The following is a 72,089-nucleotide window of genomic DNA, read 5'->3' as shown; positions in this document are numbered from 1 at the left end:
CAAATTTAAGACTTTTATGGTTTTCTCATTATCGATTCGTTGTCAGAACTGGACCAACATGAAATTGGATCACACGGGAAGCACCAGCTTTCAAACAGATAAAGAATCATTAAAATTGGTTCACCCAGTCGAAAGTTCAGAGGTAACACATATAAAAAAAAATACAGTCGAATTTATAATCTCCTCCTTTTTTGTTTGAAGTCGGTTAAAACTATACAAATTTTGTAAATAATGGCTGCACTATATAATACACACGTGAAATATGTATCAAAGATAGCACACTTATTAAGTTATTAAAATGTAGCAGTATTGTTATTTTTAAATTAACTTACTTATTCACGGTCTAGACCGATGAGGCTGTAAATCCGAAAGCTGTCTCGATGTTGATTTCGATGGGAGTAAAGTTCGACACTTCCACAGATAATGGAATTGAATTACTTTTAATCAGAATAAATAAAATAGTAGTATTTACGAAATTATGGGTTTTTTAAAGTCTAGAAAGACGCGAAACAAGTTCAAAATTTTTGTCTAAAAAAAAAATTAAACGAAATTGCTTTGTAATAAAATCAAATTTTTCAAAATCAAATTTGTATAAAATTATAATTGATTATTATTGAAATCATTTATAATTTTAAATAAAAACATTAGGTATTGAATACAGGTTAAAAAGTGAAAATACCAAACAAACTATGCACATATACTTAGATTGAAACATTTTTTATGATTTTAAATACAATGTTTAAATATTATTTGCAAAATAATTTATACGTTTTCCAATTAGTAAGTAAATATTAAAATTATTGAATAATTTTATGAATTTTAAAATCCATAAAAACATAGTTTTTGTATTTTAAAATTTTCAATTATAAAACAATTAATGACAATATGCAAGTACCTCTCGTGTGGCTTAATGATTTTTTATATTTTAATTAGGCACTTCAAATGTGAATCTAATGAAAATCAAAATAATGAAACATTTTAATATATTAGTGTAATAAAAATATATATATTTCTACCATTTTTTCATCAGTTACCTTAGATTGTTCATTTTCTTTAAAATCTTAAAATTACCTTGTGACGGTTTAATATTTTTTAAATTAAGTACCCACTCCTTAAGAAAATTGCAAAAAATCGAAATAAAAATTGCTTTTTTGATTTGTATGAAACTAAGTATATTTGCTAATTTTGACCCGAAAATATACAAAAATCTTGTTCGTTTGACGATTGGAGAAATGGAGTCTGAGATAACGTCTTAATCGAATCGATTTCAGTCGATATCATCAAATCGTCAAATGAACTGGTTTTTTTAATTTTTTGGGTCATATTTGTCCCGTAAAAAAAAAATTTTTTTTGATTTTTTAATTTTTCTAAGGGTATAGGTACAAATTGGGTTTAAAAAAACTAATAAACTATATAATTATTAGAAAAACGTTTCGAAATGTTTTCTTCAGTTTCTATTTATATGTAAATCAGTTTAAATTAGGTTTTTATACCTTACATATCACTACATAGTATAAAACAAAGTCGCTTTTTCTGTCCCTATGTCCCTATGTCCCTATGTCCCTTTGTACGCTTAAATCTTTGAAACTACGCAACGGATTTTGATGCGGTTTTTTTTAATAGATAGAGTGATTAAAGAGGAAGGTTTATATGTATAATAACATCCATTAAATAGTGGAGAAGTACTGCTATTTTTGAGGTTTCTAATGTGATGTGTAAAAATAAAATAAATAGTTAAAAATGTAAAAAGTAAATAAGTAAAAATGTAGTGTATGAATTTAGATATTCAAAAGATAGCAGGAAATCTTCATGGTATAGGGGAAGGGGGATTGTTTTACTCCAAATTTAACGCGTGCGGGCCACGGGCAGTAATGAATAAATCAAAACTACTGGATCGATTTGAATCACATAGGCTATATATTTCATACCCGTGCGAGGCCAGAGCGGGTCGCTATGTTTTTATATACAACGTTCACAGTTTTTCTGTAGTGTATTTAGTATCAGCATTGCACCGGAGCGAAGCCGGGGCGGGTCGCTAGTATAAAATATATATCAAAGTATACTAATTTTGGTCCCAAGTATGTAACGCTTAGAAATATTGATGATACGAACAAAATTTGGATAAAAGTATTCATAAATCACCTAATTAGTCCATTTCCGTTTGATCAAGATAACACAAAAACGAAAAGACATATGAGGCTGAATTTGTATAACGTGCTCAGGGCGTAAAAAGTGAGTTTGAGTACGTAAATGAGCAAAATTGGGTCCGTAGAACCCATCTTATATACCATTCCATTTTATAAATAGGTATTTCGACTATAATGTTATGTAGTCTTCATCTGTATGAATTAAATAACTTTCTTGAATTTAAGTTTTCAGAGATATATAATTGGTTGATACCAAGTTGCGAGTACTTGAAATTTTATAAGTAAAAAATTATCTTGTTTATTTTTCAAAGGAGATATAACATTTTCTAAATTTCTAAAAGCTGCAAATCTGTATCTATGATTGAATAGTCACGCATCTATCTATGTGTATCAATTTCGCACAAGAAATAATACGTAACTAGTATACTATTCTCCATAATTCCATAAGCTGACTATTCGCACCGTGCGTGAGTTTTATAGGAGGCGTTTCCGTGATGACGATACACTACTTTAATTATAGAATTGTATGAATGCATATATAATTCTATGGATTGTATTTATGACTTACATTGAAATTTTAATATTATTGTCTCACAAATTTAAATAAATAATTATGATAATTTACTTTTGAAAAATAATATTTGTTCAATTTGATTTCTTATTTTCACAATCTTTAATGCATTAAGTTTAATTAATTAGTGTTTTTCAATCATTTTAATTTGACATTTTCTATAAGATTAACATTTAAAGAACTGCATATTAGTCATAGCCTTTTTAACGCCAAAATTTCACTGGAATCGCTGGCATCGATTTCATTGTCCCTAACATGACTACGCATACAACGAACACATTTTGAATTGTGTTTATTTACTGATGTATTTAATTTTATATTTTTTTGGATGACTTTTTCAATTTGATTAACAAACACACAGAGATGATGGTAATTCGATATCATCAATATATTTTTCACACAACCTAGTGTTTATAATTTCCATATATATCTTCTCACATTTCAGCACGGCCAATAACAATATTTGATATAAAAAAAATTATTTTTTACAAATATAATAAGAATATCATATTACTTAATTTTTGAATTATAATTATTAATACACATATTGGCCATTTTAATTAAAAATTTCATTTAACGGTGTTTGTACTACATATATAAGCAAATTTATGAATGGTTTTCGAACAATTTAATATATTGATTTATTGGAATTTTTAATTTTAACAAATACATTAAAAATATACCTAATAATAATCATATCATAAGTAATGGCTTCGGTTGTGTATAATGTTTTCAAAATATGTATAATAGCCGTATAGTTTAGGTTTTTCTATACGTGTACCGAGGTTTTCTGAAATGAGGAAGTTAATAATTAAGAAAAATTTTCTGTTTTTGAACAATCTGTTTTTTTTTTTAGTTGGATGATGAATTTTTTTTATAACATCATGAATGTAGACGAAAAATAAGAACAAAACTTTTCGATATCTGCCTTCGTTTACGAAATATTGCAAGCTAAATAATTAAACACAAATTTTCAATTTTCGAAATTACTCCAGATATCGTTAAATTCTATTCTTACTTTTCGTTTGATATTGTCAAGTTTATTTTTTTAAATCTGAATCCCCACTACCGTGTTAATACACCCTTAATTAGTCGGATATACTGGGTTTTTTTTTTGTTTTCAACTATTTATTTAATAGGTTTTAACATAAATTTAAATACTTTTTTATTAATTTCCACTAGTTTTGGATAAATCTATGAGACATGTCATCCACCTGCAGTTTTTTCATAAGACCAATGTTAAATATGCCTACTTTTGGAGTCATTTATTTATTTAAATAATCTGACAACCCCCTCAAAATTTTTAGAATTGATTTAGACTTTAGTCCAACTTCATATAAAAAAGATTGCTGTCTTGGGCCTCCGTTAGGAATAATTATAGTAAACCAATTTTGTTATTATTGTACTTTTTACTTCCAAAACAAGTTATGCATATGTATCCATAACTAGTTTTGAAAATAAAAAGTACAAAAATGCAAAATTCGTGTATTATAATAAATAAAAATAATACAAAGTAGGGTAACATATCGAGGTTACCATGGATATGGCACACACACACATACACAAAGCACATAACTCATATTGTTACGTGACGGTTTTTGCCAGTTTGCTCTGCATGGCAAGCCGCGTTAAGGAACTTCGTTCCAAACCCTACCCTTCCTACAAGGAACTTCATTCCAATCGTCGAAAAACTTTAGGCTATACACAAAAAGGCAGATAAAAAGAATCAGGAAAATTTCGCTTCATCATGAGTGAAATTTTATGAATTAACTACTTTAAATAAGCTTCATTCATGAATTACGTAAAATTAAAGAATCCTTATTAAAATTCAAATCATTTTCCCTAACTTAAGTTTGATAATTTATCGGTGCTACTGCTAACCATTTTAAATACGTCTCATTTATATATATATATATATATATATATATATATATATATATATATATATATATATATATAATAACTATTAGAATAGAGTGAAAAACGACCATCTATAAATTTATAATCTACATTCACTATTGAAAGAACTCTCTGTATAATATAGTTCTTAAACTAGTGTATACAATAACGTAATAATAATCACATAAAACGACTTTGTCCTTAATAAAAATGATATTAAAGTTATAATATTATTATATTGCAAAAAATATACATATAATGCTTTTTTTTTAATTAAATAATTGTAACAATATTTTCGGAATATTCGGTGTTTCTAACTTATTTAGATGTACACTGATATTCTAAAAAACTGATGGTAACTAATGCAACCAAGTGTACGAGAAGTAAATTGTCAAATTCATCCTGGATATTTCAATCACAAAATTAATATAAAGGCAAAAAAAGTAGCAAACCTTTGATAATTCAACCTCATTAGAGATAAGTTCTCGGGTTCAACAAATATCAATTCAAGACAATCAATTGGAACTATGTTCTTTATCGCACGATATTTGTTTGCTGGTTGAGAATAAAAATAAAAAAATTGCAACAGACACCAAAAACCGACATCTAGGTTACCTAGGAAACTAAAATGTATTCAATTGATTCAGGTTGCCATGAATTTTGAGAAAATGCATAAATCTTTTTATAACTATAAAAAAAATTGCAACAGACACCAAAAACTGACATCTAGGTTACCTAGGAAACTAAAATGTTTTCAATTGATTCAGGTTGCCATGAATTTTGAGAAAATGCATAAATCTTATTTCGTATTTTTTGTCGAAATTTTATGTTTGCCCATTTAAAAAAATTGAGTTGTGAAAGTTACCAGAACTTAAAAAAACAGAGAAAATTTAAAGTAAGTACGATGCAATTTTTATATTATGTCATAATAAATATCCTAATCAAACCATACGCAATGTACTCACATATTGAGTTGACTACTAAATCAAAAGTATGTCTTTTTGAAAATACAATTATTTCATACAGTAAAAACTAAAAGTAGCTATAAAGAATCAAAGAAGTATTTGACTTCAAAAATTAATACCTTAAAATTTCAGAAAAATATTTTGTAAAACAAAAAGTAAGCATCACATTTATAATGTACCAAGGTACGAATGGAATATAGTTGCTACCAGATGTCCCACAACACCTCTCGATCTTTTGTTAAATTAAATTAAATTGGTAGTTTTATTTAGATTTGAATTGATTAATGACACATGTGATTATAACGATTGTCTAAGAATTAATTTTAAAAGTATTTCACATAGTTACGAAAACTTATTCAAGTATTTAAAAATATAACAGTATGGATGCATTATACATATAAAATAATAGTGTATTGTTTTATATATCCACGTAATACTATTCATGTACAGTTTAAATGCCGTGAAAAATTAAATTTTTTTGGGGAAAAATGACAAAACACAAATTAAAAACCGTAACATTTATCAATAGACAAAGAGTATGCGTTAAAAAATCAAATGATATTTATACAAGTCTGATATTTATACAACTTTTATGATTTTATGGTACCCTTGGTAGGAACTATGTTCCTTTAGTTATAACTTATGTTTTATTAAACAACATGCATAATGAAGGAATGGTAATTAAATTGTATTGATTAACTTTTTTCGAGTTAACGGTAATCAAACTATGAAAATAGAATGATTATCTTTTGCATTTTATCGGTAAATTATCAAAGTTAGTTTATATTGGCTGTCCACGCAGGACACACTTAGGCTGTAGAGTACATTGTGATACCATATATGTGCTTTACCACCTTTTCCGCTAATAATTTCATTTATCAGCTCCTGAATTTCAGAGGCTGAGTGCACCTCCTTCATGCATATACCATGCACTACACCAGCCCATCATAACTATTAAATAAAGTAATTTTTGTTGCGACGGCGGGAATCGAGCCCGCTACCCTGGGCTATCAGGGCGACGTGAATCATCAAAGATCATAAATATTTTGATTTGACTGCATTGTTCTCAATAATCAAAACAAAAGATGTTTTTTAAACTTTATGTCAAAAGCCATCTATGAACAGTAATCAGAAGTTACCGAAGATCAGACTCAGAAGTTCATTAACAAAGAAGATTAAAAAAATACAATTGACGTTGATGAATTTTGACCTGTCGTCCTTCTGCATAAGGACCAGACACCGTAAACACAAAACCATGATCTCAATGAGAATACTAATTATATTTCAAGATAATAAGCTGTAAAAAAAGAGTTGGTTAGATACTTATTTTTGTCTATTCCCCATCCTCCAAACACGGCAAGGAACATAGTTCCAATTATCTTGACGTTACTCCTAGAATACTCTTTGCCTACACCTAAAGTTAGGAACTAGTGATTATTATTAAATTTTATAAATTTTATAGATCCAAAATTGCAATTGAAAATTTTACACTAAAATAATTTTCTTGATTATGTTTTTATAAAATACGTATTGAAGCATTAAGCCTTTTTGAATATTACGAATTGAAACGTATCAAAACATTTATACTTTATTATATTATAATTCTAATAACTATTATTCCACAGATACTAACATTTATTGGTCAAAGAGTTTCACAATAATTTTCTGTCTGAAATATTGTGATTATGAAATTTTATTTTATTTAAGTTTAATTAAAATAGATTTTTTTGGGTACAAAATATGATTGTGATTTTTATCAGTTGTGACTTAATAACAATTGCAGTTGTTTAATTTGTAAATAGGCCCACATACATATTTTCTGTTTTAATAAACAAAAATGTGTTTTAGTCAATAAAATACAAAAAGAAAATCGATCATAAAATTTTTAAACAATTCTATTTCCTATTCGTTGTGTGCCAGTGCTTCCAGTGTAAAAGTGAAAATTTTTGCGATAAAGTAGGTTGTTATGACTAATTTACAATTCTTTACATGTAAATGTTATAGAAAAAGTCAAATTAAAATTATTGAAAAACACTAATTAATTAAACGTATATATAAAAATTGTGAAAATAAGAAATCAAATTGCACAAATATTATTTTTCCAATGTAAATTACCATAATTATTTATTTAAGTTTGTGAGGCAATAATAATAAATTTTCAATGTAAGTCATAAATGTAATCCATACAATTATATATGCATTCATACAATTTTATAATAATTAAAGTATCGTTACTATGGAAACGCCTCCAATAAAACTCACACACGGTGCGAATATTCTAAATTTGTAAAATTGTAATTTAATATATTCTACAAAATCCATAAGTTTTATTAACAATGTCAAAATCGATTTCCGTTTTAAAAGCAACGAAGTGTCGTGTTTGGTCATGTTGTCTGTGGGCCATTTTCGAAAAGTAAATTATTTTTTTCAGTTTGACAAATTTTTAGTGAGATTTCTCATAACTAAAATATATAAAATATTGGTCTTTTTTGCAATCGATAAGCACGTCATTTTATGAAAGAAAATTAAGAGATGGAACTTTCTCATAGCATAATGTTGAAGATAAATGTTTTCAAATGCAGAGAAAAAAATATCTATTATGTATGAAGTAAACTTTAAGCTATAAGGAATCATCAACCTTTGCTTTTTCTAATTTAAGCAACTATAAATATAATTTTACAGTAGAGAACGCAATTTTGACAACTTTATCTAAACTTTCAGTTCTCAATAAAATCAGTTGCTAAAATGTACACTGACTCAACAATATTTCCCAAATAGTACTTCTAAAAAAAACAAACCAACCAATTCGTAAATTATAATGTCATAGACACTAATTAATGGTTACCAAAAAAAAGTAGATTCCAAAACACGGATTTAAAAAATAAAAAATTATTAAATTCCAAGGACATCTTAAAACAAATAAAAATGTTTTCATTATCAGTGCATAATATTATTATTGGATTATTCAACATATTGACCCTTGAACATATTTAATTTCACGTGATAAAACTAAAAAATTTTGGTATACTTTTAAAAAAAATTAATTATATGATTATGTTGCTGACCAATTAACTCTTTTTCTATTAATGTCAATTTTAATCTTTTAGAAAAATAATATTGCATCTAAAAGATTATGAAACTTTATTACTTTTGCTTTTATAGTGCAAAATTTTTTTGCATTTTAATTTGTCAAGAAGTCTATCCTCCATTCTGTGCTTAATAAATATGAGGATCACTTCGTCTTTATTATTTTAAGGCGAAAAAAACCCAATGACACGATTTATTATTGCACAAAAAAGTGGATAATATATTTAATTGTAATGTGAAAAATGTGCTTTTTACATTAGTTCGTTAAATTTACTGATTTTATATCGACCACCCCACGTTTTGCAAGATTATTTTTTTAGTTTTGATAAGTTAAAGATTGTGTACCCTTGGAGTTAAAAAATTCTTAACTTGAATGGACTATGACTTTATGACCTTCCGCATGAGGAGCGGTCACCATCGGTATTACACCATCTGACCGCTGAGAATAGGATCCTTTTTTCAAATTTTCAAAGTCAATCGGATGTCTACAAGTTGGGAGAAATTACGTTCAAGGATTCCGTTACATTCTTCATTCATAAAAGTCAAAAGCTAGTAGAAAGATGGCAATAACACTGCCAAAATAAATTCTTTTGCCTTGTGTTGAGAAAATTTGGTCATATTACCCATCAAAATGTAAAACTAGACTTGATACCATGAAAAATTTTGAAAGTGAAATTAAAATTAATTAAAATAAGAATTTATAAGCAATCAAAGATTACATTCAAAGGTTGGCCATCTCCTTTTAGCAAAACAAATTTTTATTTGTAATCTCTATGCCGGTACCCACGCATGACGTCACTAGTGGGTATCTTCCTCTTTGTTTGTTTAGGAATTTTAAACGTTTATATCTAGCATACTAGTAAAGATTATTAAAAACCAACTTCACTTTTGTAATCGTAAAGTGTGAATTCTTCATCTGAAATGATTTTAAAAAATTTAGTCCGATCCCCTATTGAAATTCAGAGCATTTACATATGTGAAAAAGCTATGGCTAATGACTAACATTTTAAATGTAATATTACGAACATTGAAATTTAGGTTAAACATGTCTCGTGAAATGTACACCACCCCTATAAAAAAAAATAATGTCAGTGGTATTACTCTCAGATCGGGTAAAAAAAAGCTGAACTTTGAACATTGAATGTATTAAGGATTAAAAAAGCTCAGTGTACTGTAAACAATTTTCCTCCCTTTCTAAAGAATATTAAAAGCATATTTACAAAAAAAAAAGTACTTATATTTTTTAAAAACAAAAAAAAAACAAAACATGAATGAAGAAAATTAAGGAAAATAATGATTATTTTATTCAAGAATAATATTAGAAATAATCATACATGGTAACTAACACTAAAATAATGTCATAATTTTTTTTTAACTAAACCACTTTTTTGATAAATAATTTATCTGTAATCTTTGTTTTTGCATACTTTCATACACCGATGAAAGACAAAGAGGGAATTAAATTTTCGCTTCTGCTTCGAAGAAGGATAAAATGTATGTCAGTTTTGAATATTTTGTATATCAGTTCTGAATGGTAGCCTAGAATTGAACGGGCATAAAGGTTGCCAGTTGCAGAAATAAGGATGTAATTTTCTAAGAAAATAATTTATACATTTAAAAGGTATTTTAGAAAAAATCTGTGAAGAGAGATAAAAAACTTGCAAATTTCCTGCTCGAGTTTAATCGGCATTAAAATACGTTTCAGTCCCTTTCGAAGTGGAAAAAAAAAAAACGAGGCACGTTAATCCTTCGGTTTAATCGATTTCTTAGAATATAACTGCAATATCAGGCATAAATTGGGCTTCAGTAGAAATTGAATAAATAGATGGATTTTAAGAAACCATAGTAAGATACAACAATAGTGTTCAAATATATGAATAAACTGCCCACTAATAAAAATAGCCCACTCTTTTAATGGCCAATAATCCGCTATTATTTCAATTAAAATAAAAACCGCCCTTCTTAATCAACTCTTTTTCTGTTTGGGTCAGACTTTCTAATCTGGAAGCACCAAAAAGAGCAGAAATATATGAAATGCAATTTCTAGTTTCAAGCTCTTCTATAATGAAAATATTATTTTTTAGTGTAAATCAATTATTTATTGGATTTTAAAATTGTCTTAGTTGAAACAGGGACATTTTACTTTTTGAGAAAATTTTTAATTGCATAGGATACTTTGAAAATTTATTTTAAAAGTTCATTAAAGTGCAATTATGAAGGTTATATGAGTATTTCACACTTTTTTTTTTTGTAGTTTGATGATATTTTTTTTATGCTAGTTTTATTCTTATCTGGTTTATCAAGGTTCTGATAATTTTTTAAAATACATATTGCAAATAAAAAATTATCTAGAATTTCATACATTTTGAAACGGGGTCTATCTCATATAAAAAGTATTAAGTTTTTTTAGCAAATTAAAAAGTCGACTATGATTTTATCGCAATTTTTTTTTTTTTTTAATATTGCAATAAAAATAGATTTATAAACAAGTTGATAGGCTGTCTAAATAGTACATTGTGGCCTTGTTGTCCGTGAAAATCAATTCTGTATGCAAACACATATCAAATTAATTAGTCTACTGGGAGAGATTCTCAACTGTTAACACTTGGTTTATACAATAATAGGTTTGAAATATGTGTTGGGTATTTAGGTCGGATTCAGAATATAAATTATTTTATTTTAAATGTCTTTAAATACAGTAAAAACTGATTATAGTGAAAATATTTTACCCAACATTATATTTAAAGGAAAGCTTATCGTAGTTTGTCTTTTTGAGGAATGTTTAGGAAAAGTTTATTAATAAAGAAATAAGGCTTGCATGTTGAATTTATGAAAATCGAGTTTTTAGATTTTCGTTAAATGACAGAAAGTTTTCAAATATCGAAAGATTTGAGAAATGGATTATTTTTACAACTGAACTCTATGTGTCAATCCTTTTGACATTTGTAAAATTCCTGCCTTTCTTTTACGTAAAAAAAAACCGCCAAAGAATACTCACGATTTATCTCCATTCGATACTCGAGCCACAGTCAGAACTTCAAATTTCTCTATTGCCAAGCTTACATTTATGATTCCTCAATAATTTCTAATAATATTTTGCTGTATTTATTTTACTTAAACTGAAACAATCTAGAACTGTGGCAAAATTCATAAATTAATGTCATATTCGTACAAATTATATTCTAACGTAAGCCCTCTAGTTTTTAAATCCAAATATGATTTTCCATAGATAAGTTCTCAACTTTGTAAAGCTTTAATTGTTCTGAAAATTAAAACTTACAAAATTTAAACAATCCCCGACAAATGCGATTCATTCCTTGTAAAACGATTTTTGGAAACTTAGCTATAAAATGTTCTCAATCAAGGCGGTTCGACAGTTTAGGGCCTACGATGCCACTGAGAAACACACAGACGCACAGAAAAACACTTTAAACTTATAACACTCCTTCTTAAATCATTATCAAAGTGATGGTCAAGGACATTAGATAAGATGAAAAGGATATATAGAGAGCTATCATTTTTTGGGACAAATTTTTGGAAATATTTTAATTGAAATTGAAATATTTGAGCTGACTTTGTTCTTTTGAATTATTTTTTTGAATTACCTCATTATTTTACCTTTTCACTTTTCAAAATGAACTGAGCCAGGTTTATTTGACCATTCATTTCCATAGTAATTATTTATATGTTAAAATTATACGTCATACCTTATCCAAACAATTTTGAAGATCATCGCCAATTTTTTAGTTTTTTCGAGGACGAAACTCCAAGCTTGCACTTGAAACATTGCTAAGAATGCATAGAAGCTTCGTTAAATAACCTTTCAAACGAAACCAAAAAAATTAAAATCGCTTCACCCGTTTAGGTGCTACGATGCCGCAGCCAGACAAACACACAGACACACACACATAGCGGTTACACTTGTAACACCCCTTTTTCTAATTCGGGGGTTAAAAAAAGAATTTTTACGATATTATTTTACATAAGTTCCAAAATAGATTTCCAGTGTGTTTATATTTACATAAATCAGAATAGTGAACTCGAGAAAATTTTTACAATTAATACAAATATAACCCATTTTTTGTTTGGGTTTGTATATTGACTATTAAATAAAAATTACTTAAATGTTAAACGTTAAAATGCATAAGCTTTGATAATTTATCACATCAGCATTTTAAAATTAAAACTAAAGTTATGAGACAAGCGCATTCTATCGGATATAATTTAATATCGTAAATATTGTTTTATACTATCAAAATTTACAAATAATTATGATGATACTTGCCAATACAACAACTCCAAAGAGAAAATAACAAATATTTGTATATTTGTTTACAGAAATATAAAAAATAAACACACACAAAAAATAACATCGTCATCCATATATTTTGGATCATACAATAAAATTATAGGACGTTTATTTGTTGTTCTATTTGGCATAAAAGACTTTTTTATATTTTTTTATTAGGTACAATGTATTTTTCTCGACAAATATGTGTATAATATAAAGGATGAACGGATATTTTCTTTAAACTATAAGGAAAACTTTTTCTTGATTTTTTCGGGAAGTTGTTTATTTTTTTAAAATTTGATCATACAAGAAATGTTTTACCTAAAAACACTTAAATTTAACGATTGGATGGATAGTTTCTGAAATATAGCTCAAAATCTTATACGAAGAGGGTCAGATCATATCTTACAAATCTACTTTCCATATAAACCTGATTTTTGTAATTTTTTGGGTTAAAATGACCTTATAAACCAGGTTTTATAAAAATTCGAACAGAAATTTATTTTGTAATTTTCTAGATTCCTAAAGAAAATTGGAAAAAATCACAAAACTCCCTATCTCTATAAATTATAAATGCGAAAGTAATCATGTTTGTTTGTTTGTTTGTTACGCTTTTACGCTAAAACTAGCGAATGGTTTTTAATGAAACTGTACAGCTCATATAGCTCGTACTTCAGAATAACACATGAGATATAATTTATAAAGATATATTAAAAAAAATAAAAAAAATGTAACTCAATTTTACATTTACTATTTTAAATTTGTACAGAAATCTTTAATTTATGATTCAAAATGATGATTATATATTGAACAGATCTATGATCATCATTTAGAACCATAAATTAAAGAATTCTGTAAAAATTTAAAATATTAAATGTGAAACAAATCATGGCCAACTATTCTGATATACTCAATGAATTATGACTATTTTACATTTAATAAAATTGAAAACTGTGTATATCAAGAGAGGGTGGAGGCTATAAAGCGGTGGTTTTTACTTTTAAGCCCAGTGAAGTCAATTGTCTAGATTGAAAAATTAACTTTAAGATAAATTTCCAACAGGAATTAGAAGTATCCAGAATATACCATTATTTTTTTTAATTTAATATTTAATACCTTAAATAAACGTATTTAATTTGAGATACTCATTTTTAACGATATTACAACAATCTAAAAATGACGCAAAAAGATCTATTTTCAGCGTTTAATTAAAATTATAAATAATAGAATAAATAATAGAGATAGACTTGTGACACTAAGAGTTTTTTATTGAAAATTTCTTTAACAATCTTTTTGAAAATTTCTGAAATATTAATATTTTATGAAATATTGGCGAAAAACGAACTACCTTTTTTTATCTGTAACTATTTATAACTTTTCATGTACTGGAAAACGCTTCCGGCTTTTTTCTCTAGACATCATTTTACCAATTTTAACTTGTTGACCAAACTATTTGAAAGTATTCAACCTGTATATAAAATCTTTGTGGACCAATTTCAATGATGATGAGTCAAGTGGTAGATATGTATATAACACGGTCGGTCGGTCGGTCGATGGTTTGTGTAAAAAGCTTTAAAATGTGCAATATACACACATATAACATACATACCATATCATTCTAAACTGTTTTCATATACTCATTCACTCACATATGTAAAGAGTTTTATAAACTGCATTGAGGAAGTCTCATATATATGAGATATGACATCGTTTTTCAAAAAACTCTCAAAATGTTCCAAATAAATGTTTATGTCATTCTTTTATTTTGAAATTTTTTTTCGAATATATTGTTTTATAAAAACTTAATTTCTAATGAAGAAATTTACGAAAAAGGTAAGAGAGCTGTAAGGTATAAATATCTTAAAATTTCGGAATCCACGTAAAGTCAATGAATCTTTATAAAAATTATGCGACTGCATTGTTTGAAGCTTACTTAAAGGAGTTAAAAATAAAAATTTGTGCGGTCTTGTCCAGGTGGTGGAAAAATTTTTGCTGAAAATGACAACGGGAAAAGTCAATACTTTCCGAGTAATTGGCAATTGAAATTCTGAGTATTTAACGTCAAATAATTCAAATAAGAAAAATTTGACGTTTTTTGAAAAAAGTATATCATACACTTTTTAAAGTACTAAATTCTCATTTGCATAAAAATTGACGGAGTTATGATGAAAAAAAAAAGTTTATCGGACCTTTCTTTTTAAGTTTTATTTAGTACAAAACTGATGAATTTACCACGGGAACTAAAATTAATGCTTGCCGCTATTAACTTTATTTGACTATCCCTGGATTCCGAGGTATAAATCTAACGGATCTCCAATAAAGACAACATTACAAGGAGCTTAATACTATACAGTGTGTCGCATTTAAGATGAAGACACTATCAAATATTTTCGTCATTTGTAGGACTATCGATTCAAAATTTTGCACAGTCATATAAGGTGCTAGGTCACATTTTTTAAGATACTTAACCGAAATCAGAATTTTAAAATCTATTATTTTGCCTAGCATCAGAGACGGTTAGAGATATCGATGAAAACTACTAGAAAAAATTACTTAGAATATTTTTTTATACTCATATACCAATTTTGATGGTAAAATTTGCATTTTAAATTTTTTCATTACTTTGGTCTTTACTCAAATTTATTTACAAGTTTATTGAAATATTTGAATACATAACACTATTAAATTATCAATTTGTCCGGTTATTACATACCATAGTACACTAGTTATAAAAGTTTTTTATTTACTTATTATAACTAGTATGCTAAAGAATGTAATAACAGAACAAATTGATAAATTCGTTTGTCATTAAAAACGGTATATGAGCATAAAAAAATATTCTAAGCAATTGTCAATTTGTATTAAGCTTCAAGTTTAAAGTTCAGATATCGGTTAAGCATCTTAAAAAATGTGTCCCATCATCTTGTATGACTATGCAAAATTTCAAATCGATATTCCTATTAATAACAAAAATATGAGGATGTCTTCATCTTAAATGCAACACACTGTATAAAAAATACTTATTACTTAGCGATCTGGTAAGTTAAATGTATGGTGTATTAGTTCGATCTGAATTTCTATACCATTGTTTACTTTTTTCCCTAGTTTATTATAGCTATTTGGCTTGACTTTCAAGATTAGTGTAATGGATTTAAACAGAACGATATATTATTGTTCGTTTTATTTTTAGTTATATGCTCGATTTTGACGTTTTTATTACAATAATAGATACTGATTAATTTGCATTAAAATGATTCGCTTCAATTAAAAATGCACGGCTTTTTTTTAAGTGAAACTAACACATTTTTCTTTTTTAAAGTAGAAATTCGTGCAGAATTACTAACCCTGCCTAAGTGTTTGGCTTACATTTTTCTCATTTCCTGATAGTTCTTAGGAGTTATTTCATTTTTCACCCTGAATAAGTAAACAAGAAAAATACCTGTTGAACAAACTAAATTACCATATTTTGATTCAAATGTTCTTCACTTTCTGAAAAATCATACCAACATAAACATAAGAGCAATTTCTACATTAACTCCCACTTGGAAATCTTTAAATGTCGATTTTTCTTAAATTTTTATATATGATCGATTGATATTCGATTTACAGTCACAAACGTTATTTTAACCTTAAAACTGAAAATACATCACAAAAAAAATAAAAATATTTTTAGTTTTCTTTAAAAAAAAAATAATTCGGATTAATTTACTAATGTTTCTATTTTATTATATTTTTTCCCACCGCTTCCACCAAACTTTTAAATTTATATCATATAATTTTTATAATATCTGGAATTAAAAAATTATATTGTCATCAGAATTTCACAAGTTTTAAATCTATGTAATAACTAAAAGTACGTAGAAAATGAGTTTAAGTTTATTTAAATTTATCGATTAATAAAGAAGTAAAATCTATTTTTAACTGTATCTTTAGCCAAAGAAATATTTTTGGACTGCAAAATTTGAAATAACTGATAATTATCAATAGATCCGAGATCTTTGACAATTTACAAACACAAATCATTTAGAATTTCGATATACTTTTATTACAGTTAAATTGGGAAATACTAAACCAAAATAAAAGTCATAGAGTAATTTTATTTCTCGAAACTATGCGTTTACCATCGATTTGACGATGTTATAGCTCTAAGATACACCAACACAAACAAAACACATACCACCAGCATTTATAGTTATGCGTATGTAATAGTATAGGTACGTAACTTCTAAATGATGCGAAGAAGAAAATATAACGAAGAAATATACCTCCACCAAGAACCACTTCCACCATCTCCAGCAGCTTCACATCATAATTGTGGGGTACATACATACATTTGTGTATGATGGCATAGAGCCGTTATTCGTTAAGAGTACAGAGCGAAGTGTAGGTAGGCAGAGTGTAGTATGCTTAGAAGAAGGGGTTCATATACACTCATACACTCATACATTCTGAAGTAAGAACTAAACATTTTTAGTATATTTTATATCTATAATACAAGAAGTAGAGATATGTTCTCATACCACGATCAGAGTATGTACCTTCTGTAGATGATATGGTGTGTGTGTGTGGTAACATTTCATTCACTATAACATACTCTTCTCACACAAACAGTACAGTGGTGAAAATTCTGCAGAGAGCTAGAGAAATAAGCAGCTTTTATTACGTGTTTTATTGATTATTCAATCGATAGTATATGGCCCAGGAAGGCACAGAAAAAGTTCGTAATTGGAATGGGGTAGAGTGAAGCAGGCTTGGTATACTATACTACACATATACATATACATACATACAACTAAACAAAAACCAAACGATTCCGTCCGCGAAACAGTGCTCAAAAGAGAGAAAGAAAGTATTATTTGAAAACAAGTGAATTCACTATACTCTACATACCATCATCATACTACTACTAAATACCTCCCCCCTCTCTTTACCACCCGAACTTTTCTCATACTCTCAATTCTCAATATAATAATATATATAGCAGGCTGTGATAGTTAAGATTTCTTAAAATCAGACCAGTAGCTTTCTAATTAAGTTCATCATTTTTTTTCCTTAATTAATGGTAAGTAATTTCCTTTCCGAGGACTAAAAAAATCGGGTGTGTCGGCCGTAAGGGTAAAAAAAACTAAGCCCGCCTCTGCTTGATACTAGAGAAAAAGTTACTGTATTTTCAAGGATGTGAATAATCTAAAAATCCCGTAATACAATATATGTATTATGTATATTTTGACTGTGTAGATGTGACTGTACTCCTCCTAAACGGACATACCGATTTTGATGAAATTTTTTGTCTGTGTTCAAGTGGATCCGATGGTGGTTTAGATTTACTATTCTGTCCACTAACACTATTTTTGAGAGTTCTGCATCAAAAAATTAAATTTCATTATATGGTGGGAGCGCATATAAAACATATATTACATTACATTACAACATGCTATGTATCTACTACGTATTTTTAATTGTATTGAGGTATAATTTGTTATTAAAATTACAATATTATTACAACTTACTATGTACTATATATTTTTAATAGTACTACAGTCAGGCCGAAGGCGAAGGTCAGGTCAAAGGCAGAACGTCGGGCCGTGGCCCATCCAATAGATAGGAGTGAAATATGGGTTTAGCGGGGTGGGATGAGGTTTATCTGGATAGGTTTAGGGGGCAGTCTAAGCATAGTATTGGTATTAATGAATTGGTGTTACGTTTCCACAGTACTACGTCTGTCGGATCCGCTAGTATAAATATATTCAGCTTTGATATAACCAAGTACTTACAAGATATTTAAACAATTTACTATCTTAGTTATAATTACATACAAGATATTTAAACAATTTACTATCTTAGTTATAATTTTCGGGATGAAAACAAAAAGACGATATCAGAAAGTTAATATATATAATATTATGAGTGACTGACTCTCTTTTTCTGTTCTCTGTATATATGTATATGTGTGTAGTCCAAACTCATACCGAAAATATTCTGACTACACTATTTTTGCCTCCATACACACACATACAAAACATAGTCATCATCCATCAGTACTAGAAGAGAGTGGTAGCAGTAGTTGATACACTCACTACTAAAACTTTGTGTTCTAACTACATCACACAGAGGATAGAATGATGGTGAGTTTTTTAGTGCACACTTTTGTAACAACATCTCTATGGTAGGTACTCTCTATCTACTCTACGCTGCTATACCACACACTATACTATCATACTTTCTACTTCGCGTTCGTATTCTATGTATTCATACTATAAATATGTATGTTATAGAGGTTTTTTCTTTTTCTCTACTATTTTATTATATATATTTGTGAACATTCGAACCAGTTAGCAGTAACAGTATTAGATATGTATGTTGGAACGAATATAGTAGAGGAGATGATATGTACGTACCGTTGTACTTTACTATACAGTGGCTTCAATACGGTGTTTGAAATGAAAACTCTTCTTTAGAGTGCGTAGGGGTGCGTGCTTCTTTAGAGATAGCACTGAAAAAATACTGAACTCGCGGGGTCATCCCACTAAACGGTTGAAACTGATATAGAAAACGTCAAATTAAAATTAGTGTAAAAATTAAACCTTTTAGAGAAAATAATACCTTTTATAAAAAAAATTTGATTTCTTTTCTTTAATCTCATTATTTCTTACTTTTTAAGTCACTTTTACTTAGCAACTTTATAATTATTAGATATCACTAAGCTTACTTAATATACTTCATAGTTTTGTTTACTTATTAAATTTAAAACATGAAAATTAATCTTAAGGAAGTAACAATATTTTATAGTTTTAGAATTAGTTTCGTATTTGTTTAATATATCTAGGCAATGAACTCATTCATAGTGACCATAAAAATTTTAGTCAAGATCACATGAAAATAATAAATTATCGTTAAAAAAGCTTAAAATAACACGCTCTATTGCACTAAAAAGTGGATAATCATTCTAACTGTAACGTAAAATTCAAATCCTGGTGCTAAAATAACGATCCACTTGTTACTGCAATAATGCGTGCTTTTGAGTTTTTTCAACTGGAATTTATTTTCTTATTTTTAGTTTTGCTAAAGAATGTGCACTCTTTGGGTAACATAGGGTAGAATTTTTTTAAAAGGGAGTTCTGCCCTTCTTGAGCGTACAACCATGCCCTTCTAGACAGTACTATATTAATATTTCAAGATAATATTATAAAAGTAATAAAGACTAGCTTGGCCCTGCGAAATTCCTCTCGCGTGGCTACCGTAACTTGTGGCTGATGGCTATCTTGTGCCCCCGACTACCAAACAACAACGTAGAAAAATAAGTGGTGATAAAATCAAACGTTCTTAAATTTGTATTAAGACGACATATTTTTAAAATAGTTTCATTTGAAACATCTTTAAAGTTGCTTCTTAATATGAGGCTACCCTGTACCCATGGCAAACTAAAAACAACAACAAATTTCGTAGAAAAAAGGTGATAAAAAAATCAAAAATTCTTAAATTAGTATTAGAAGAACAATATTTTAAAAATATCTTTACAGTTGTTGTACTTCTTAATCGTGTCTTCAGTATTAGGAGAACATCTATAAAAAAAAGTTACTCATATAAGTACTATAAATATAGTATATGTGTAGCTTTGATCGCGCGTAACTCGAATACTACTCGTTAACAAGTTTTATGGCCGTGAAAGTTTTTGATCCGAATGATCTAAAGAACAATTTAGGGTGCGTTCGAAAAAGTTTCAGAGAAAGTCCTTTCACTTTTTATAAAAAACACAGTATTAATATAATTAGAGGTACAATTTCATTTATAGGGCGGTTTCTATTTGTGCAAAAATTATACATAAATATGTATTAAAAATAGATTGGGGCATCTATTAAAAAAAAACAGATTTTAAAAATATATAACAGTCACTGTAATTATTGTAACAGCACAAATATATATACATGTAGATAGTATTATATATATATAATAAAATATACGTGTATATTTATACAACTAGTAGGCTATGCGAAAAAGCGTATTTAATTCTGTTTTTCTATCCATACATGCGCTTTAGAGATACACCATATAGTAAACATAAAAACCTATTCCTAGCCCCACGCGTCATCTTCATATAGAAAATAATATCCTATACTATACTATACTATACCAACACCAAACATTCTATAAACCTCATACCAAACATTATATTTCTAAATACTCTTTTTCACAACCCGCGCCGCATTCGTTCGCGGAAATTCGTAATGATTTTTTGGGGATGAATTCGTTTGGTTCGAATACACACACACACACACACACACACACAACATACATAGAAGTATAAATAGTAATATAGGGGAGAGGTGAGGGTGTAGTAATATCACAGGTGGTAGATGAGACGTATGAGAGGAAAGGACAAGGGTAAAAAAACGACTGAATAGTTCCCTCTCTCATTATACCTTTCATAGATGATATGCAGTAATTTTACATCTTTTTTCTTCATCATGTACACATTTTTATACCATATATATATGAAATATATCAAGGTATACTAAGTTTAGTTCCAAGTTTGTAACACTTAAAAATATTGAAACTACGAACCAAATCTTGATATAGGTGCGTATATAACGTCCGTTTGTCTGTCTATCTGCCTGCCTGTCTCAAAAACGAAAAAATATATCAAGCTGAAATTTTTAAAGCGTACTCAGGACATAAAAAGTCGAGTTCGTAAATAAATAACATAGGTCAATCAGGTCTTGGGTTCATAGTAACCACCTTGTAAACCGTTAGAGGTAGAAAAGAAGTTTAAATATAAAAAATAAACAACTTTTGTTTGGAACATTTTGTCGTAAGCATCAGTATTTATCCGTGAGAGCGCAAATTAGTAGTGCATCAGTGTTAACCCGTGTGTGGCTATCTAAGATTGGCTATCTTTCTTTACTTACATAAAGTACAAAAACAAACGATTGTGTAATAAACACTGTCTTTACATGGTATTTCAACAGTTAACTCAGTCAATTGTTTATTTTCACTTTTTTTTTTTGTTATTTTTTTTTTTTTTTGAACATGATGCATTATTTGCAATATTTTTCCTTATATTTTCACTTACATATATGCATTTTTCCAACATATATAGTATTTTTCTATGTTATAAAAATCGAATTCGATGAAAAGTGAAAGTGAAAATGTGTTTTTCACATGAAAATTACAAACATATAGTTTAAAGCATTATATATATATATAACATATATATATTTATTTTATTTTTTCCTCTTTATTTTTCATTGCCATTTTTAATTGCAAGTCGTTTTAGTTGTGTGCGCATTTTCATCTCGCGAGAGGGGATGATGATGTTGATGATATAGGGGTTCTGCACGTCGCGGGTTGGCGAACACCCAGGGAGGTGGTATAGGTCGAGTTACGCACTATTTTTTAGTGTGGGACTTATTACAGCAGATGGCTCAAATAAAGAATATATTCCCGTTCATGTAGAGTTTTTAGTTCGTACACTGATCATATTCTCTCCGTTCTGCTTGCATCATCATCATATATTATAACATCCACATTCAACGTTAACGCCACTCGCTGGTTAATGATGCACTAACTACCAAAAAAAAAAAATACAACTTCATGATTAACTCTTATTTGGATAAATATTTTAATAAAACATAATCAAAAAGTTTAGGCATCGTTATTTTTAACCAGTTTGTAGTTAAAATTAATAAAAAATTATAAATTAAATTAAATAATTAATTAATTAAATCATAATTTTAAAAAAAATTTAATATTTTATTTTTATTGTTGAAGTGTAAATTTTTTGTTATTAAAACAATTGTTGTGATCTTTTTTTTGTGGATTTAGAGTGAAAAAAAAAAATTGATTTTCGCGCGTTTTTCATAAATTTTCTCGTATGTTGTGAGTGTGTTTGAAACACACATTCACTCGGTGTGACTTCGTCGAACGTTGTACGCTCAATGTGCTGGAGTGTTGTTAAACAAGACTTCATTCAGAAGATTCTTACAACGACATCTGTATAGAGCGGGGATATATTCTCGACTCGACTTTTGTTTTTTTGGGGTAATTGTTAAGAAGACTTCCAGGGAAAAATTAAACTATGTCCGCCGGCTTTCGTATACGAAAGAAATATGGAATAATATTTCTATTTAAAATATCCACATGTCCTTAAATGCACGTGCTCAAAGCGCACCCAACTTGTTTACAGGTAAACATAAATCTCTCTATTTTCCGTAAGCATGTGTGTTCATATGTATGTGTTTGCGCGTTGCTAACTTTATGTACTCCAACATACATATATTTTTTTTATTAAATTTAAAGATGTACGAGCGCCAGGGCAATTTTAGATAAAAGGCTTGATTTTTTTAATATGAAGTTAGATTAAGTCTAAATCAATTCTGAAAATTTAAAAGGGGGGGGGGGGGATTTCCCGATTATTTAAAAAAATAAATGAATTCAAAAGTAGGCATATTTATGGTAAAACGTTAGATGGATGATATGTTTTCATAGATTTATGTTTTCTCCAAAACTCGTTGGTGGAAATTTAAAAAGAAAAACTATTTAAATTAAAGTTAAAACCATAATTAATTATTGAAAACAATAAAAAAAACCGTTGTGTCCGACTAATTAGGGATATTTAAGCTCGGTAGTGGGGAGACAAATTAAAAAATAATGTATATTTTCAATTTTGATGGTGAAAAATGGTGAAGACGAAAAGTAAGAATAAAATTTTTCGATATCTGGAGTAATTGTCAAAATATCGAAAATTGCAAATTTTTTTTCATTATTTATCTTTCGATATTTCGAAAATCAAGGCAGATATATAAAAGTTTCATTTTATTTTTCGTCTACATTCATGAAGTTATAACAAAATTAATCATCAAAGTTGAAAATAAGGTACAAATAATTTCAATTTGCCTTGGCGCTCGTACAACCTTAATTTTAAGCAAATACTCATTGCGCTATTTTTAATGAAATTTTTTTTTCTTATCTATTTTTTTTATGATGTCAGACTTTACAGTACAAGCGAAATAAAACTATTCAGACGTCCAGTTGATTTTTTTTAAATGTATAAATTTGAAATGTGCACGTTATATTTGAAAACCGGTGTCGAATATGTGTGAGTGTCATCCGGATCATTGGTTCGCCATGATTTTTTTTTTATATATGATTCATATAATCATTCTCTGTCTCTCTTACACCCTTGTGTGCATTTAATTAGTGTGTATTTTTGAAATTTTTGCATGGATTATTTTAAAATTATAATCAATGAATTTTTTTATATTAAATTCATCAACTATGAAAAAAATGTATTGGTAACGCGTTTCTTAAAGAATAATAAAGTAATTCTAATAATTTTTGTGTTTAGATATTAAAATTGCAATAAATTTTTTTATAAAAAAAAAATCATTGCATAAACAAGTGCGCTCGCTCCCTCCGCGTTTTTTTTTTATCTGCTCTGAACTCAAATTAAATAAAATTTTTTTTATCAAAAATCGTACTTACATACATACATCTCTCAATGACTGGAATAAAAATATATAAAAACAGAAATAGCAAGTGAGTTAGTTACATATGTGTGACCTATTTTTAACATTCTTTTATACAATAAACATTTAACGTCTGCAAAAAAAAAAAAATTGAAAAAAAAAAATGTATCTAAACCAAAACTATTACTTACATTGCATGCGAAAAATAACTATTTTTATATTTATTTCGTTGAAAAAAATCATGTACGTAGATTCGCATCGTTATTAAATGTTTTTTGCAAATATATTTTGTGCATTAAATTTTGTTCTAAGGTGAGATGAAAATTTTTTTTGTAATTAATTTTTCTTTTAATTTAATTAATTTCTGTGCATGAGATGAGTAATTAATTTTTTTTTACGCTTGTGTAAATTATTTTTGTTTGTATATGCATTCAAGAGTACAATTACAAAAAATTTGCATCTTATTGTTTTTACAATTAAATTCAAAAAAATCAAAATCCATCCCACTATTTTGACATTGTAATTTAAAAGTATTTTGTGTTAAGAATTTTTTAATTTTCGGTAATTTTATATCGCACAAATTTTTTCGCAATGTTTTTTTTTTTTATAAGTAAAAATAAATAGTGAAATTGCCAAGTTTCAAAATTTTATACAATTTGTTCACATCTGTTGTTAAGAAATGCATTAGTTTAAGGTGGTTGATGCAGTTCAAAAATTTAATTGAATGATTTGGTGTTTAATAACTTATTTACTGTGCCTTAGTTTGTAATAATTTATACAAAAGTTCAACTCTAGCGTGCAATATTACACGAACGATTAACAAAACGAAAGATTAAAGTCACCCAAAATTTCTCTAATCGAATAAATAGATAATTTCCGCTAGAGATTTAAGTGTTAAAATATATTCTGAGAAAATATTGATTAATTTATCGAAATTGATTTACCAAAAATTTTTTATTTTCAAATAATAATTTTTTCTTTCTCAATTTCAAAAAAAGTTAATGAATATTAATGTAATTTATTTAAAATAAAGTTTAATTTTATAATTCTACACTAACAACCTTAATTTCGTTTACCATTGTCTTCTGATTAAGAACAGTTTTTACCATAAATTTTTTATCATATTTATTGCAAATAAGAGGTCAATCATTTGACTATATCAATCATAGTTTATTTTCAATCTCAAACAATAGATTGGAATTATTTTAATCATAATATTTTTTATTAATTCTTGGATTTTAGATTCATTATAAATGGTCGTCCTAAGAACTATTTTTTCATAATTAGTTATCTTAAAGATATTTTTTTATGAACAATAAACGAAAATTGTATAAATAGAAAAAAAAAAGTAAACGAAAATGAAAACAATTTCTTTCAATTATGAAAACGTTATATAATCAATAATTCTGATATTAATAATAAATCATACATGTATACTAAAAATAAACAATGTTTACCTTAAAGGTTTTTCTTTCTAAGAAAAAAAAAATACGTACGCAGGTATACTATTTTCGAAGTGTTTTATTTATATTTTCTTATATATATTCGAAATATTTCTGTTATGAAAGATAAAATTCGATTTAAATCTATATAAAATTGTTATTGTTCAATTTAAAAAAAATAATTGAATTTATTTTATTTGAAAAATCTAGAAAAAAATTGTTAGGACTTCTCAAAAAACTTCAAAAATGATTTGTTTATGTAAATACTTATATGAAAAGTTTTAGTTTATGAAAAATACGTGGGTCGGAAAAACATTTCTTGTACGAAGTGAACAGATTCGTTGTCCATGGTTGTCAACATTAACAGATCAAAGTAGCATATAATGCTTTAGCACATAAAGCGCCATGAAAACACACATTACAACATTCCTTATTTTTTCCCCTTGAGTTCATTGAATCGTCACATTCGCGTGTGTGTTGTATAAACACTTTCTCTCTCTTTCAGCACATACATATATACATCTTCTACCTATATACTCCATAAACAGAAAATGTAATTTTGATGAAATATGTTATATACTTATTTTGATGAAAACTTTTCACATTTGAAACAAAATCTTAATTGGTGATTTTAATATAACTTATTTTAATATTATCGCTATTAACTCATAATTATTAAATATGCATAAATTAAGATATTGTAAACATATTTGCAGGGAAATACTGCAGTGAATATTATTCGGAATTTTTTTCTGCGACGTCTTTAGAGTAACTTGTTTATATGTAGTTACTTTGTAAGTGGAAATTGAGCTCAAATCTTTTTTATTTATTATTTCTGAAGTAAATGATTATTTCTGAAAGTTCATAATGTATTTAAAACTACGCGTCAAAATACATTATAACACTTTCTTAAAACTTTTAAAATCTCATGGTTGCCCGATTATTTAAATAAATAAGTGACTTCAAAAGTAACCATATTTAACATTGTTAACATTAGTCTTATGGGAAAACAGTAGATGGACAATATGTTTTCATAGATTTCTCCAAAACTAGTCGGAGGAAATTAAAAAAAAAAAAAAAAAACTATTTAATTTAAAGTTAAAACCTTATTACATTATTGAAAAAAAAGCCGTTGTTTCCAACTAATTAATAATGTATGAGCACAGTAGTGCTTCAATTTTGATGGTGAATTATGTTATAAGTTGACAATATAAGACGAAAAGTAAGAATAACATTTTTCTGTATTTAAAGTAATTTTCAAAATATCGAAAATTGAAAATTTTGTTTAATTATTTAGCTTTCGATATTTCGAAAACCAAGGCAGATATCGAAAAATTATATTCTTAGTTTTCGGTTACAATCATGAAGTTATATAGAATCAAAGTTGAAAATTAGGTCAAATAATTTGAACCACGAGTCTAAACTTACGTTAGCGTTCGTACTACCTTAATCTTTTTTGAAATCTACTTTAAAATTTTTTAAAACCTATGTAGCGAAATATAATTATGACGACAGCGACGTAAATTCAATAAATTAGGCTGAAAATAAAAATAAGCTAAAAAGTAGAAAATAAAATTTTCTTTATACCACCAGAATAAGTATTAATCTATCCGTTCTGTTTCATTCAGACAAATAGTTGATTTTCCTCAAAGTGCTTATATTCGCTAAATTTATGTGTACGTAAATTTGAATGTGACAATTAATTTTTTTGCAAACAATGACCCATTAGCTTTTTGTCGTTAACTCGCATGGATTATGTAGTACTCAAAAGTAATAACTTTCTGCTAACTCCGTTCTCGTGAGAAATTGATAATTGAACGTACTGGTTAAACGCACCATATACTATTTTCATCGAATTTAGTCATGAGTACATTAAGCCCTTCTAAAACTTAGATTTGAAGAAGAATACTTGAATACTTCTATTTGAAACAGTGGAAAAAATTCATTTTCTATTTTCATGCAAAATTACTTTTTACTATTCTAATCGATTGTGTTAAATAAAAGCTTGCTTTTAAAAAACTTATTTGTTTTTAAATCTGATATGAACGTACAGTTTTTCTAAAACTTCCCACATAAAAGATACCTGTCAATACAAAATATGCAACATTAAAATTAATTTCTGTTTTATAAAATCTAAAGATGCTAAATCATCAAAATCCATTTCAGTTTATTAAATAAAGATAATATTTCATAAATGATAAATTCATAACTACATACTATTAAAACTACATATCAATCCTTCCTACTACATGTGTAGGTATACATATTATTTAATACACTTGTTTTAATTAAAGAAAATCAAATACCTTTATACTTGTGTTGTGTATAATATTATAATTAATTTATTATTAACTGATTACAATTTAATATAAATTAATTAATGATTTAAATTAATACCATGTATAAACAATTGAATTAGTGGTAGTTTTAATGATAGAATAATAATAGTATGTATACTACCTATGATCTAGTATGACATGATTATATTATCAAAGAACATATAGTACAGTTAAAGATGTTACAAATAAAGGAAAATGAAAGAAGCCACTCGCATTTTGCTAAAACCTCATGAAATGTGATTCTTAGGTGTCAAATATCATTAGTAAAGCATGAGTTAGGGGCGCAAATGTTTCAATTTGTTAATAAACAATAAATTGTTAATGTAACGATCAATGTTAAAGTTGTATTCAAAATTTATAAATAGGCAACTTGAATTATATTTTTATTTTACAAACATTTAACATTTACGTTATACAAGTTGCCTATAATTACTACTTTTTTTAATGAACTTTAACCATTGATCGTTTCTTTAAATTAAAAATTTATTGTTTGTTAATAAATAGAAACATTTGCACCACTAACTCATGCGTTGCCAATGATATTTGACACCTAAGAAACACATTCCATGAGATTTTAGCAAAATGCGAGCGGTTTCTTTCATTTTCCTTTATTAGCCGATTTTTGTAATATCTTTTACTGTACTAATAAGTATAGTATTCAATATGTACACAGAATATTAAGTCTGTTTTATATTATCTTCAATATTTCTTTTATATGAACTGCCTACAAGTGATTCAAAAATTATTGAACGGATCATCAATACAGCATAAATTCAATGATAGGGAATATCAATGACTATTTTTTACCATTTGTTAACAAAATATGAAAATACCATAACAGAGATGACAAAAAGTGAAATTAATATTAAAAAATACACTAAATACACAAATATTAGACGGAGAGATCGAACATTGTATATGGCGTTTGTTTTGCTAGAAAGAGATAAACAAATATTTAATGCCTTTTATCTTAGTTGTTTTTACGGTTATTCGAAAAATAATTTTGCTCTACTGTTTGCTACATGAATGAGCTTTTATTAAAGTAAAAAAAAAATCATCGATACTCCCTATCGATTCTTGTATGCCCTGTGTAAACTGTCATAGAAATCCCAGCTCCAACGTACTTCTCTAGAATATCTAACATTTATGGCAAAAATCTCCACCATTAGTAAAAATATGACCTTGTAGAAATCCATTCACTAGCTCTGGATAGGTAGGCGTTTATTCACAAAAATTTAAAAGTACACATACTTACTATAGACAAAAATATTTGGTTTTCATAATAATCGTTTTTTGTGTACCTTTTTAACAAGAAACGTTCCAACTTTGACAGCGAATATCTATTTTAATTGACAGGCAAAAAATTCCGAATTTATAAAATTCTAATAAGAATTCTTGTATTATACTTATAATCATTATAATTTACGATGGTGGAAGCGGCGGGAAGAATTAAATATATATAGTTTTAATTGATTTAAAGTCTTAAATAATACTATTTTATTGAAATATAAACTGAATTTTTGGAAATTTAGAATCGAATATGCCCTATTAATCAAGGTCTCAACTAACAAATTGTAGCGATATTTTGATTAATGATTTTTTCTCGTATGATATTCAACAGGTGAGGGATATGAGAATACTTCTATAAACAGTGAAAAAGCATTCTACCAGAAATAATACCTTTTCTCCAAGAATATAATATTTGTATATACCATTGCTTGCTTATAAGATTACAAAATCTCATACATTAATATCTCTTTTTAACCGACTTCAAACAAAAAAGGAGTAGGTTCTCAATTCAACTATATTTTTTTTAATGTATGTTACCTCAGAACTTTCGACTGGGTGAACCGATTTTGATGAAGTTTTATCTATTTGAAAACTAATGCTTTCCGTGTGGTCCCATTTTATTTTGGTCCAATTCTGACAACGGCATCCATTAGAAAACCATAAAAGTCTTAAATTTGCATTAAGAATGCAGTACAAGAGGACGAATAACTCAATATCACGCCAACCGATTTCGATGATGATTTCTTTTTTTAATGACAAATTAGTTAGTGTACTTTAGATTCACTAAAAATCACAAAATAAAAAAAAAACTTTTCCAAAATAAATAAATATGCACTAAAAAGTAAAACAATAACGATAGTATAATGTAGTTAAAATTACTGTTATTTTTGGAGTCGGTGCCAGCTAAGCTAATGTAGCAAACTGTTCTGTCACAGTTGTTTCCTCACCGACTCCAAAAATAACAATAATTTTAACTACATTATATTATCGTTTTTTTTTTTACTTTTTAGTGCATATTAATTTTTTTTGGAAAAGTTTTTCTTTTGAAGTCGGTTTTCTTTTTGTTAAAAGTTTTTTTTATGAATTTAAGGTTTCACATCCTTTAGACAAAGTTTCAACTTATACAGTTTTATATTTTTGAGACCAAATTTGTAGTGTGATGTGATAGATATAAAATCAACCTCCATGAACTTTTTAATTTACAATGATAGTAAAAGTTCCGGGTCTGAGGAAAACCGTCGGTGGTTCGACAAACTCATCTCTAAATGAGTTTAAGTAAAAATTTTGTGACAGGATTTTTAAGAAGTACACGTGAATAGTATAAATTTTTGTTCGACGATGTCCTTCTAATTATACAATCAAATATGGCTCATTGGACATTCAACGCAATTATACATAATATAGGTACTCTTTTCTCAGAATGAAAAATTACTAGTTTTGTTACTGATTAAAAAAAAAACTCATATCCTGTATTGAAGTACGCTTTAAGGTAAAATAAATAAATTATTGATAAAATAATTAAATTTACCTATTATTGAAAAAATGTAAATTGAATTAATTACGATTTATAAATAAACAGTATTTTAATGAGTAGGCGTAACAATATCTTGTTGATTTTCATAATCATTCTGGTTTAGACGGCTCCCGCCAAGAGGGATGCGTATCTCGTATGAGGGGGTGAACAATTAAAACCTACTCGAGTTAAGTTTTTTTTTGTGTGTGTAAAATAAGAGGAGTTAATTCGTGGGAACATCGGTTAATTTTATTACAAAATAAGATCTATAAACTTTTAGTTTAACTGATATAATGTTTTTTTAAAAAAAATTTCAAAAACCAAGATTGATTTTCAGATTCATCCCCGCTTCCATTCCACTCCCATACCCCCTTACGTCGGGGGTTATAGTTATGTAGGTAATGTACACGTCATGCTCTTTTATCGATAGCTTACTTGGGTATATTTGAAAATAATTGATTGTTCATTCCCCTCCATAACCCACTTGCGCCGAGGGTAAAAATAGATAAAAACCATCCTCTAAGCGGGTTGCATATCGTGTCAAAATTTGAGCTGAATCGATGCAGAAATTTTTGAGTTTTTGAAGCGAACACAAACCAGCATAACATTTGTATATGTAATTCTCTTGCGGTCGCAAATTTAAGTGAATAAAAATTGATATTAAGAAGGGTTTTGGTATTTGAAAGGTCAAGTACGTTGATGAAAAAATCGATTGATAAACAAGAAGTGGGTGGGGGTTTGCGCAAAGTACAATATTTTGAATTTTTTCAAAATAAATATTTTTGTATTTTTTGATCAGTTCTAAGCAAAGAAGTACTCTTATGATTTTTTCTCTAGACGCTTAGTTTTCGAAATAAAAATTATTGAAAAATTAAAAATGCAATATTCGATTTTTTTGACAATCATAATGCTATATTTATTCAATATGACCTCACTGGTATTGACCCATGTAATATAATCAATATATTCAAATTCAAACCAATTTGGTTTTCTAAATATTAATTTCAAATGCAAAACAATCAATTGTTAAAACTAATTTGGATACTATGTTAATAGAAGCAATTTACAAATTAAAAATTTAAAGTAGGTATCCTCAAATATTACTTTTAAAGTTGTATCTGATTGTAATAGGTCAGAATGCAAAATTGAAAAAATTTCAAAGTATAATCTATCAGAATTCATTATTCTATTATTTGTCTTCAAAATTTACATTTTACAAAAATTATTATTTTTAATTAGCTTGTCCAAAATTATTAATTTTCAGTTAAATATCATTACTTGCATTAGATAAAATTTCTGATTGAATTATTAAAATGCTAAATGTCCCAATTTGCTGACTGTAATTATAAAAATTTCAAATCTGAGACATTTTTAAATTTTAATATTTCGACAAAACTATAAACATCTTATTAAAATAAGTGAAAACTTTTTGTGTATTTTTCGCAGGAAAGGAGATAGTTTTTATCTCGTAAGTAAACGTCAAGCAATTTTTTTGATATTTTGTGTATGATAATATAATTATTCCTGCGTAATGATAATTCAGATTAGAATTTATGATCCCACATTCTGCAAATTTTGGACTTTGAGAAAACTTTTAAAACAAACGTTCTTTTTACATTTTACATTGTAAAATTACATAATTTCTAAAATTAAATTCGTTATTACTGCTGTTTAAAATTATATTCTACAATTTTGTTTCTTTTATTTTCAGTTTTGTAAAATTTTGTAAAATATAATTCATTCCAATTAATACAAAATTGTTTACAAATCCTGAATTTCAAGGTTTTCTTAATCATAGTTACATAATCAATTGTAAATGTATTAATTGAATTTATATTAGGTTTTTGGTAGTACATACTATATTATAATAAATAATTAAAATAATAAAAAATGATTTTATTATTAGTGAGAATGAACGCAAGTTCGAAAAATTTTGAGATCAAATAAAAAACTTGTAGTCATACACTAATAATAAAATTATTTTTTATTATTTTAATTATTTATTGTTAATGTATATTTTTTATAAATGTATAAAGCAGAATAAACGATTAAACATATTATTTAACAAAATAAGATTTCGTTTCGTTCCGCTCAGATTGTTAATATATTTTTTGGGATACTCCCTCGATACCCAATTCTATTGTAATTGAGTCGAGTCGCCAATGAAATTAAAATTAAAAAGAACTAACAATTAAGCTACTCACTAAGCTTCATATTAATCGAAATTTCCAGCAAAGCGACGGACCCAACAAATTCATTTGTTTTTGTATTATCATATTCCTTAATTTGTCGCCCTGGTAGCTCAGTTGGTTAAGGCGTTACCATTTTCGTCCGCGGTATGCCCAGGGTAGCGGGTTCGATTTCCGCCGTCGCAACATAAATTAATTTAATTAATAGATGTGGTGTGCTGGTGTAGTGCATGGTATATGCATGAAGGAGGTGCACTCAGCCTCTGAAATTGAGGAGTTGATAAATGAAATTATCAGCTTCAAGGTGGTAAAAAACATATATGGTATCACAATGGGCTCTATAGCCTAAGTGTTTCCTTCGTGCACAGCCAATATAACCTAACCTAACCTAACCTATTTCCTTATTTTTCGATTACTCGTTTATTGTTAATAAAAAAACTAATATTATTACAGAAACAAAAAAAGATTTGGTTGCAAAAAGAATTTTTTATATGTGCATTTTGGCAATGAATATTTTTTTTATAAACATATTTCTTATATTTATTTAATTTAATAGATATAAATACAGAGTAGGGTGTAAGTGGGTATACAGTTATAAGAAATAGGTACTAGTTTCTCTATTATTAGTCGCTAACTGGTACCGTGTTTTTGTTCATAATTCTAGACTATCGATCTGACTCATAAATCAATTGGGTTTTACAATTAAATTTTAAGTGCTATAATATCAGGAAAATCTCCTAGATGGAGAATTTATTTCAAATAAAGAAATTCAATGAATATTGTTTTCCCAATATTCCAACAATAAAAACCAATCAGTTAAAATCATTAATTTCCTTAAAACTTAAAAACATAGTTTTCTTATTTTTTATAAAAAATGTTCCTTGGATCACTATGGTTCCACCGTACCGAACTGTATATTCAATTATGTCTCACTTTGTATAATAAGAATAAATAGATAGGTCATACTTATTAACTATTTTTAAAATAGTAACTAAAAATATAATTAGATTTTTTTATTGCAGAAAAAAAATTTTTTTTTCGACGTAATAATATTAAGTTTAATGTTTATGTTTCTATGAATATAATCTATTTCTGAACGTATATCATTGAATAGAAATAATAATTTATCTGATTTACGACATTCAAAACATAATGTTATTTAAAAAAAATGTTCATTCGACCTTCATCAAAAGTCATTATTAGTTAGGATGTTTATTACTATTTAGAAAAAATTTATTCGTTTGGCGTGCCCCAATCTCTTTTTACTTCCTTTGTGAAAAGCATAAGAAAGTATGATAAAACCGACAAAATATTTCAAATTTTCCAGAAGCCGTAGACCAATTATCTTGATTTATAAGTACGTATTTCAACTGCTCATTCAATGTTACTCATTTTCAGTATGATTTATAATTTAGAATCGTAACTTATCGTTAATTTGATGAATGCTGCACTTCTAAAAAGTACGGTGATCTATTTTACGATTATTAGCTTAATTCTATAGAAATTACCGAAAATTTCTTCAAATTTTTTACAAAATATCAAAGAATATTTTAAAAATAACTCGATGAAAAGATTTTTCCATTGTTTTTAAGTTGCCTGTGATGTTTTTGATTTTTTCACAAGCGGTAGGAATATAAACCTTTAAAAAACTTACAAAAATTGAGTAAAATGCTTCAATTTGGATAAAACTGAATATATAAACAGTAATTTTCATCAAAAAAATATAAAAATCTAAGATATTCTATACAAATATTCATTTTTGGCAAAACAAAATCGTTATATGTATTTCGAAAGCTATAGTTTATTATCTTGAAATATTAATAATATTCTCAATCAAGCCGTAGGTAGTCTTGTGATTATGTCAGAACGAAACCTATGCACATCAACACACTTTTTTCTAATTCAACTTTGTCAAACAACTTTTGATTCTGATCTTTGGTAACTTCTGATTACTGTTCAGAGATGGCTTTTAGTTATTAATGATTATTTGCCGACAAAGTTAAAAAGATACCCAACCATAAAATAATTTTATCACATGTATAATTTATTTCAGGCATGAGCAAATGTGACTCAGCGAAGTCCCTCAGTCTTCTGTAACTAAATAACGAGCAAGACAACGACAACCTAACCAGTGTCAACCAATAATACGAGTAAGACAGAGAGACAACATTTGTTTTCTACCTTTCTCATTACTATTAGAAAAACTGAGATAGGTAGAAGAGTCGTACACCCGTCTCGCTTCCTCCTCTATGAGCAATGCGGACTTGGATAAAGAGACACACAATAAAGTTTTAACAATGGTGATTTCGACTTAAAATAACTAACCCATGCCTGATTTTTTTTCATTAATGTATTAACGAAACTTGAAAAAAAAGAACTTATTAAATACAATTTTATTACCATTCCTTCATTGTGATTGTCGTTCCATAATACATAATTAATGGCAAAAAGAACATAGTTCCTACCAGGTGGCCTTTCGACATTTCTCGTTCCTTTTTATTGATGATAGGCCTGGATTTCGGTGTAGGTACTTGTATCAATATTGGAGTAGGTTTGAACTTTTATCGAAGTTTTACAGAACAATAGCTGTCTATCACACCAACTTTGATGATCAAATTAAAAGCACTTATAAATGAATATTCTCAATTCCATTGTACATGGATAAGTTAATCACTGTGTAATATTTAATTTGTAAATTTAATTACTTTGCTGTTTTAATGAACCATTAATAAAGTACACCCTCCATTCATTACTTCACACCGTTTATTTATATTTTGTCGATTAAATTACAAAACTGTGTATTCATGGGAATAATGCGGAGTACCAACTATTTAGCAGATATTTCTGAACGGTTGCAAATTAAAGAATTTCAAAGTATCCATAATCTATGAAAATTCATTAGTTTATTATTTGTCTTTTAAATTTATACTTTACAAAAATAATCCTTTGAATGCTTGTCCAAAATTATTTATTTTCAGTTAAATATCGTTGCCTGCATTATATAAAATTTTCGATTAAAATACTAAACGTCAGAATTTATTGAATTTATTATACATTTTTCCTAATTAGATAAATTTAAGTTATTTACTGGATGACCGAGCTTTACTCGGTATTTTTTGAGTTAAAAAGACACAAATATTATCACTCATATAAGCACCATTTAAAATGTCTCCACACAAATACCAATTTCAATGTCCCGGTAATGTACTTCATTTCGTCGCCAATAGATGTCAGGAAGTCACATTTTGCAGTCAATATTTCAGTTTTTCCAGAAAACACGGATAAAAGACGTTTTTTAAAAAATAAAACCCTGCTAGATCGATTTTCCGCCCCAAAAACCCCTGGATATTAATTTTCACAATTATCAAGATATTATAATTAATATATCTTAGTTATAGTCTTCTAGAAATTTTATTTTGAATTCGATGAAAAGTTAATAAAATATTTTATGTTATTTGTTTCAGGCGATAATTAGTTATCATGGTAGATACTCAGCATTTTTGTTTACGTTGGAACAATTATCAAAGCAGTATAACTTCGGCATTCGAGAATTTACGCGATGACGAAGATTTTGTGGATGTTACATTAGCTTGCGATGGTAAAAGTTTAAAGGCACATCGAGTTGTACTTTCAGCGTGCAGTCCATATTTCAGAGAACTTCTAAAGGTATTGAAATTTTTTTTTAAAGATTATAAAAATGTACAAATTATACAGGCGAGTATAAATTTGATTTTAAGAATGCACAATCGGCAAAAATATACAGAAAGTTAATTTTGACAATTAAACCGACGAAGTGAACGAATTTCCCTTCGAATATCTCAAAATAGATTTTAAATATTTTCTTGGTATTTTTTGAAAGTACATTAAGTTTAAAAAAAAAAACAAAAAAAAAGGATTAATATTTTGTCCCCTTTACTTTTAACACGAAAAATTAAAAAGTTGGATCCTTTTGATAAATGGAAGAGTAGTTGCAGAGGTATCGACCAAATTCGTGTATGAAGAGTGATATCCCAGAGAAATTTTTTCAGTGGATACCTTAGTAACATGACATTCAATCACAAAGTCAACCAAAATTTCATTCCCTTGGATTTTTTAGGATAACTAGGAACCAAAAAATATAAAAATCTTCATTCCAAAAATTTCAATTCCCTTGGATTTTTTAGGATAACTAGGAACCAAAAAATATAAAAATCTTGCATATTTGACAATTAAAAGAGTATTTTTCAAGATATATTCAAAATCGCTCCGAAATAAAAGCTATCCGTACAGGATTTTAGACGATACCTCAAAAACTACCCACCCGATCTTTAACTTAACTCTTTTTTTGTACTTTTTTGGTCAAAATTACCCCTAATTTAAAAATTAAATTACCCCTAAAATTACTACTAAGTTTCATCAAATTCCGAAACACAATTGCCTGCGTTATGAATAAAAATCATTATCTAGTGTAATTTTATTCAAAAGTAGCAAATATTGAGTTGAAATTTTTAGATGATTAGTTTTTATTGGTATCCTAGGACAATTTTTGTCGATATCTCAGAGACTTGTCGTCTTTCAATCGCAAAATGAACGACACAAACTGAAAAATGATCATGAAAAGTATAAAATTTTGAGGGTGTTCGTTATAGAACATAATAACATCACTTTACAAGTAATTTAATCACAATAATCTTGCATACTTCTTAAAGGCGAAGGAAGTACAAGGTAGTGAATAAAATATGTGTAATGTGTAAATATTCAGGTCATTATACGTAGTAACCACATGGTTTACCGTTTACTACAAAACATCAATGAAAATCATACGAACCATCCCTTTCTTACGGCATAATCATTTGGTTTTTCATATAACTTGAATTCAGAATTCAAAACGAAATGGCTGCATAACAGCAATTTTAAATGGAAGAAATTTATTTTGAATTGCATAAAAATTTGTTTTAAACAATTTTACTAAACAATTTAGATTTAGTAATTGCAGTAAACACATATTATTTTAATTAAATATGTTCAAGTTATATGAAATGTGCTACATAGAATTGCAATTTAACATTTAAAACACGCATGCGCTAGTATGAACTGTCAAGTGAACATTGACGTTTAGTTTGGTAAACAATAAGTTGTTGTAAATAACCAGAAATTTTGTTTTAAATTAAAATCTTTTTATTTAAAAGTGGCTAATTTTAATTTATTTATGTTTAGAGCACACCATGCAAACATCCAGTAATAGTGCTTCAAGATGTGGCATTTACTGACCTCCATGCATTGGTTGAATTCATATATCACGGTGAAGTAAACGTACATCAACGATCGTTAAGTTCGTTTCTAAAAACAGCTGAAGTATTACGAGTCAGTGGCCTAACGCAGCAACATGGAGAAGAACGTGGTGATATTGCCGCTCAAGTACAACAACAAACAAATAACAACAGAGGTGGAACACCTCAAAATCATCATTCACCGCCATTACATCATCCGGATGATATACCATCACCAGAGAGTAATGGACATCCACCACGTCGATCATCAAATAGTAGAAGAGAACGACGTAATTCATTGGAACAACAAATCACTGAATCGGAACAAAAACGACCACGTCAGGATATTAATCTTAATAATAATTCACCACCGGAACAGTTGACACCCACTGATTTTTCACCATCGGCAATGAAACATGCTGCTGCATTAGCTGCTTTACATAATTCGGAAAGTATTGGACATGGAAATGGTTTAGATAGTGCACCACATTCACCACATATTACTGCAGGACTACCACCACGGCCTACGAATCATGATGACGATGTAAAAAACGAACCAATGGATGCATCATTAGATATAGACAATAACAGTATGGACTCAAATAGTGGAACAGATAAAAAAGGACCCCCATCAAATTGCTCAGTTGGTGATCATGATGAACACGATTTACGAATACATCCTGCATTTCTAACTGCAAGTGATAGTAAACTTTTTGCGACTGCTGCTGGTACTTTTAATTTTAGTATGGCTGCATTAACAGGCGATCCTACAGGTTTAGCAGGTAATTTATATTTTTTAAATTTATTTAGAGTTAAATTATTAGAAGTATGTCGAATTCATTTGGGTTTGATATCCAGGTACCGATTATTTAACGTGTTTTTCCTTCGAATACAACCAACGAAATCCGAACAAAACACAAATTATTTATCACTTTAAATAAAATTATGAATATTACTAATATTAACACTTACGATATGAATGGTAGAGGTAAAGGATAACTATTTCCGTATTGCAAAAAGAGACGAAAATTAAGATGGTACTGGTGTACCAATTTTAAAGGAAATTCATAATGGTCAGATAAAGATCGAAACAAATTGTTAAAAAAGTTCATATCAAACATAGAGTAATAAGAGTAAGATACCGTCCTTAAAGTCTAGTCATGAGATAACAAATTTTAATCAGTAAGAGTTTTATCGAGATCAAAATACAATTTTATCATTGTCTCTATCGATATCTGATTTTTTGGATTTTATCGGTAGTACACTTTAAAAGATATCTAGAAATTAACATTTTAGCGATATGTAGTGTAAAGATCTCTAAAAAAATTACGGCTTCATATAGGATTTCGGAAGTTTTCGTAGAAATATTCGACCAATCATTAAATGAAGTATTTTTTTGGTTAAAATTACATTGAATAACAAGTTTTATCATATTCTGAAGCAAATAATTGTTTGTGATTCTTCCAAAGGAGTAATACCCATAAAAAATAGCGATTTTTTGCCTTTAATTTCGATGTAACTCATTTAATGATTAGAGCATAGCTTCTAAAATTATACGAAATACAATTTTCGGAACTATTTCAGGCAATTTCTTATAGATTTTTGTCTAATAGTCAAATCAACTAGATTTTGTGATGTATGGTTCTTTACTCTTCTATTACTCTAAAAAAAAACCAAAACAATAAATTTTTGACGTTTAATAAATTGTTTATTTGCTGATTAATAAATTGTATTTTCAATATTTTAGGATTGGGCAGTCCTAGTTTACAAAGCACAGCTGAAAGCCTCGCAGGAACTTCACAAGGTAAGAACCGTATTCTCATAAAATTAAACCTTTTATTTTTTAAAACAACTATTTTATACACTGTTGTCTATAGTACGAAAAAAAACTATTAAGGACTTCATAAAATATCCAAAAATAAAAATACAAACAAACAAAAATTATAGCAAAAACAAAAAAATAATTTGATGAAAATATGAAACCACTTAATATTTTATGAAATCACTTAATACTTTCATGTTTTTTTATTAAATTTTTCGTTATTGTTTTTTACACGTTCGTTCTCTGAGTTTCCAAAGAAATGCTTGTGTATTCTGTGTTTTAGTAATTGTGATCGTTTTTTAAACAAATCAATTTTTTTGTTTTTTATTTGTCGCATTGTTTTCTGTTGCGCTCGGCGGATTTATTTATTTTAATTTTTTATGTTTTTTCAAATCAAACATTGTTTTTTTTTTGTTTCGTAATATTTTTTATTTTTATTTTGGCAGTTCGTTAAAAAAATTATAATAAATTAAATCGGTTTGTAAAACGGTGTAAAAATTTAAATATTCGAATTTGATTTTTGTGCGAAAACTTTAAATAAATTCTAAATTATTCGTTAAAATGAGAGTGAAAAAACTTTTTTTTGGGTGTCGTTAAAGTGTTTGAAATATATCAGAAAACAAAAAAGCATGATGGATTCACACACATCTTCGAAAAACGAAAAACAAATTTCAGAAATCGCGAGATTTGAGGAACACATGGACGTTTGAAATTAAGGAAGAACTTTTAAAAATATTAACCGGATTCCAATCAACGAAGGATATAAAGCACATGTTACATAACATATTGTAAAACAAGTGTAATTTCTTTAAGTATATATAAAATTTTCAATCGAATTCGAAATGTGTATTATTTATTTCGAAAATCCACTAAGAAAAATCTGCCTTAATTAATAATATTATAACTTAAAGTAAAAATAGAGAGAGGGTTAATAATCCTAGATAACGAAAATAAAGCTAATTTGGGGCCACGTTATGTGCCGCCAGGTGTCACCCACCATCATCACCACAGTAGCAGCAGCCCCCCTCTTGCTGATACCATTATGGGCAGTGGCGGTGGCTGTGGGAACAGCAATGAAGAAGCGTTTCGATGTGAACCTTGCAACAAATCACTATCATCGTTAACTCGATTGAAGAGACATATACAAAATGTACATATGAGACCATCGCGTGAACCAGTGTGCACAATATGTAAACGGGTTTACAGCTCATTAAATTCATTACGAAATCACAAAAGTATTTATCATCGAAATGTTAAAATACCGCACAGACATTTGCCTTATTTTCATATGAATTAAAAAGGAGAGAACAAATTTTTTTTTATAAATTTTTTTATGTTTTTTAATATATTATTATTGTTTCGTAATTTTTTGTATATAAGATAAAAAAAAAACAAATTTCGAGATATCAAATGTTTTACTTGTATGTGAATAAATATATCACACTGCCCCCTGCCAATTTTAATACGATACGTTCGATTTTGTTATTAATTATATTTTTGGTAGAATATTTATCGTAGACGACAGATAATAACTACCCAAATAAATGTATTCTACCAAGATTTTAGACTTAGAATCAAAAAAGAAAAAAAAAAACTATCTGTATTTATTTTAATAATTTTGTTATTAAAAAAATCTAGTTACCAATTTTGTTCTATTTTTGATAAAATATAAAAATTATACACACACTAAGTGCCTTTGAAAAAATTTGCTTTTATAATAAATTAATTAAAATAAATACAGATAAATTTCACACAATTTTAATATGAAATAAACTAATCGGTTCGGGTATGTTTGGCAGGGGGCATGTTGATGTTGGCGGGCAGTGGAGCTGGTGCACATCGGTGTAATGTGTGTGGAAAATCATTGAGTACACGATTGACATTGAAACGACACACGGAACAACAACATCTGCAACCGCTTCATAGTGCTGTTTGTACGCTATGTCACAAGGTCTTCCGAACGCTCAACTCACTCAACAATCATAAAAGTATTTACCATCGACGACAGAAATAGCATCAACCAACTTCTTCAACAGCATCTACATCATCTTCATCATCACATCCACGTCTTCTACTAATGAATTCTTCTAGCCTGAGTGTGCTCAAATCAACGACAAGGCAAAATCATGGTTACTTAACTCGGGTTAGAAAAAAAAGATAGAACTAATTTTGTCGTTTTTTTTTTCATTTAGCCTATTTTTTAGAGTAATGTGTAAAAAAAAAAAAACAAATTAGAGGGATCAAATTTTTTTATTTAAATCTCAATGGAAAAATTGAGCCCCCAAATAATTCAAAAATTTAGAGAATATTAAAATTTAATAATGAAAGAATTTATATCAAAATAAATTTAAAATAATGGGTAATTTTTATGTCAAATTTAAAAAAAAATTAACTCGTGAGATTTAATCTCTTTACCATGCGAGCTAGTTTATTTGACATAGTTCTTGATTTTTCTAAGAATACAAATTAGAAAATAAGAAGAAAAAATTGTATAGTTTGTATTGGAATAACTATTTCTTTGATGATTTCGTAATCCATTCCTATAAAAACATTATAACCAGTAGCTTGGGAAATCACCAATAACTAGTTAACAAAAATATTACCAATTAATCTGACTACAAATCAAATTAAAATTCATTTTCGAATTTGGATTATCTATAACCGAAAAATGAATTGTTTCTCAACAATAAAAAACGAATTTGACATTCTTATACTACAATGGTTAGAAACATTTCTACAAAATTACTTTCAAAATTTCAAGAATGCAAATTTCGATTGGATATTCAGATCATTAGACCATAATGAAGAAAGATATTTTTTTGTTGCTTGCCCTATAAATTAAACGAAGGAAAGTCATTGATAAACACAATACGTGTAAAAATGGTAGGAAATTTGTAAATGTCGAATGGTTTGAAAAATGGAGTGCAATTGTGAAAAAAGAAAACATTTTTAATCCATTCGGCAATTTCAAACTTTTTGCTTACTTTTTTCATGTTCTTGTTGGCTAGGTTAGAGTAGCTGCCCTGGAATGGAACACACTTAGACCAAAAGGTCCGTTGTGATACCGAAAAACGGTTGGCTAAGAGCTGAACAGTGAAAGAGAAGAAGAGACTTCGTTTCTTCCTTCTCCCGACTGTGACAGCTCCTGCAATAGCTGTGATACACTGTCAGACTCAGACGTTCAGCGTGTTTGTCGCCTAGCTAGTGTCCTGTAATAGCTGTAAAAAGTTTGCTTATAGTGGCCCTTTGAAACGATGTAAGATCTTGACTTTACAATTCACTGGAATGACCCTGTATCCTGGATCTCATCCCAGGTTTACTTTCATTTGTTCCACCAACTCATTTATGTACAACGGCAGTCTTGTGTTATCTTTGAAGTTAGGTAGACCGAATTGAAAGATTCACGAACCTACAAAAGGCAGACAAAGTTTACAATTAAAATATCAATTTTCTGTATGGATTTATGATGTTATTCTTTTGCAATGGTTAGAAATAATTTTTAACCAATTTCGTTGATATTTATAGATGTTGTATAAACAAATATTTTATTTAAAAGAACAAATTCGAAACATCATTTTCTGAAAAGAAATAGATATTCAAATACATTCTGATATTAAAAAGCTCAATATAATCAAAAAATATATATTATATAAATAAAAGACAATACTTTTTGATCACGTAAAAAAAATGAATATTGGCTTTGCGTTTTTAGTGCAATAAAAAGAAGAAAACAAAAACAATATTTAGTAATTATTATTTTTAATATAAATTTGAAAAATTTTAGAAAAAGCAATTTGAAAATGAAATATAACAAATCTACGTAATTAAACTGGTTTTTTTTAGATTCTATTATAATACGATATTAATAAATAATCAAATCGGCCATTTCACAATATTTAATGATATTTAAAATAAACCCAAGGAAATAATTTTACAATAACTCATGCCAGAAAGTAATTTTTAATTTACCTATATTGCCTATAGAACATTTATGTAGCAACTAGTGCACTAGGAGATGATGTGTGTTCACCATCCCATTGGTGTTTAAACTGTGTGTGATATCTTTTTTCTTTACTAAATTGTTTTATATTAATTAAATTTAGATTAAAAACGTTTTCATTTATTCGAAATTACAAAAAATAATCCATCGCATCTTGGATTTTATCTGCTGTAAAAATGAAATTATTCATTTTGTACTTCTCGCGTCATTCTATGGTAAATTGATAAGTGGCAAATTCAATTTTGTCATCCCCCGGTATTTAACTTTTAAGGCCTTGCATTCGATTTTAACATTAAGATGTCAGAACCACGAGTAAAATTGTAAACCATACTTAAACAACTCAATCATACTTAAACAAGCCTTTCTTTGAGGACTTGAATTTTACATCGTCAGGGTGTCTCACGAAGGTTTCAATAATTTTGTCATATAATTATTTTAGAAGTTACATACATTTTGTAGTGATTTTGACCTTATTTTGAATATTTTGTAGAAATTTAAATTGAAAATCGACAATCGATAAAATTTAACACAGGGTCTAGTTATTGTAAAAATTTAATTTAAAACAATTTAGTAAATAAGATACTCCCCTCATAATAATAATAATCAATAGATCTCTCTAGTTGCGTTTAGAAATAAATAATGATTAAAAAAATTTAAAAAACGAATACGTAAAACTAAATGCTTTTTATGAAAAAATATTTGCTACAAACTGTCTTAATTCATACAAATCTCGTACAAGAACAAATTTAATATTTTGTATCTTTTGTGTTTATTAATTTTATTTCATTTTTTCCCCATAATTTTTTTTCTGTAGATTTTAGACGTACATATTGTAAATGATCATATAAAAACAAAATAAGTTAATTAATTACAAAAAAATGGTGATAGGAATTTATTAATAATACTTTTTAAATAGTTACAAACAAATCTTCCAAGTTAAAAAATAAATAAATAAAATAAATATAAAAACAAATGCCTATATTTAAAGATAGAAAATATATTTGTTAAATAATAAATAAAATATTTATTTCGTACTTATTAATTTTTGAAAAATTGGATTTTCTAAATTTTAGTTTTTTTATTTTTATTATTATTATTATTATTCATTTTACATGAAAAATTATATTGATTTGATCTCAAAAAAAAAAAAAAAATTAATTGAATAGAAATTATTTATAAATATGTGCAAAATACTCATATTTTATATAGAAAATAAGAATTTGTATGTTTTTAGTGAATGCGGTGATTTATTTTTATCTTTTACTTTTAAAAAGTCGTGAAAATTACATAAGTTTTATTGGATTTTAAAGAAATTTGTTTCTTCATGGAAATTTTTTGCCAATAAAAAAAAGTCATTTCAATCGACAATTATGTGTTTTCGTCGTGTTTTGAATCAAACGACAAACCCAACCTTGGAGTAGCGTAATTAATTATACGTAAGTTTAGGAAGCTAGTGGGATTTTTGTTACCTAACGAAATGGAAAATCGCATTGACATAGAGCCATCTGCTTCTCCCAGTGTTTGAGGTTCAGAAATGATCAAAGTAGAATAGTAACCACAGTGGAACTAGATAGTAAAGGTATGCTCTTACCGTAGTTCAATTTTAAATGTTTCTGCGCCATAACAACCATCTGGGTAAATCAGCTGTTCAGACGCGTATGTACTCATTGATCAAGATGATAGGTAGTTTGATCCACAATAGTGGATCAGACTTATCACGAAGTATAGATACAAGGATTCCGAACGGTATAGGCTTTTCCATGGTATTCATGTACATAATAATAAACCCAGATCATAGTTCTCTTTTCTGCCACTGCCTGCGCAAGAGTTCAAAATGTACCGATGCTTGTAAACAATAATAAACTCAGATCATAGTTCTCTTTTCTGCCACTGGCTGCGCAAGAGTTCAGGACGTACCGATGCTATTATTATCTTTGCCCTAAATTGGGACCATTCGTTCAACATTACGTTCGGACTCCTTGAGATTGCTGGGTTCAAATACACCGGTTACAATTAAATTCCACTATGGTAGCTTAAGACTGACAAATAATGTAGCAAGGGGATTGTGAGTATTATTTACTGAATTATTATAATTTTTGGGAATCGCGGTACTCGAAAATAGGATGAAAATATTTCACTGCTTCTAAATTCTTGGACTGAAAATGTAACTTCCAAGACTGATTGATATAGTAAAAAAAAATAAAATAAATAATAAAAATCGAGTGAACTCGATGGGAAAAATTTTAAACTGTTCTTTTGTCAATAAAGAAGACAAGAATATTAATTTTATGTATGAAGAAATTTTTTTTTTGAACGAATATAAATTGAATTTGTTGCAACAATTTCTAGTCATAAATTGGATTTTTTTTTTAAATAATTTATAAAATTTTGTAATTGATTTTCTCAAATTATTATTGAAGTAAAACATATATACGTATAATGTTTTTTTTTTTTTTCAAAAAATACGTATTTAGAATATATTTTAAAAGAGTGTTTTTGTTATAATTTTAATTTTTTTGATTATTTTTAAATATAGGCATACAAACAAAACTTGCTTTACAAAAAATAAATATATTGCTATAAATTTGTACTTATATATATGTATATAAAAAAAACATTAGCCTTAGAAGAAACAAAACAAATAATTATTTAGATAACTTAAAAATCACAAAAATCATCATACTTAAAACTAATTGATAAAAACTGTTTTTTAATTTTACTTTAAATTCAAAATTCATCGAAATGAAGGCAAATATAATTTTTAAATTAATTACGATGAAAGTCGACTCTGGAAGCGATGGAAAAGAAATAGATTCTGGCAGAATAATGCTATAGCATTTCAAATTATCGTTTAATAGTCGCTAAATTTCTTTTATTTTCACATTCGAAGGTTTTGTATATCATTATCTTCAACATTATAGCCAGCTTAACAAGATTGATATTAGAGTCCAATGAGTCCAAGAAGTGTTGTAGACTAGGCCTGGCGGACCTTTAAGTATCTACGTGCCATTTTTTACAATAAATCGAATTCGTGATTATTGGGAAAATAATAAAACTAAATACTATCAACTTGAAATTATTTTACAACAAAAAAGAATACATTTTGCAATATGTCAGTTATGCGCGTAATTCAAATTAAAGTAACTTTGGTGTGACTTCTGTTGTTGCAATTTAGATGAAAAATAACTTATATTTGGATTGTAAGACGTTACTTTTAGTAGACTACATGCTGAACTGGATTAATCTGTCAAGAGGTTTCTAGGCGAGTCTTTAATGTCATTCATCTTTGAAATTAATGACTCGCGGGCATAGGTAGATGAAAATATGGTTAAAATAGCACGAGTCAGTTTCTTCAAACAGTTAAATGTGTCTGGTAACAAATTTTATGTTTCAGAAATTTTGTTATTGGCATTTTTCGTTTTGGCAATTAATTCCAACTCTTTACTTGAATTTTGTTATCGATGCCAAAATATTATGTCGCGTGTATTAAATGGCACGCCTGCCATTGGTTCGTCATCCCTGCTGTAGACAAAACAATCTTATAAGTATGAATCTGAATTAAAGATTTAAATTTTCAAAAGAATGCGGACAAGATTTTTATGAAATAAGGAAGTTTGTTATTTTTTATGCCGGATAATTACCATCCTAGTCAATCAGACAAATTTATTATTTAAAAATTAATATTTTTACCAAAAATAATTAAAAATTTTGAATTTAGAGAAAAAATATTTTATGTAGATATATTTGTTAATAATTTGACAAAAAATTAAAAGAAAAAATACAAAAAAATAAAATGCCAGATTAACTTAGTTATTTCTTTATCATTGGTTTAAAGTATGAAAATTAATTACTTATATAAAAAGAAAATAAATTCATTATTTATATATATATTATATAATCTCAAAAAAAAGCAAATTAATATATTATTATGATTATTATAATTATTATTATTATTAATTATTATTATGAATATGTTTAATTAATTAATATAAAAAAAAGATAATTATTTTATTATTTCTTCCAAAAAAATAATGAGACTGTATTTTTTGTTTAACTTTAAATTTTTCTTCATTTCGTTAATAATTGGAATTTTTTAAAAATTGTTTTAGATATTTTTTGAAAGACTGAAATTTTTTTTCTTTGAAAATCATTTGTGATAACTTTTTTTTTTAAATAATTGGCAAGGTATAGTTTAATTTAATAAGGTTTTTTTTTATAAATTGGTGGCAATTAAAGGATGTGTGATGAATTTTTTTTCTTTTAAAATTAAAATTATTTTGCATTTTTTTTTTATTAACTATTACTGATATATTTGTTCATCACTTGGACAATTTTTATACAGCATGAACTTTTTTTTTTGAAATATATTTCTCGTTATTCATTGTATGGATATAGATTATGTAGAATCAATTCGAATTTGTTCATTTTGAAAATGTTTTTAATTGTACTAGCTTTTGTTTTATTCTCGAAAAATGATCTCGAAAAATTTTGGAATTTTTAAAAATTAAAACAATTTATACTTTGAATTTTTATTTGGATGTCATCTAAGTTTTAGTATTCGTGTATAGAGTGGGATGATTACTAATTTTCGGTTACAATTTTACTCAATAAACAATAATTTTAGATTGAACAATTGCTATAAATATATTAAATTTGGACAAACTTTTTGTATTTGTACGTTTCGTTAAAAAAATTCTAAGAAATGTTTAAAAATAAATCATAATTTCGATGTGTATAACCTTACGAACTATTAAGTGTTAAAGTGGAATGAATAAAATTAATTTCCAAATTTTATTTAATTTGATTTGAAATAACCGTGGCATGTTTCAATTAATTGAAATATTCAAAATTATTTTAAATAATATATATATATCAAAATAAGTGAAATTATTAATTAATTTTTATGTATCTCAGAATTCATTGTACTGAAAATTAGTAACTAGCTTGATTCATGAATGGAATGTGTATAAATAGATTGTAGACCAAAATTATTTCCAAAATTATAATTTTCTTTTTAGATAACAGTATTAAAAAATAATTTCCATTTTAAACTAAAAACTAGTGCTTTATTTAATCTAAATTGAATTGAAAAATTACAAATTCTATCAAAATTGATTCTATTAATCTATAAAAATTAATCTAAAAAAATGTTACTTTTTTGTTACTATTGTAATTGTATTTTAATTTTTATTTGATTTTATTAAAATATATTTTTTACATTTCCTTAAAAAACCAATAGTTTGTTTTAATTAATAATTTATTAAAAACAAAGGGGGAAAGTAAATTTTTCCAGATTTATATTTTAAACGTTATTTAATCTCATTCGAGGTGGTAGGTATAAATGAAATATCTTAATTATGGATGATTAGCCCCAGCATCAAGGTTCCGAGAATGTTCGAAGCAATCAAAATGATAATAAAATTGCACAAATTATCATTTTAGATTAGCTAAGTTTAGATGACGGCATATAGTTTTTCTTTTTTAAATGTTTCTGTAAATTATATTTTTATGCGTCATCTAAACACACCTGATGCTGATTATACCGCCGCCACGGGTGCACTTACATCCGATGCCAAGTGTTATCTTTGTTTCAGGTATGCTGAGTATGTTACATGGAAACAGTGCAGCAGTAGCCGCAGCGGCTGCATTGAAAAAACTCTTCACATGTATGCGTTGTGGTAAAGTGTTGTGTTCGAAAGCATCGCTAAAACGACATATTGCTGATAAACATGCTGAACGACACGAGGAATATCGTTGTGTAATTTGTGAGAGAGTGTATTGTTCAAGAAATTCATTAATGACACACATCTATACATATCACAAGTCCCGACCTGGAGATATCGACATAAAATTTTTTTAGAAATTGCTTAGTTGTTTAGTACAGGAAGGTATTAAAAAATATTAATAGTAAAACATTTTTTATTTTTTTTAAAACATACTACTATTTTTTAACAAGTACTAAAATCCAAAAATGGTTCAATATTTTTCTCACTTGCAAATTTTCTATTACAATAAGTATTCTAGGAATTAGGGAATATTTTTTAAATTCTGGAAATTATCAAGTAAATAAAATCGGTCGAGTTTTAAACTTTCACAAAACAGTGATAGAAAATTTTATTTTTATTTTTTAAAATTTATTTTTCGCTTTTAAAAATGTAGTTTTCTTTGAAAATGAACCAAATTCATTTTAGAGCTAAAAAATTCTCAATTCAACGAGACATGGGTTTTGCAGTGAAGAGAAGTTACTTGATAAAAATTTAAAAATATTTCGGAAATAAAAATTTTATATGAAGAAAATTTTTAAAATGCTTTTAAATATTTAAAAATATTAGTTTTTAGTTTTTTTTATTTATTTTTCTTTTGGTTTTTTATTTTATTCATTTACTAATATTTATGCTCGCTTTAAAAAAACTTGCATGCGCTTAAATGCTTCAATGTTATGTTTAATGTAGTTTTTTTCCTATGTAAAAATTGCTTACGCTAAGAATTGTCTGAACTATATCCCTCAGCATCTCCAAATGTGTGTTTTAAGACCTTTAATTTAATTTTTTATTATCGTAAAAAAAATTTTTGTGTTGTATAATAAATTTTAATAAAATTTTCCAAAAAAACTTGCATGAACTTGCATTGGTCTTAAGCTATTTAAGATAATTTTTTTAATTTATATAGTATTAAAATTGTTTTAATAATTTTAAAGGTTCAGGAGGCGGTACACCGTATCGAATGCCACCACCAACAAGTGGAGGAATAAATGAACCCCAAGAGTGCCCTTACTGTCGTCGTACCTTTTCCTGTTATTATTCATTAAAACGCCACTTTCAAGATAAACATGAACGCAGTGATACCCTGTATGTATGTGAATTTTGTCATCGTCGATATCGTACCAAAAATTCATTAACAACACACAAAAGTCTTCAACATCGTGGTACCAGTGGAATGTTAAGACGATTACTTAAAACCACTGCCGTTAAAAATGCAGTACTTGGCGGTGGTGCATCAGCCCCGCCACCCTTAGGGTAGAATCTAACCGATTGTCATTTAATCATATTGTGTTGAAATTTTTATCGTAAATGAAAATTGATGACCATGTTTCATTTTTATAAACAATTTATTGTAATTATAATTTATTTTAGTAAGTTCCATATTCTCTACTTCAAAATGGAAGCGCATGTTTATATTTTATTAACTTCCTGATTGTGTACTATGTCACTTTTTAAGCGGATATGCTGATTATATAAATGTAATCAGGAAGTTATTGATCTAACCTCGTGCGTATAACCTCATTTGGGTGTTTTCCTCCATCAATTTGGGAAACATTTTTCTATATAAAATAGGTTATGAATATGGATGATAATAAGTTATTTCAAAATTCTTACAATTTTTTTCGAAAATTAATTATAAATTTTATTGGTATTTAAAATGGCCAAAAAAATATGTATACGTATTATACTAAAAAGTTTTTTGATAAAAATGTACAATTTTTATATTTGAGCTAAGCGAAAAAAAAATTAATCAAAATCAGAGTCATCCATTTTTGTTTACTGATCAATTCAACAAAATTTTTGCGAGCTTATTAATTTTAAAGAATAGGATCAACGTGTTTTCGATGAAGAAGTTATTTCCAAAATTTAAAAAAAATAAATTGAATGTGTAAGTGTGTTAAAAAAAATCATTATACGAAAAAATAATGCCACATTTTACAGAGTGTTATTTTTTGGTTGCATCAAGAAAAAAATATTATAAAGACTGTTAATGAATTTCACTCATAACTATTCGACGATTTCAAAATTATGATAAATAAACTAAGTACAAAATAGTTGTCTTCTCAGTTTTGAATTTCAAACATGTTCATTTTGGAAAATAACAGTACAAATACACTAAAAAATGCATTAATATTTTTGGTGGGTTTCGTTAATTTATCAAATTTTATAGAAGAAAATTTAATTTTTTGAAATATATTTTGAAATTTATTTGTATTTTTTTTTATCCTAAATAGTAAAATATGCGAATCGTTAAATTGATATTAAAATTTTAGATATCAATTATACTCAAAGAGCTAAATTGTAAAAATTAATAAAATATATTTTTTTTTTAAAGTAATCAACATAAACACTTAACCTTCTTCTATGAATTTCTTTTATGGATTCGATCTGCTCAAAAGAGGTACAACGGATGTATTAGTTCTGTTTTCGATTCTAAATTCACAATAATCGATGCCTTTTTCATTTAATTGTAAAGATGTGATTCTTAAGCCTTGAGGCTGTTCGTCGTTCGTACCACAATAATTACTCTTGTGATAAGAGAAAATCTAACACTATTACGCAAGCGCCAAGAAGTAGGCATATTTAAATTGGTTTGATGATAAAACGGTAGATAGATGATATGTTTTCATAGATTTCTCCAAAACTAGTCGGTGGAAATAACAAAATATTTAAATTAAAGTTAAAACCTTAATAAATTATTGAAAACAAAAAAACCCGTTGTGCCCGATTAATTAAGAATGTATGAACAATTTTGATGGCGATTTATGTTATAACTTGACTATATAAGACGAAAAGTTAGAATAAAATTTTCAATATCTAATGTAATTTTCAAAATATCAAAAATTGAAAATTTTTTTTAATTATTTAACTTTCAATATTTCGAAAACTAAGAAAGATATTGAAAAATTATTTTCTTATTTTTCGTCTACATTCGTGAAGTTATAATAAAATTTATCATGAAAGTTGAAAATAAGGTACTACCTTAACGGACTCTCCGGAAGTAATGAAAAAACTCTCAAAGCTGTTAATAAAACAAATTTTTTTTGCTTTATATTTTAAAGTGGTCATTTCATACCCAATTTTGAAAAAAAATTAAATGTTTTAAAAAACCAACCGTTCTGAAAAGTTTAAAGTTAAACTATGTAAAATTTTAATATCAGTTGAACTTCGCATAGATCAATCATATCAATATTTTTTTAACCAGTTCAGAATAAAAAAAACCCACCATCAATGTTTCAAATTACAGAAACGATTGTGTCTAGGAAATAAATATAGAATTATTGTCCTGAACGCAATCCATTATACATATCAGATATATATTAAAGCAACACACTGCAAATCAAATTATCCTACAAAGATAAAAACGGTACTAAAATGTTTTAAAAAATAATGATAAATAAAGTATTTTTTTGACAGTGAAATTCAAATCAGGTATTATACACAAAACTACCGTAAACAAAGTACAAAATAAATATTATTATACTCTAGGTAGGTTTATAAAAAAAAATAGTAGACAAAATGATGATACATCAAAGCATTTGAAATAAAAAATAAATTTTTTTTAAATAAGATATATTTTCCATAGCATAAAAAATGAAAAATAAGTTTTAATATACTGTGGTGTAAAAAAAATAATTTTGAGAATGATAATGGGGGTAAAATTAATTTTTTAAACAGCTTTGAAAATACTACTCATGCAGTCAAAATTTTTTATTAAGTGATGATTTTTTATTCAAAATTTTAGGGAGGAAATTAAAAAAAAAGTTTTCTGTTCTATATTTGTTTTTTAATTGTACTAAAAAAATGATGAATTTTAAAAATTGTGATATTTAGAATTAGTGTCAAAAAAAATTTAAAAATTAAAAAAAAAAATCCCAAAAATATATAAATATATATTTTTTTAAATTTTCCTCGGCGATCTTAATGTTGTGCATTTATTTAATTGCATCTGTAGTATTTTTAAATTTTTATTTTATTTGAATCAGTTTTCTAATTTTTTGAAAAAGGGACCTTAAGTAATCTATTTTTTCATAAGTATCGCAAATATCGTATGTTTATTAAAAAAAAAAAAAACAACTCAAAAAGTTAGAACCTAAGTATACGTTTGAAGAGAGTGTAAATGAATTTTAAATTAAAAAAATGGCATTTTTTATAAATGAGAATTTTATCGTTAGTGTCAAATTTTTGTCTCTCCCAAAATAAAAAATGTCGTATGTTAAAAAAAAATAAGACCCGCGGTGACTTGATACATATCGTTCCAGGGTTTACTTCTTGTTTGTTGTGTAAAAAAAAGAAATGTGCCAATTTGGAATTTGAATAATTATTATTTTAGTTTTTAAGATTAGGTAATTTTTTAAATAAATCTTATTAATTAATTAATTAAAGAAAAAAGATGTCTGATTGATTTTTGAGTGGAATTCACATCTGAATAGGAAAATGCTATTAATTATTATCCCACCTATTAAGTTTTAAACCACCACTTAATTCTCCTAATTTTTGTTTCATATTGTATATAGCTTTAAGAAATCTCGTCACTTGCTTGTGGTTTAAAATTTAGTTTTATTTAAATTTTTATTATTTAAATAATTTTTAGATTAATTTAAGAAACTTGTACCGAATTGATTTTTAAAAGCGGTTGATATAGAACTTTGTATATAAAATTATATTGTCGCCTGAACATTTAAAATAACTGTAGCGGTCCCTAACCATACAATAAAAGAAAATGGCCATGAAATAATAAAGTAAATCAATCAAATCGAATTTGTTGAACCGATTCTTATTAGTCCCATGCGCACAGGAGAGTCTCGGTCGAGGAAGTTAAATTTTAACGAAAAGCCATTGCCGGACGGGACATTAACCACTCAATGGAGTTGCGTTTCCAATTGTCTACCAAATGCTTCCCGTTCTGGCAGTTTTATCTATGACAATAGCGAAGAATCGACGCTTCCTTTCAACCTTGCGTAGTCTCAAAACATACCTTAGATCGACAATGTTTGATTATGGGCTAAACGTTTTAGTCTCGCTGAATATACATCGGGATGAATTTTGGAAAACTTTTTTTCTGGAACTCGCAGAACTAACCTATTGAAAAACAGTTAGCGAGTATCATATTTTTGGCATAATGTTCACTTGCTCGATAAAATGTTTCTTTTTTTTTAATGACTTTATGACCTAACATGATGGAAAATAATTGGAACCCCTATGGATGAAAAAAACTACATGCCATACGCTTGCACTCCTAAGGAGGTTGTAATTCCAACATGCCTAAGAAAATTGTGACAAAGTCGAGTAACTGTATGTTTTAGATTTTTAAAAATTTATTCTAAAATTTACTTTGCTGATTACATTATGGCACATATACACTGAACAAAAGCAAATACTTGAATTTCTCAGAACGGAATAAAATTGTAATAAATGGAATGTTGATTGAAACCACAATGTTTATTGAAACAGCAAACATACTGATTTAAATCAAACTAATGTTTAAATCGAAATTAATGTTGTGAGTAACGAGATTTGGAAGACGTTTTATTTATATTTTAATTAATTTTTTAAGTTACGTTCAGATGTGAATTGAATAGTGTTATTTAAACAAAATACCATTAAATAAATGTTGTCAGATATATTGTTATACACATAAATCAGTATTTTTGAGACATATTTCGATCATTGAGAGAGGCACACCATATTGAAATTAAAAAAAAAAATTAAAACAAAATTGATACAAGTGATTGGCTAAATCTTTATTAGTGCTGTGAATTTATTAAAATTAGTTTAAAAAAATTAACTTTAAAAATTATTCGAACTGAAAATTATTAATTATTTATTGCGTGATATTTAGGTACCAAAGAAAAAAATTTTGCGTTTTGAATGAAAGAAAAAAACTTTTTTTTTCTATATAAGACTTGTTTTTAATTTTATCAAAAGACTTGAAAAAAAATTAAATAAAAAGACTTTTAAAAAAAAAATCATTCATTTCTTTATTCATGTGCCATAAAAAAATTACAAAAAAAATGTCGTCATTTACGTTTTCTTTTATTTTGCTTTTTGAAGATAAAGCCGCCGCGTGCTCAAGAGGGACACACTCGGCCATAATACAATTTCTAGAATAATATGATGTCGTTTCTACTAAGATATGTGTTTTTATTATTTTTTCTTTGTTTTAAGTGTGCAGTTTTTATCTATTTTCTTCGATTTTAATTCACACACTGCCAATTTGTGGAAATTTCACATATTTTAGTTTACGAAACGACTTTAAAAAAAATAGTTTATAAGCTCTATATATTACTTAACAATAAATGTAATTATAAGTGTAACATATCTGGTCAGGCCAAATTATTATATATAAAAAATTTATATATTTCGAGAAATCAGTATTAAAAAAAAAAATATTTAGATATTTTATAAAAAACACAAAAGTGAAAAAATTATGTAAATTTTTGGATAAAAAAATTATAACTTTATAAAAAAAAAAAAAATTAAAAAATTTTTGCAATTTGGCTTTTATTAAAAAAAGGAAAAATGAAAAAATTATTAAGTAATTTGTAGGTTTTGTTACAATATCTCTTTAAAAAAATAGGGTAATAATGTATTATTGGCTTTGTTAATTAATTTAATTGATAGTCGTAGTGTGTAGTCTTGTGAGAAATATGATATAGATGATTGCAAAATTTATTGAGTTTAAAGTTTCAAAATTGTTGTGATTCATTATAAAATAATTTATATTTTTATGTTTTTAGAAGAAAAAACATCAACATATCATGTTAAATTTATAAAATTCACTTAATTTTGGCAAATTAACATTTTTTAGGCATCAATTTTGATAAATGGATATCGGATAAATGAATACAAAAATATCAAAATTTATATTTAATTGAAATTCATGGCATATCATTCATAGTTTCCGATTGCATATCATTTAAAAAAAAATCGCAACAATTTTGTGTTTTTGAATGTTTCCGTGTGTCATTTTGGTATAATGCTACTGTTTACCAACATTGAAAAGTGTATATTGTGTCAGAAGGATTAAGAAAAAAAATATGTTGTAATATTAAAATAATACATTCATTCCATTTATTAAAAAAAAGAAAATTTGTTATTATAAATATAGATTACTTGATTTTCTGTTAAAAAAAATAATACAAAAAAAAACCATTCTTTAAGTTATTTCATATTCAATGTATGTGTCACACGACGAAACAAGCTGCCTTGATACAGTACAACACTATATACAAAATAAGAAATAAATAATTTAAAAGAAATTTCAATAAATAAATATTAATTACTGTCAATCATAACAATAAATACCTCAATGCTCTCAGATAATAATAAACAAAAAATATTATAGTTATTAAAATCTCGTATTACATAAATCAATTTTGTATACATATTTTCATATCTGCGAGGATTGTTTAGATTAAATTAACAAGTTTTGTGTCACAAATATTAAAACGTTGCGATTTAGGCGACAACTCTCGGTTGAAACATAAAGAACACCATCTAGATTATCAGTTTATCGAAGCTGGTTGTTTTCGAAAGTGTTGTGTTGTTAATTGTGAAAACACATCCAGTAATAATTCAGAATTGCAATTTTACCGTTTTCCTGGATATTCTTATGAATTAGAGAGAAACCACAACCACAAAATAAAACACGAGATGGCGTTCTACTTTACTAGCGTATATTGCGCTATACTGCAGTCACAATAAGGTTTTGTTGTAGGGCGACCATTAATAAATAAAGGAGTAAATATTTTTTTAGATTACAAAATCTAAATAAAATAAATTATAAATAGAAATAAAAATTAAAGTCGTTGCTAGGACCACGGATTTTTTTAAGTTTCCGCATTGATTTCTCTAAAACTGGTAACTTTTTATTACAATTGTCCTTAAAATCGTTATTCATAACCTCTACTTTAATCTCGTATCATTTTGAATGTTTTACATAACCTCTAATCTTTGGCCTGCCGCAATTAGTTAAAGTTTCAGCTTTTGTGCATAAGGGAATTGTTTTCTAAAACAACTAATGGTTATGTAAAATAGCTGATTAGGTAATCCATCTAAACATATTTGAGGTGTGAATATCAGGAGAAGGTCTCGTTACGATCAATTTTAAACATTCCCGTTATTTGTCAAAATCTTTGTCACATGGATAAAAAATATGCTTCCCCGGTAAGGAAGTTTGAAAAAAATTGTTGCAGTTATTAAAGTCCGATCTGACTGTATGCAAATTAACTTTTCGGGTAAATTCAAAGAGATAACTTTGTAAAAATTTTTTATACTCGTTATACCAGTAGTTGATCTTTGAAACTGTTAGAAATAAATACTTTTGAAACCTTATAACGTTTCTGTACAAGTTCGAAACTCACAAAAGCAGCTAACAACCAACTTATACGTTGATTTTGCTTAAAACAGCAATTCTTTTTCGTTTTTATAAAACGTTTAACCCGATTGAGTTAAAGTTGTGACGCAACTTCTTTTTGTATGTTTAAATAATCTTCGTTTCTTTGTAAAAGTTAACTGTTGAATAGCGCAAAACTACTTAAGATAATCAAAACAATTCCTGTGCTGTGTGAACAGTGTGTAAGTCGAAATTAAAACTGTAAAAAATTATTCAAAAGTGAATTTATTAATTTTTTCAATATTTTTTTTAAAAATTAGCTCAGTTTGTAGAATAAATACCCATTTACACTCATTAATACAAAACGGTTAAGTGCGTTGTATTTGCTAATCAGACTTAATGACACAAGCCAAAACTAAAATCATATTTCAAACGCATACAAGTTTTATAACTTAAAAAAAAATAAATAAAATCACTTTTGCAAAAACTTTTTCACAGCCTAAAAGATTATTAAAAAAATAATTCGATTACAAAAATTTTATGTATTTCGAGACACTAGTAAAAAAAAAGTATGTTAAAAACAGTTTGTTAAAAATGTACTTATTGCAATTCTAGAGGGCACTTTTGATGATGTACTAAAAACAAATAAATAAATCCGTATTTCTATTATTTTAAATAAATAATATTTATGTTATTGTATAACAAATTAAATGGAGATTATTTGAATTGAATTAAATATAATTAAATGTAAAATGCATAAAATTATTGCACTAATAATGTGAAGAAAAAAATCAAAAAAACATTTCAAAACTTGCCACATATTTTCTGTGTATTTTTAAATGTCATTTATTTTATTTGTTTTAAATAAATTATTTTAGTCTGTAACACGTTTCCGTCTTTCGTTTCAAATTTCGTTTGAATCCAGTATATAAGAAACTAGTTATTCCAGAAAGTTCCCGTAGGAATAAAAACAATATGAAATTATTTTTAATTATGGTTTCTTTTTTCAATATTAATGCTTAATTTAAAATGATAAAATTGTTTCGAAATGATTTTATTTGTCCGTTATTTTCATGAAATAAAATTAGTATCATTTTACTTAAGCATTGAGATAGTGTTACAGGCTCAAAAAATTTACAATAACATGCATTTTTTTTCCAATGGTTTTTTTGAAATGTCAGCACTCTAAATTAATTGTTTAATCGAAAAAAAAATTGTTAAAGTTAGTTGTATAAATTAATTAAAAACAGCTATTTTTGTTATATATATTTTTTGTAATTTTTAAAATTTGTATTCTTATTTACGAAAATAATACATTACAAAGTATAACGTTCGAGGCTTTGAACAAATTTGGATTACGAAAAACAATAAACGTTTTTTGAGAGTACATTTTGATCCGAAATAATAATCTTTGTTTGAATTTAGAGTATAAAATCTTAATATTTTTTGCAGTCTTTGTATGTGATGTATGAAAAGGACTTGGAAGAAAGAATCTCAAAATATATTAAATGATAATCGGTTTGTAACAATTTCGGATAAAAATAGTACTTTTGAAAATTTTGCTTTGTTTTTATTATTATTATTCATTCTTTTTTTCTACAAAACTTTAAGATTTGTTAATATTTGTTTTTGAAATTAATGTCAAAATTAATTAGTTTGCTAGCAATCAACGCTCTTTAGTTTTTAATATCGACCTAATCGCAATAATATCAAAACCAGAAGGGAGATTATTCCCCGATCGAAAATGATTTTTATTAAAATTTTCAATCGAAAAAAAATAAATAAATTCATGGCTTCATTTTGGAATATATTTTAATTTCGAATCCTTGATTTATTTTATTTTCATTTCTATTTGCACTTGTCCATGAAATATAGATAAATTCCTCCACATAATATGTCTACATCATTTTTTGTAGTGATTTTATACATAGAAATGTTTTTAATAATTTCACAGTTTATAAAAATGAATTTTGACATTACCTTCAATTTTTCATTTTAATTTTGCGGTAATTTTAAGTTATATTTTAAATACATATAAAATAATATATTTATAAAATGAAAATTAGTTTTTATACAAAAAAATAATAGAGCCTTAACAACAAAACAAGCCTCAAATTATTGTATTATTATTATTATTATTAATATTATTTGCTATAAATAACGGACAAATAATGCACTCTTAATTATTATTTGTGTTTTGTTTCTATTTTGTACATCACTAATTAATTTTATTATTATTATTATTTTTATTATTATTAATTATTATTATCATTATTAAATCGAAAACATAATCAACGCTGTAATATATAATATATATATTGTTGGTGTAATAAAAATGATTAATGCAACAGCAAATTTTTGATTTTTATTCATTCCCTTTTGTCCTTAAGATATAAGTAACATCGTCCTTAAGTGAGCTGGCGAAACAAATGAATATAAACTTGGTGTGGGTATCGAGACAGTTCCAGAGAATTGTGAAGCCAACGGGCTTGCTAGATATGGTACAAGTCTGCCGGACACAGAAACTGCCAAGTAAAATATGAAGCGTATGATAACCAAGCACTATATTTTAAGAAAGTTTTGTTAGAGAAAAGATAGGAGCAGAGAACAGATAAAGATTCTGTTTATGTATCGATGACAAACCGAACCACAGATTGCATCAATAAACAATCAGAACCACAATTTTTCTTTTTTCGCAGAAATAACTAGATGCGTGTTGCTACAAGATATTTATTACTTCTATGCCTTATGTATGTTGTCTTCTGTCATAATAAAGATGGCAGCACTGATTTCTGTTCTGTAAATAATGACTGAGACAGTTTTAAAAGTAAGTAGTCAATTGGATAAAAAATGATTAACAATGTGAATGCAGTTTTCTGCCTGTATAAATAATACTCTTTCTTTGGGCTTCGAATAAAAGTCAAAAAGTTGGAAGTATCGATAGGTAAATAAATAATAAATAGCGTATATCATGTTACGAATAAGAGAAAAGGAACTTGTGATAACCAAGTTGTATCTTTTTATACATAGTTCAGTTGAATCGAGGATAGAAGGCAGAACAAGGTTGTAAAAAGACGATTTATCTTCAAAGTTTGATGGATAATGTTTCTCTCCGTTAAAAAACAGATGGCACGGATTTCCATCTTGGTGATTGCTGGGTGATAAAAAGTCATAAATAGTCAAAGGTAAGTAAGAAGGACAAACTGGTGTATTGTGATAAACGACAAATCCAGTTCTCAAATTCGCGCGATTTGAATTTTCTGGGTCAAATTGACTGAAAAATAATTTTTATCCAATTTTCTTCCAACTCCTCTCTAAAAAATCAAGAAAATCACAAAAAATGTTTATTTCGGATATTTTATTAAGCTTGGTATATAGATTTATTTTGACCCAAAAACAAAAATTTAATTAATTAAACGATTGAGTGTGTATATTTTAAGTTCTCGCCTTAAATTCGGTACGAAAAAATTGTGTTTATGAGCGATTCTAAGTGTCGAATCAACTGGATATTCATTTTTCTCAGATTCTTATAACCTTGAATAATTCCTAGATACCAAAATTTGATGCAATTGAATTTGATTTTGTGATTGACGACAATATTAGTTTCTGAGGTTTGATTGCAAAAATTGCATCACACTCATGCGATTAGTGACTCGGGATTTGTATTTTGAGTTAAAATTACCCTCGGGAACGATTTTTAAACAAAGCGCAAAACTTAAAATAAAAATTTGAAATTACAATAAGTATTTTTCCACAGAAATGAGATTGATATTTTCACGGACTGAAAAGTCTCCTATGTCACTCTTAAGGTAATCATCTGTGTCACCCTTTCAACTATCAACTATCTTTACCACGTTGATGACTTTTGTTTCGATCTGAAAGAAGAATAAATAATTGAAGGAACAAGTTGTTCAGTATAATATTAATAACGATCCTGCTTGAATTTGTCTCAACCTAATCATTCCATTATCATCTATGTTTTGTCTTCGTCTTTTAATGGCTGTTAGCTAGTTCGTTTTATTCGTTCATCGTAAGTGAAAACGGATTTTCAGACATACACACCAATTAATATTTATCAGATGGAATATAAGAACCAAACTCTTTAACACACGTATACATAATTGATTTTAGTAAATTTACCTGAAGACTACTTGTTTTAATTTAATGACATTAAAACACCACACAACACACATGTTTAATTTATTTGAAAATAGGGTAAGTTGTTGGACCCAGTACACATTACACAGGAATGGTTAAAAATAACAGAAATGTAGCGCACATCTTAGGAAAGCTTGAAGAAATAAAGGGATTCTTTATGATTTAATATTAGCAAATTCGCCTACAGCAGATGCAGTCTTTATTTCGTGTCTAAAAGCGAATCGATAACTAAAAATTTTTTGGTAAATGAGCTAAGGCCTTTTGGAATAAATCGGTATCATTTTAATTTTTTGAAGTGGTAGGTTGGAAGGCACTGCAATTGAAAATTCGGAATTGACTCAGTCGAGTCAATAAAAATATCAATTGAAGATGCTAATTGACGTTCAGAGAAGAATTGAAGATACCTGTACGAGGCACTTGTAGGAATTACATTGTTTTAATCACATTCTATAATGTGAAGCCATGTTATAGATAGTACCATCAAGTATAATCGGTGGGGTTGAGGTAATTTTAGGAAGCGGTACATTAAGCTCTCTGGTACATTATGATCTTGTACCAAGGATCAAACACTTTTACAATTTTTATAGAAAACTTTAAAAATAAATTTTCAAAAAAATAGAAAGTAGATTTCCATTGCTATATTTAAAGAAATATGTTTAAAGTATTTCTCTTGATTTTAGATACAAAAATCTACGTATTTTGAATTTCTATTTTGGAGAAACTTTATTATTTATGATTTATTGTTTCTACTAAAAATCAGTTTCCGATCTAGCATCGTTTTCAGTACCCGTAACCAGAATAATCAAACAAAATCCTCTTAGTAATATCGACTTCTAGTCCCTAAAAGTCATAGTCATAGTAAAAAAAAAAACAAAAATTAATATAATAACATAGTCAAAAATTAATATTAATGTGGCAATAAAATAAAATATTTTATTTTTTGACAGATTTCTGACATTTGGGGACTGGTTTTTGTTATTTTCAACAATTTTCACATTATCATTATTATCAACAAGAATCGTGGGAACCGTTTCGTGGGAATTGTAAAACCACATTTCAAAGAAAACATATTTAAAGTTTTTTATGTATATCATCAAAATACTTACCAATAATTAAGTAGTCAGCGATTCTAGGACCATATAATAAGCCAAATATTTCCTCATAAGCTTCTTCCTCTTCCGTATGTTGCTGTTCTTTAATTTTTTAAATTTTTAGAAATGATTGTTATTATGCTCGTTAAAAATCACATTAAATTAGATTTGTTTTTTTTCTTCAAAAAAACTGAAAAGATTCCAATTAAATTTTGATTCCTCGTAGATACTACACTTTTCCGTAAACTGAATAATTAATATTTACGTATCTATAAATAAATAAAAATAAATTGTTAATAACACACGGACATTAATAAAAATATCTTACCACAATTCTCATTTATAATACACAAATAGTTAGAACAAATCTAATTAAAACAATTTATTTAGTATCCTTTTTATTTTAACCACTAATGGTTTTTGTTCATTGGCTGTGTATTTAGTAGATTATCCTTAAATAAAAATATAACCATTTATTCCTGAGAAATAAAACTCTCTCTATTCTTGTATAATTAATTTATTTGGTTGATTGATTTAAATTTCCTGTTTCTCCGTAAATGTTGTGTGTCTGAGATCGGAATTCCATGAAGTGTGTCACTGGAAGATGATCTTTTAACGTGTATGGTAAATATTAAGCGTTACTACTTGGTCCAAAATCAACCAATCAGAATAACGTCCATAATACCAATAGTATTATTATCAATTCTTATTCATTGATTTTTTACGTACGTTGAAACTAAACAATTCTATTGCCTTTTCGTCCAATCGCCACTGGCATCTGATCATCGATTTTTTTTGGGATCAAAGACACTGGCATCAATGAATTTCAAGGTGCAAAATAATGTTTTCAATTTATTCGTGATACTCTATTTTTGGCCCAAAAATACATAAATCACATTCATTTAGAATTGGGTGTGTTTTTTTTTGTGATTAAACAATTCTCGAGATGTCTTGAAAAATACTCATCTTGTGGGTATTTGTTTATGTTGAAGTATGTTTTTGGCTTCTAACTAATTTGAACTATCTGTAACCACGATTTTCGTCGTTATAGATTGAGACTTTTCGATTTTTCGATCAAACGACAAGATTATGAATAGATGCTCCGGAATGTCACCCTTCATATAAAATTTTACTCAATATTTCAGAAACTATTCGTATTATCGTCAAGGAAACCCAATATAATCTGGGTCAAATCGTAGACAAAAAACTTTTCCCGATTTTTAGATGTTTTTAAGCGGTACTTCTTAAAAATTACAAAATAATTTATGTGTCGGAATTTTGAAGAAACTTAGTATATTGCATTAATTCGACCCAAATAATGAAAAATCTGGTTCATAAAACGATGGGGTAAATAGTTTTCTTAAAAATGTCTTCAAGAAGAAAGATACTATACTACTTTGTGTTTTTCGGGTCTTTATTACCACGAATGATTCTTAGACACGAAAATTGGATTGATATTGCGATTATTTTGTTAGTTTCTGAAGTATTGATTAAAGAAATAGCTCCGACGCATCACGTGTATGAATTATATAAAATTGAAGTTTGATTGCAATGGTTAGAACATAATTTGAAACAAGTGAAAACAAACAATTGACTGAGTTAATTATTAAAATATCATGTATAGATAGTGTTGATTACGCAATCGATTTTTTTTTACGTCATATAAGTAAAGAAAGTTAGTCAATATTAGTAATAAGAGTATCTTTCTTCTCACTACCTCAATGGATATAGAATATACTTTAAACAAACAAACACATACATAATATATGTAACGTATACTTTGAAAATATATAGGTACAATCGCTGCATACATACCATATAATGTATCTAACCTAATTTGCGCCCTCACCGGTAAACAGTGATGTTTACGAAATGTATTTCAAACAAAACTTGTTTATTTTTTTATAATTAAACTTTCGTTCCAGCATTAACGGCTTACAACAAGGCCCAATTGATCTGTGTTGATTATTTAAAAACTCGACCTCAGTTTTTACGTCCTAAGCACGCTATAAAAATTTTTAATATCTTTTTCAGTTTAATATCTCTTTGTCGTTGAGTTATCGTGTTGACAGTTTAATAAAATAATTTTATGAACACCTATACCAAAATTTTGTTCTTAGCATCAATATTTTAAAGCGTTACAAATTTGGGACTAAACTTAATATACCTTGATATATTTCATATATATAACATGGTATAAAAATAACAATATTTTCAGATATGTTGATTTAAAATTTATTTCAGTTTCAAAAAGTTCTTATCGTGAGTGCATACTTGATAATTTTAATTAATTAAATAAAAATATTTGATACACAGTCTTTTATATTAAAGCACTTACTGTAATGAAATGTCGCGTTGATGGTTTGTCCTCACTATACGTACTAGTTTTGTATATACTATATATAAATATATGTATAATACACAATCGTACAGGTCTAGGGCCTCTGGGAAATTTGAGTGGCTGTTGTATGGTATGTGTCAAGGGTGTCGTTAAGAAGGGGGTGGGTGGAATCGAATATGTTGAATCAAATGTTAATCAATGTAATATGGGAGGTATCAACTCTGAGTTTCCCTTGATCTTGCTCTCGATGGTTCGTCAACTGATCGAACAAATTTTACATACGAGAAAAAACCTCAATAGATTTGCTTAACAATTTGTCACATCCAAATTTTATCCAATTTTGATAATCCAAGTATGTAATCCTACTAAGTTTGGGTCACATTTTTCAAATTTGTTACCAAAATTAGTCTAGCTCTAATAGGTTTCAAGAATGTTTAGTCCTGGTCCCAGAAGTAAGCACATAAGTGATAACTAGCGAAAAACTGAGATAACAGCTGAAAAGAATGACTCAAACATAGTGGGTTAGAAAAAAATTCCAATAAGATCGGATAAAATTTGCAAAAGAATCCAAAAGATTGAATCCAAAAAGATTTAATTTTGCTCACTAGAACTCTTAATACACAGAAACAGTATTGAAATTATATTTTATTTTATTTAACTCAAAAATAAAATGAATTAATGAGTTTATTTTCAACGAAAGCATGATTTAACGAAATTTTGAGAACCAGAGATCGCTGCGATCGATTCAGTTGCATACTCTCCAACACGAACATCGTCTTCAATGAATATTAAGCAATTTTAAACTTTTTACACATTTATAAATATTTGATGTTTCTTGAAAGAGAGTCAGTGGCCATAGAAAATTTGTCGAGGAGAAAAGAGTTATTTATCAAATATTAAGCCTGGCTCTAGACATAATACAATCGTATATAGAATGACTAAATAAAACAACCACATTTATACGATATAGACAATTGTTGTATCCACTATATTGGTATAAAGTATAAACCATTGCATTGACTTCAATGAATTAAAAGTGATAGAAGAATTATTTATATAAATGTAATAGTAAAAATATAGTGAGTGGTAATGTTACTCGAGATTCTTTTAAAACTTTTCACTTTTGTACCATCATTGGCCTTAGACAATACACGTAAATATTGCCTGTTTCCTCCATCTTACTTTAACTACAATACGGACAACCACTAAATAAGAAAAGCGCATTGAAATCGGTGGATTCGCTTAGGAAATATGTTCTAAAAAGAGTAAATTTTTGGTCTTTAAAGTATATGACTGCAAGGGGGGTGACAATTAGCCCTGGTAACATGAATATACTCAAGTGAGTTTTCTTTGAGGCAAGAAGATTCTGAATTTGTATAGGAGTTGATAGTTTCTGCTCTATTTCCCTGGAAGAACATCCAAATATCCACAGAGCCCGTAATGATTTACATTTCCAAAAACATTTCGAGTGTAGCTATGTTGATGTACCACCTTTGTCCCAATTTTCCACTATATAAGTACAACGAGTTTTTTCCATGATGCACTTTAATTTACCTTCTCTGAAATTATTAAACAGTAGCGACTTTCAGGTAGCGTTTTGATGCCAGAAAACCTGTTAGTCTAGTATTTTAAATGGTTGCCGGACAATGAACAAATAACAGTATGGGAAAATAAATTCAGCACGGGAAAAAAGCATTTTCTCGAACTCTGAATGGTGGCCTCAGCTGGTGCCTCGACCAGCACATTCCATAGCCGTGTGAGACTTAGTGCTTTTCCTATTTAATACATTACTTTTCTGTAATTTTACACTAATTTGTCCCAAACCCTTTCCTTTTGTTGTATATAAAATCTAGGAAATATCTCAATACATATATCTGTACTAAAATCAATTTTAAAACGGTGGAAAAACGTTTTCGAACCGAGTTTTATTGGAGGCGTTTCCATGGTAACGATACACTACTTTAATTATAGAATTGTAGGGATGCATATATAATTGTATGGATTGTATTTATGACTTACATTGAAAATTTAATATTATTGTCTCACAAATCTAAATAAATATTTATGATAATTTACATTTAAAAAATAATATTTATCCTATTTGATTTCTTATTTTCATAATTTTTTGCATTAAGTTTAATTAAATTAAATAAAGTTTTTCAATAATTTTAATTTGACATTCACTATAACATTTACATGTAAAGAATTGCAAATTAGTCATAACAGCCTACTTTAACGCCAAAATTTTTCACTAGAAGCGCTGGCATCGATTTTATTGTCCTTACCATGACTACGTACACAACGAATAATTATTCTTCGCGGAGTACCCGGTATAAATTCTGACTATACATGTAAGTTCACATTTAACCAATAACAAAAATTACTAATCGTAATAAACAGAATACAATTTATTGTACTTTTGTATGTTTGAAAATTTATCGTTTATCATCTACTCTCGATAATGAAATGTTCATTAAACGATTTTAAACGATTTAAATAGTTAAATGTATACAATGAAAAAGTACTACGTAAAAAAGCTTGATTTTTATAAATCTTATAACTATGATTATTAACTTTTGAAGCAAAGTAAGGCATTTAATTAGTACCATAGAACATATTTTTTTTTTTTTTTTTTTTTTTTTTTAAATATTAAGTTAAAAATTTAAAGAAACCCTTGGCAGAAAATTAAGTTTGATCGATTCCTTTATGGCATTGTAGCTCCAAAACGAATGTTTTTAACGATATTTCTAGACAATCTGCTAAGCCGTTTTAAGACCCTTGCCTCTTTTCAAGTTGTTATCGGATACGGAACACTGAATTGTTAAATTTGTTATAAGAGCTCCTTTATTAAGGAGTCTTATCTAACATGAAAATTGATTCGTTTATCTGAAATTATATGGGAATTCTGGAATTCGAAATTGTTGGAAGCGATGGGAAGAATTTTATTGAAGAGTATCCAGGCATAAGGTAAGTTAGTAATTTTTAGTAATATAAAAATAAAAAAAAAATGGATAAAAAAATCAAATTTTTACTTTTGAATGTTGATGCAAAAAAATAAATTATAGTTTAAAAAAAAAACAGTTTATTGCACTAAAAAGTGAATAACTATTTTAATTGAAATGCAAAATTCAAAGTGTGGGGTGCTCTCTACCAAAGAATACAGGTAAAAACACATTTGTATTCTTTGTCTCTATATGCCTTCTTTAAATTGGTTGATTTGACAGACATCGAGCTACCCACGCTTTGAATTTTACATTGCAATTAAAATTATTATTTAAGTGCACTCCTTTAGTGCAATAAAGCGTTTATTTTTTGTCTGGCTAAGTCAAATATTGTGTAGTACTCTTTGGGTAAAATTTAAAAAAAAAATATTTATTGGCCTCACGACCTTCAGCATTAGGAGCAGGCATCATCTGACTGTGGAGAATACTATTCTTATCTTAAGATAATATTATTAAAGCAATATAGAAAATATTATTTATTCTAGTTCCTCGTCAGGATAGCAGGATAAAGTCATTAAATTATTGTATTGTCATCGGCCCTTGATTCAAATGCAAATTTTCTACAAGTTGAGGAGAATTACGTTGGGAGATTTCGTTATAACGAGATCTTCTTCTGTTGTCAAAATTATTCTTAAAAAATATTAAATTTTAAAAGTTTTGGTCTACGTCTATAATATAAAAATGATTTGCTGAATGTGTTGCTAAGCGCAAATCTGGAGAGCAGCTGAACTGATTTCGCTAATTCTTTTTTTATGAGGTGAATGTACCAAGAATCGAGAATTACAAGGACTATAACAATGTTCATATAACAAATATCAAGAAATCTATGCCTAGCTGACCCGTCGAATTTCGTACCGCTTAACAGTCGATTCTTTCTCTTTTATTTTTTTATCTTACTAGCTAACCCGGTATCCCGAATAGCAGAATAAGTATTACAAAAAAAAAAAAAAAAAAATAGAATAGAAAAAAAATCGACTGTTAGGCGGTACGAAGTTCGCCGGGTCAGCTAGTATTTTAATAAAAGAAATAATCTACAGTACACAGAGGGGGTATAGTTTAGTAATTAACACACTTACGAGACTTCGTGAGTGGCTTCGTTTCAGTGTAACCTACAATATTTACATTTACGAAAACTTTGAAGTTGGGGCGTTTTCAATATGAGGAAGACTGGAAACATTTCAATTAAATGACCTATTGAAAAAATATGAACAACCGTTTGCTTTTTTCTTGAATGCAAGATATATGAATATAATAAGAGAGAATAATAGTATCCTACAAAAGTATTGGGCTGTTTAGCGTGTCCTCCACCCCAACATGTGGGGAAAACTGAGGTATGAAAAATGAACAACCGGCTAATTTTTACACAATTGTTTAATAAATATAAGTAAAATTAAATGTACATACTGGCCTACATATTTCATGTGTCGTTTTCTCAGACCTACATCTCAATAACATGTCAGTTTAACGACTATACGTTTTATAATGTTAACGCGCAAATTTCCAAAGTTTTCGTAAACAAAAATGTTGTAGGTTACACCAAAATGAAGCCACTCGCGAAGTTTAGTGAGTGCGTTAGTCACGAAATCATGCCCTATCCTGTACTGAAAAAGATATCAAGTGTACTCAGGACGTAAAAGGTGAGGTCGAGTTCGTAAATGAGCAATATATGTCAATTGGGTCTTGGGTCTGTAGGACCCATCTTGTAAACCGTTGGAGATAGAACAAAAGTTTAAATGTAAAAAATATTTCTTATAAAAAAATAAACAACTTTTGTTTGAAACATTTTTTCGTAAACATCACTGTTTATCCGTGAGAGCGAACGAAAATAGACGCAAATTATATAGTATGTATTATATAGGAATATCAGTTATGTATGTGTGACATGTATGTATGTGTAATGTTACAGTGTAATCAACTCTGTCTATACATGGTATTTGAACAATTAACTTTAAATTATTTCTATATGACAAGTAATTAGCTGCATACACAAAAGGTAGTTATTAAATCAGAATAAACTGCTACTATTTAGCGGTAAACTAAATTTGTGATTATATGACTAAATAAAATTTGATCAGATTCATGACGATGATAATAAAAAAAGAAAAGGACAAGCTGAACAATAATAGTGAAAAATAAACATTGTTGAAGATTTTCAATTAGGTTTGGTTTTTTTTTTTTATATACATTATACATATATACAGTTTTGTTAAAAAGAATAAACCAACTTGTTTGTCAAAGGAAACTCAATTACGATTATCCATGTTCGACTTTTTACCCTATGCTTTGAGTAGTGAGTCAGTCAGTCAGTCGGTGGCATACTTACTATCTATCCATTTACAGTGTCACTAAAAAAAACATTACATAACTTAGTTATTGAAAAAAATACCACGATACTCGAAATAAAATTGTATATTAAGAAATTCTATTAAAAAATTAAAAAACATACAACAGACTTACATGTCGCTAAATATCGATATTTCTATTGCAAAGCAATCATCGTCAGTAGCAAAACTTAACACATTACAAACATTTCCACAAAATTAAAAATAAATAAGCAAAATATTACCAGCAATTACAGTAACGATTTACAAAAATAAAAATACAAAAATTATCACAAATTTGAAAAAAAAATTTCTCAATACCACTAAATTTTTTGTAAACATTTCACAACAAATTATTTAGTGGGTTTGAAAAATTCTTTTATCGACCTCAATTTATATCTAAAATTTGGTATCGTTTGTGAGATGGGTGTGTCCAATTATGTTATAGCTGACGAGAATTGTTTTATGGCTTGATCTTACAGTTGTTCATTTTATCAATTCAGAGTCAGGTATAGGACCTTTATCCCAGTTCAGAGTCTTATTTCCTACCTTCTAGATTAAAATGCTTTCGTAAGCATATAAACTATTGTGATGTCTAACAGATTTAATTAACTTGGCAGGTAGAATTTTGTGTTCTGAATTTAGAACATGGTCCGCAATGCAAGATTTATCGATTCGATGATTCTTGACATCGCTTATATGATTTTTTTCGCGGATTGACATCTGTAACTTGGTCTGCCCCAAATAAATTTTAGGACAATTCGAGTAAGAAATTTGATAGATACTCGATTTCTGTGCGTCCGGAAT

The 72,089-nt window shown here is 27.4% G+C and overlaps 1 protein-coding gene across 5 annotated transcripts; it reads left to right on the top strand.

Annotated features, from left to right (window-relative positions):
• Window positions 1-22,834: 22,834 nt before the first annotated feature.
• On the top strand, window positions 22,835-51,366 carry LOC123293860 (broad-complex core protein isoforms 1/2/3/4/5). 5 transcript variants are annotated; one of them, XM_044874817.1, is made up of 6 exons: window positions 22,835-23,143; window positions 36,663-36,864; window positions 38,395-39,229; window positions 40,195-40,251; window positions 49,864-50,157; window positions 50,967-51,082. In XM_044874817.1, exons 2-5 carry the CDS (start codon window positions 36,679-36,681, stop codon window positions 50,127-50,129), a joined length of 1,344 nt encoding a protein of 447 aa, XP_044730752.1. In that variant the 5' UTR covers window positions 22,835-23,143; window positions 36,663-36,678; the 3' UTR covers window positions 50,130-50,157; window positions 50,967-51,082. The 5 variants fall into 5 exon arrangements, with proteins under 5 accessions (XP_044730752.1, XP_044730750.1, XP_044730753.1 ...); XM_044874815.1 differs by lacking the exon at window positions 49,864-50,157 and having other exon boundaries at window positions 50,967-51,366; XM_044874818.1 differs by lacking the exons at window positions 49,864-50,157; window positions 50,967-51,082 and adding an exon at window positions 42,069-42,448.
• Window positions 51,367-72,089: the final 20,723 nt, after the last annotated feature.

Source organism: Chrysoperla carnea, chromosome 2 (assembly GCF_905475395.1).
Source record: "Chrysoperla carnea chromosome 2, inChrCarn1.1, whole genome shotgun sequence".
NCBI lineage: Eukaryota > Metazoa > Arthropoda > Insecta > Neuroptera > Chrysopidae > Chrysoperla > Chrysoperla carnea.
Note: the sequence above shows the minus strand (reverse complement) of the source record. Positions and strands in the feature narration are given on the sequence as shown.

Bases quoted from the DNA above. Each gene is read 5' to 3' on its own strand.
- LOC123293860 (XM_044874815.1), top strand. From the start codon at position 36,679: ATGGTAGATACTCAGCATTTTTGTTTACGTTGGAACAATTATCAAAGC. The intron at 36,865-38,394 runs GTATTGAAATTT...ATTTATGTTTAG, and splicing joins ATTTCAGAGAACTTCTAAAG to AGCACACCATGCAAACATCC. The intron at 40,252-50,966 runs GTAAGAACCGTA...ATAATTTTAAAG, and splicing joins CCTCGCAGGAACTTCACAAG to GTTCAGGAGGCGGTACACCG.